The sequence below is a fragment of the Bos javanicus genome, chromosome 7 (genome assembly GCF_032452875.1).
Source record: "Bos javanicus breed banteng chromosome 7, ARS-OSU_banteng_1.0, whole genome shotgun sequence".
NCBI lineage: Eukaryota > Metazoa > Chordata > Mammalia > Artiodactyla > Bovidae > Bos > Bos javanicus.
This window is the reverse complement of record NC_083874.1, coordinates 18,988,356-19,059,352: the sequence shown is the minus strand read 5'-3', so window position 1 is coordinate 19,059,352 and position 70,997 is coordinate 18,988,356. Positions and strand designations below refer to the sequence as shown.

The 70,997-nt window shown below is 49.6% G+C and overlaps 2 protein-coding genes, 1 long non-coding RNA gene and 1 other non-coding gene across 5 annotated transcripts; 3 read left to right on the top strand and 1 right to left on the bottom strand.

Annotated features, from left to right (window-relative positions):
* The first annotated feature begins 13,296 nt into the window (after positions 1–13,296).
* LOC133251984 (uncharacterized) lies at positions 13,297–16,293 on the top strand. The gene is made up of 2 exons (XR_009737785.1): positions 13,297–14,893; positions 15,873–16,293. It is a non-coding gene; the product is annotated as an uncharacterized LOC133251984 (long non-coding RNA).
* A 16,957-nt stretch (positions 16,294–33,250) lies between these two features.
* On the top strand, positions 33,251–37,029 carry FEM1A (fem-1 homolog A). The gene has a single exon (XM_061422582.1). It carries the CDS (start codon positions 33,574–33,576, stop codon positions 35,533–35,535), a length of 1,962 nt encoding a protein of 653 aa, XP_061278566.1. The 5' UTR covers positions 33,251–33,573; the 3' UTR covers positions 35,536–37,029.
* A 15,157-nt stretch (positions 37,030–52,186) lies between these two features.
* TICAM1 (TIR domain containing adaptor molecule 1) lies at positions 52,187–69,214 on the bottom strand. Of its 2 annotated transcripts, XM_061422575.1 has the most exons (3): positions 69,052–69,214; positions 66,310–66,357; positions 52,187–55,122 (listed from the first exon to the last, which is right to left on the bottom strand). In XM_061422575.1, the coding sequence occupies exon 3, from the start codon at positions 54,974–54,976 to the stop codon at positions 52,676–52,678; it is 2,301 nt and encodes a 766-aa protein (XP_061278559.1). In that variant the 5' UTR covers positions 54,977–55,122; positions 66,310–66,357; positions 69,052–69,214; the 3' UTR covers positions 52,187–52,675. The 2 variants fall into 2 exon arrangements, with proteins under 2 accessions (XP_061278559.1, XP_061278558.1); XM_061422574.1 differs by lacking the exon at positions 66,310–66,357.
* TRNAG-CCC (transfer RNA glycine (anticodon CCC)) lies at positions 67,296–67,368 on the top strand. Its single transcript has one exon. It is a non-coding gene; the product is annotated as a tRNA-Gly (tRNA).
* Positions 69,215–70,997: the final 1,783 nt, after the last annotated feature.

Sequence of the window (70,997 nt, the reverse complement as noted above, 5' to 3'; positions counted from 1 at the left end):
TCACCTGCCCGGGGCCTCCGAGCAGCTGCTCTTAGCAGAAACCTGAGCTCCTCTTCTCGGCAGCGGCTGGCGATAGAGGCTGGGCAGGCAGGCTCATCCAGACCCGTAGAGGCACAGTGTGGATGAACCAGGGGTAGAGATCTGGGGACCGGGTGGGCTGGGCAAAAAGCAGAGAGTCTGACCACAGCTTGGGAAACCTTAGCCTTGTGGAACCAGAGACCCTTGGATGCTTAGCAGTTGGCTATATTCCTCAGCATCGTTCAACACTTGGTTGAGTACATATGTAGGGCTTGGTGTCTTAATCATGGATTGCTTCAATCATTGCGTGTCTGCGTGCTCAGTCGCTTCAGTCCTGTCTGATTTTTTGCCACCCTGTGGACTGTAGCCTGCCAGGCTCCTCTGTCTGTGGAGTTCTCCAGGCAAGAATACTGGAGTGTGTTGCCATGCCCTCCTCCAGAGGATCTTCCTGGCCCAGGGATCACACCTGTGTCTCTTAGGTCTCCTGCATCGGCAGGTGGATTCTTCATCACTAGTGCCACCTGGGAAGCCCACCTGGCTTGGTAGATGCTCAGTAAGTGTGTGCTGGCTGAATGAAATGAATTAGAGACAGACAGATTTGTTCATCAGACAAATTCCATCTATGAAACAACTTTGGGACTTCCCTTGTGGTCCAGTGGTTAAGACTTGGTGTTCCCAATGCAGCGGGCACAGGTTCAAACCCTGGTTGTGGAACTAAGCTCCTACATGCCATGCAGTACAACCTTAAAAAAAAACAAAACTTTTCTGCTCTCTTCAAATGTCATGGAAGACAATGACAGCTGGTTGAGACAGAAACACAAGTGCAACATGTGATTCTGACTACACCCCAGATCAGAAAAGGAAAGGGCTCTAACAAACACAACGCGGACTGTTGGAGAAATTTGAATATGGATTACATATATTGGATAATAACATCGACTCGATGTTAAATTGCATGAATTTGTTGTATGATTATGTAAGAGGATGGCCTTTTTCTTAGAGGTGCCAAATCCCCTGGAGCATGGTGACAATGTAAGATGTATCTATTAAAATGTGAACAACAAAATGTGAGGTAGAGCAATGGGTACCCAAGAGGTCATGGTACCAGTCTTATAACCTTTGATATTCTTTTCAAAAGAAAAAATGAAAATCTAATATATGGAACTACTCAGTAGTTACAAGAAACAGATGACTGATAACATGCAACAACTTGAATAAATCTTCAAAAAATTAGGTTGAGTAAAGAAAGCCAGTCCCCAAAGCTCACACATTGTATGCATTCCTCTAACAGGCCTTCTTGAGATGACAAAACCGGAGAAACAGGAGATGTATTAGTGCTTGCCAGGGGTTTAGAGGGTGGACTAAGGGGGATCCCATGGCAGCCCAGTGGTTAAGATCCCACACCTCTAATGCAGGGCACCCAGGTTTGATCCCTGGTTGGGGAACTAAGATTCCACATGCTGAGCCCAAAAAAGGATGGAGTAGAAGGAAGTTGGGGGTAGCTTTAAAAGATCAACAGGAGGGCCCCTCACAGTGTCGGAAGTGTTCAGTGTCAATTTTCTGGATATACATCTATAGTTTTGCAAGATGTAGTCACTGGGTAGAGGATACCCCAGACCCTGCTGGGTTTCTAGAACTGCATATGAACCTACAATTATCACAAAATTAAAAGTTTCACAGAAGGTGGTAATACTATCTAAAAATTTTAGGACTTACCTGGTGGTCCAGTAGCTAAGACTCTGAACTCCCAACGCAGGGGGCCCAGGTTTGATTCTCTAGTCAGGGAACTAGATCCCACATGTCTCAACTAAAGATCCTGTATGCCGCAATTGGGGAAAAAAAAAAAAAAAGATTCTGCATGCTGCAACTAAGATTCTGTGCAGTCAGATAAATAAATAAATGTTTTCTTAAAACATAAAAATTTCTGGGCCCTTCTCATGTCCTCAGCACTGGTTAAGCCTTTGACACGTGGGTTTAAAAATATATGCACCACAACCTGTCCAACTTAGTGACTGAACAACAACAACAAACCTGTTGGTGGGGGGTGGGGGGTTCGTGTCACTGTGTCCATCTCACAGAAGCAGAAATCGTTTCTGAGGCATAATTGGAGTTTTTTGAGCAGAAGGAAAGCATATCAGAATCTCTGGGGGTGTTTGAGGTGGGGATGTGAAGGCTCGCAAAAGACTTTATAATCTCCATCATAAAGATAATTAACATCACATGTGTACATGCTTAGTCACTCAGTCGTATCCAACTCTTTGGAACCCCATGGACTGTAGTCTGCCAGGCTCCTCTGTCCATGGGATTCTCCAGGCAAGAATACTGGAGTGGGTAGCCATTCCATTCTTCAGGGGATCTTCCCGATCCAGGGATCGAACCTGGGTCTCCTGAACGGGCAGGTGGATTCTTTAGCACTGAGCCACCAGGGAAGCCTTTAATTATCATCATGGTCACTTTCATTTCTTAAATGATGACTACATGCCTGACACTGTTTACGTGCCCTCCCTATGGTAACTCATTTTATTCTCACTGTATCCTGAGGAGGCTGATTCTATTAAAAAGAACAATAGCCCTGTTTTGCAGATGAGCAAACTGAGGCATGGAATTTATCCTGAGGGCAATAGGGAGCAATGGAAGAGCTTAGAGCAGGGGAAGAACATAATCAACCTTGTAAGACTATATGACTTGGGTGACTCTGACCACAGACACTTTTCTCCTGGACTTGAGGGTCAGCTCATTCCTCTTTGTCCCAGTGCCTGGGTTCCTGGGGCACTATTTATAGTGAACTGGTGGGATTTTTAGGGCTTCCCTGGTGGCTCAGATGGTAAAGAATCTGTGTCCAAAGACAGAGACCTGGGTTTGATCCCTGGGTTGGGAAGATCCCCTAGAAAAGGGAATGCAACCCACTCCAGTATTCTTGCCTGGAGAATTCCATGGACAGAGGAGCCTGGAGGGCTACAGTTCATGGAGTTGTAAAGAATTGGACACGACTGAGCAACTAACACTTTCATTTTTTCACAGCACCTAGATTTACTGCTGGGGAACACTTCCTTCCCTAGATGCTGGGTCTTGGATGGGCTGTCAATCCACACATCCCACTCAAGCAGGGGACAGTTTCATGAATCTGAGCCAATTAGGAGAAATTTCTCAGAATTTTCCCCCTGAGTGGGAGGAGGTCAGGATGAATAATGTCTTTGCAGCATTATTCAGTCAACCATGGTGACCGAAGCTCCCTCAAGTGGACATCCACTGACTCCTGCTCCCCAGATCTCCAGAACTGCTCTGGGTCCTATATTCAGTGAACCCTGTGAACAATCCATTTCTTCTGTGGGGGTCACTGGTGTGGCTTCTGTTGCTGGCAACCAGAGCTCCTCCACTGAAACTCTACCTGGGAGGAAGAACTCCTGTGTTTCCTCTCTAGGACTGCTGACACCAAAATGTGCAGGTTTTATCACACACAAAATAGTTCTCAGAGACCAGTTGGGTACCCTGAATTCAACTTAATTCTGACACAAACCCTGAGATAGCATTAGATCCCGTAGGTTGTGGACCCAATCCCAAAAGACTTCCCCCTGCCTTCAGATGCTAATCACAAGTCCTGGCCATCATCACTTGGGCCTGTGACTGACCAGCTTATAAATAAGGCTCCCTCAATGCCTTCCTCAGGTTAGGTAATTTGCTAGAGTGGCTCACAGAACTCAGGGATCTGTTTCGCTTAGTTTACTTACTAGATGACACAGGTATTATGAAAAAAATGCAACAGTCAGATGGAGGAGATGCACAGGGCAAGGTGTGGAGGAGGGGAGGGTCTTCTGCGCCCTCTCTGGGGGGTGCCGCCCGCCCAGCATCTCCACGTGGTCATCGACCTGCAAGTTCTCCAGACCCATAGAGATTTTTATGGAGGTTTCATTATGGAGGAAAAACTGATAAAATTGTTGGCTATTTAGATAACACCCATTTCACCTTTAATTGCTCTTACCATTTAGGAAATTCCAAGGGTTTTAGCAGCTCTGTGCCAGGAACAGGGGGAAAGACCAAATATATCTATGTCTGTATCTGTTATTATTGTTCAGTCGCTCAGTCATGTCCAACTCTTTGTGATCCCATGAACTGCAGCACGTCAGGCCTCCTGGTCCTTCACCATCTCCCGGAGCTTGCTCAAACTCATGTCCATTGAGTTGGTGATGCCATCCAACCATCTCATCCTCTGTCATCCCCTTCTCCTCCTGCTCTCAATCTTTCCCAGCATCAGGGTCTTTTCCAATGAATCGGCTCTTTGAATCAGGTGGCCAAAGTACTGGAGCTTCAGCTTCAGCATCAGTCCTTCCAATGAATATTCAAGGTTAATTTCCTTTAGGATTGACTGGTTTGATCTCCTTGCAGTCTAAGGGACTCTCAAGAGTCTTCTCCAACACCACAGTTCAAAAAACCATAGCTTTGACTATATGGACCAGTAGATATCTGTATCTATCGTATGCTAAATCAGAATATCGGGACTTCTCTGGCTGTCCAGGGGTTAGGACTCAGTGCTAACCCAATGCAAGGGGAGCAGATCTGATCCTTAGTCAAGGAAACAAGATCCCACATGCCAGCGGCACAGCCAAAAAAATTTTTTTTTAATTTTTAAAATAAACCATAACATCATAGCACTCCAACAAACTCTTCCAACAGCTTTCCTCTCTGCCTTTTATCCCATAATCATCTTGGTATCCTTCCACATGACCCCAAAGCTTTGGGGTGAACCTGTAATGCCTATCTTATGGCCAATATGTTGATTGATTGACTCTCCCTGTCCTTAATCACTCTTTGTCCTTCAAGCCTTTCAAACTCACCTGGCAAGACCTTGATGCAAAATGCACCCAACTGCCACACTCATTAGCATTAAAAAAAGAAAGAAAGAAAGGTAAATAGCAAACAGAGACTTCCCTGGCTCTTCAGTGGTTAAGACTCTACACTTCCACTGCAGGGGACACAGGTTTGACACCTGGTTGAGGAATTAAGATCCCTCTGCCACGTGGTACAGCCAAAAAATAAAGTACAAATAAATAATAAAATTAATCTCCCCCAAAAAAGAAAGAAAATAGCAAGAGTTGGCAAGGATGTAGAGAAGTTGGGCCCGTTGTGCACTGTTGGTGGTAATATAAAATGGTAAAGTCTCTGTGGAAAACTGTATGCACAGTATGTAGGTTCTTCAAAAATGCTAAAAATAGAATTACCAAATGATTCAGCAGTCCTACTTCTGGGTATATATCCAAAAGAACTGAAAGCAGAGTCTCAGAGACATATTTTCACATGTTCCTAGCAGCATTATTCACAATAGTCAAAAGGTGGAAGCAACCCAAGTGTGCACTGAGAGATGAATGGATAGACAAAATGTGAGCCACCCCTTAAAATGGAATATTATTCAGCTTTTTCAAAGGAAGGAATTCTAACACACACTACAACAGGGGTGAACCTTGAAAACATTATACTAAGTAAAATAAACCAGGCAATAAAGAATAGTCTAGGATTCCATTTGTTATACATGAGGTTCCTATAATAGTCAAATTCATAAAGACAGAAAGTAGAGTAGAGGTCACAGGGACTGAGGAGAAAGGTGAATGGGGAGCTTTTGCTTCTGTTTGGGGGTGAGAAATAGTGGTGGTGGCTGTACCACATTTTGAATGTACTAAATGCCACTGAAATGTACACTTAAACTAGTTATGAAGGCAAATTTTGTGTTGCATTTATTTTACCACAATAAGCACACACACACATAAAGTAACGGGATGTCATCTCCGTGATTAGGTTATACTATAAAAGACTCCGACTTCCCATCTTGCTAGCAGACTGTTGTCTCCTGGGTTAATGTGCTTTAATGAAGCAATCTACTGTGATGCAGAGACCCACATGGCAAAGAACTGACAGCCACCTCCAGTCAACAGCCCTCTAGGAACTGAGTCTTGCCCAGAACCACATGAATTAGAAGTGGATCCTTCCCCAGTCAAATCTCAGATGAGACCACAGCCCTGCTCAACACCTTGAATTCAGCCGGAAAGCCTCTAAGGCAGAGAACCCAGCCAAGTCACATGCAAATTTCTGACCCATGGACACTGTGAGATGATACATATTGTTGTTCTCAGCCACTAAGTTTTGGGGTAATTTGTTACACAACAATGGCTAATACACTATCATTATTACTACTTTTACTGTTATCATTAGCTTAACTTTATAAAGGGAAGAATTATATGGGCTTTAATAGGCACACCCTTGAAGGGTGGAGTCCCTGCCTCCTGGCTACATGTTTGCCCCTTTCGGAGCCTGAGTTTCTTCATCTGTAAAATGGGATTAATATAGGCAGGTAATGAGGATGAGATGCAGGTGATGTGCTTAGCTGAGGCCCTCCAGGTGGCAGTCATCAGGTGCACGGGGTCCCGTGATGAGAATAATGATCGGGGGCACAAAGACGTCTCATTTCTGCCTTGTCTGGCGTCACCCCTCTGAATACAGGCTATGAGGCTGGAGGGCTTTGAGCAACTGTGTGCTTGTTAATGCAGGATCAGTGCCTCTCCATTCTGCCTATATACCCTGTCTGCGCACGGGGGAGTCCGTGGCAAGGGTGCTGCGTGTGCCCTGGCTCTGTCTGCGACCTTGAATCTGCTGGGTCCGTCTTTATAGACGACGCGTTCCCAGGAGCCTAAGGGCGACTGGGCTGCCGGGACGGGGGGGGTGGGGGGGGGGGTAGGACGGGCCTGGAGAGAGCTGGGGAAGAGAGGCAGCTCGCCTCGCTCTTCGGATCCCCCCTCTTCGCCTCCTGTGAGTCTCGAGACCCTCAGCACAGCCACTTCTCCCCGGCTCTTGGCAGAGAGGACACGCGGCAGGCGTTGCCTTGGCAACGCCGGGATGCCCAGCAACAAGTCCGTGGCGGGTGCCACGTGCCTGGCGCAGACCAATCTGAGCTTCGGCCGGGAAGCAGGTCAGTTTGGGCCAAAGTCCGCCTCCCTCCGTCCTCCCTCCCCCGCCAGCCGCTCGGAGCTAATTACCGTAATTGCTGCGGGAGAGCTCCCGAGTGCGCGGGGGCTGGGGCTGGGGGCTGGGCAGGCCCCGAGAGGTTGAGCATGCAGGGCAGAGAAGCAGGACCTTCTTACCTCAGCAACCTCGCCTTTGCCTCCGTAATTGTCATCAAAGCGCTCATTAAGCGCCTACTGTATACACCTACTGTAAGGGAGGAGGGCCAGCTCGCTAGCGGTAGGGGTGGGGAACCCTAGCCTTTTGCTTGGGTATTTCTGGGTTTGGGGGCGCGAATCAGATCAATGGGTTTGATTCCTAAAATTCGTGGTCTCACGGAACTGTTCGATAGCGGTTGGCTGTACTGAATCACACACGAACCCCCACCTCCCACCCACCCTCCGCTGAGTTTCGGTTTCCTTCTGTATGAAAGATATGGAAAATACGCTCTTGTAGGGAGTGCATACAGACTCAGTTCTGGATAGACACGTTCGAATCCCATCGCTTCCATTTAGCGTTGTGTGACTCTCCCTTAACCACTCTGGGCCTCTGATTCCCCATCAGTTAAAAAGCAACTTGGAAAATCCCAGTATCTATTCATGGGGATTTTAAGTATCATTGAGAGAATGTATGGGAGGCGCATAGTAAGCATTCAGTAAAAGGAAACTATTCATCACTGTCCCAGCTTTCAGTTATGGTCTGTGAGACCGTCCAAATGTCATTCAGTGGCTCTGAACTCAGTTTCTTCCATAGATAAAATGAAGGGATTGGATAAGGGACCTCATGGCGAGTTGGCTGCCACTGAAGTTCATTTCTTTGAATAATTCTTTTTAAAAGAGCCCAAATCGGAGGTTTTCAACGTGAAACACTCCTGTGGGCACTTGAGTTTTCCATTCTTCGACTAGCCAATCTCTTAAATTCCTTCCAGTTTTTTGCTTTGTTCATTCTTTCATCAACAAGCATTAGTTGAGCCCCTGCTGTGTACTGGGCTCTGTTGCGGGTTTGAATCCTCAGCCTCATTACAGAGACCAGAGGCTCCACAGACCTACTCTATCATGGACCACAGGGAATGACCCAGGATCTCAGTGGATGGGAGAGCATGTATCTGGCCTCTTCTCGAAGTTTCTCCAGGGCTGGTTTCCGCTCCATGCCTTTGCACCCTCTGACTGATCAACCCTTGTGTTTTCCTGCACAGATAGCATGGAGGGGCCCCCTGAAACATGCTTATCTCTTCTTTGCCTCAGCTTTGGTGCACTCCCCTCCACCACTGTGGCAGTCAGGAATTCTGTTCCTGTCCCCTCCTCCACGGCCACTAGGACGCTAGGTCAGGCAGTCAGAGCAAGGACAGTTGTGGGAGGGCTGTATGGGAAATTTTTTCCATACAGTTTATGAAACATGTCCAAAAGCTGAGAAGGGAGAAGACAGCATTAACTCAGGGTCCTTCCAGGACTCAGGGCTGAAGGGGAAACCAGGTCTTTACTGACTGGGCTATACTGCTCGACTCAGCAGCCCAAGAACCCCCCTTCAGAGACTGGGGGCTGGTCCCACTCAGGACACAAACACCAACCACAGAATGTGGCCATGTATGTGGACTCTGGATTCAAATGTCAGCTCTCCCTTCTTATCTGCCCTGTGTGCTTGGGCAAGTGTCTCAACCTCTATGTCTGCCTCTGTCTTTGGGAAAAGAGGCTAAGAGCAGAGAGCTTGGTAGGTTAACATGAGGATGAGATGAAGCAGAAAGATCCCACAACTAGTAGGTGCTCAGTAACTAGAAAATTGGTTTTGAAAACAGGAGGATACCAAGAGAGGAGCCGTTCAAAGGAGTGGCAGGGTGGAGACATCCAGCCCCAGCCTCACCTCGGGTGTGACCATGAGCTACCCATCCAGAGGCTCTGTGCTTCCCTCTTCCCTCACCTTTCAGACAGGGACAAAACTCCAAGTTCTGGACACCTGGAAGGCAAGGGTGTGAGATCAGAGGAGATAACCACCTGAGAAGGGTTCTGGAAAGGCCCACCGCATCCCTCACAAATATCTACTGTGGCCCAATGCTTTCCAGACATTGTACTTACTACTAGGACTACAAGGAACTATGGGAGAGCCAAGGGAAAGGGCACCTGAGAGAGGGCTGGGAAAGCTGGATTCTAGTCCTGGCTGGTATCCCTGACATACTGTGTGAGCTGGAGAAAGTTCCTTTCCCTCTCTGAGCCTCCTCAAAATGAGTCACAGGGGGTCTCTGCAATAGGAAGACCTCCCTTCAGGTCCCTCCTTTGCTCCCTACTTCCTCGGTGTCCTTGGAAGGATCTCTCCACTTCTCTGAGCCTCAGTTTCCACTTCTGAAAAAAAGGGGATTCAGTAATTATGCAGCAGGGTGGCTGAGAGGAGTAAATTCGATCATTCATTCATTCACTTAATGGCTATCAATTCTGAGCACTGGAAAATACGCACTGGGGTAAAAATGGGCAAGATCAGCAGGTTCAGTGGTTAAGAATCTGCCTTGCAATGCAGAGGACGCAAGTTCAGTCTCTGGTCAGAGAGCTAGGATCCCACATGCAGCAGAGCCCACACGCAGCAGAGCCCACACACCCTGGAGCCCGTGTGCCATGACTAGAGAGTCTGTGCACCACAACAGCAGATCCCATGTGCTGCAACTAAAACCCAACGCAAATAAATAAATATTTTTAAAAGAAAAGAATAACAAATGGGCAAGATCCTTGCCCTTATAAAGCTCTAAGCATATAGTTGCTGCTGCTGCTGCTAAGTCGCTTCAGTCGTGTCCGACTCTGTGTGACCCCAGAGATGGCAGCCCACCAGGCTCCCCTCTCTGGGATTCTCCAGGCAAGAACACTGGAGTGGGTTGCCATTTCCTTCTCCAATGCATGAAAGTGAAAAGTGAAAGTGAAGTCACTCAGTCGTGTCCGACTCTTTGCGACCCCATGGACTGCAGCCCACCAGGCTCCTCCGTCCTTGGGATTTTCCAGGCAAGAGTACTGGAGTGGGGTGGCATTGCCTTCTCCGAAGCATATAGTTAATGACAGATAAATGAGCACTAGTATCATTGTGATTGGACTTCCCAGGTGGCTCAGTTGTAAAGAATCTGCCTGTCAATGCAGGAGATGCCGGTTCGATTGCAGGGTTGTTAAGATTCCCTGGAGAAGGAAATGGCAACCCACTCCAGTATTCTCGCCTAGGAAATCCCATGGACAGAGGAGCCTGGCAGGTTACAGCCCATGGGGTCACAAAGAGTTGGACACGACTGAGTGACTAGGCACGCACACACACACCATGCATTTATTATGTATAAAGTGTGCGATGTTTGACACACAATAGATGCTCAGGAAACCCTAGGTAATATTATTGCAGTAGTTTCCAGGACACACACGGCAAGCTGTTCCCCTTTGTCACAGGGTCTGAAGTTTAAACTGCCTGACCTTTGGGGTGATTCTCCCTCGAGGGGATGGGGGCGGACTGAGACCTTCATGAGGGATTCCCTGGTGGCCTCAGGTGGGGAGGGCGACCTGTGTGTGGTCCTGTTTGTGCACACTGTCCCTTCTGGATAAAGGCTTCCATTAATCTCCCCCTGCCTGGGCTTCAGGGTCAGGTTTCGGGGCCCCAGGCAGATGTTGTCCAGAGTAGCCCTGTTTCCTTAATCCTCGGGGCTCCAAGGCCTGTCCTTAGAAGAGAGAACAGCGGGCCCGCTGAGGCCACCATCTGTGCAGTCTTGGTTTGTAAATGCTCATGAGGGTGGCAGGAAGGAGGTCTCTATAGTAACGGCTGAGGAAGGGGCTGTGTGTGCGTGTGCCTCTCTGTGCTTGTGTGTGTGCGTGAGTGTGTGTGTGTGTGTAAGGCAGGGGACAGGGAGGAAGAATCATCCTAGACCCTTAACCCTTACTCCTAAACCTTTATTTCTGCCGTGATGAGCTATTAATTAATTCTCACTGCTGGCTTATTATCCCCAGAGATAATGAGCTACTACTGTTCCTAACTGGAGTCTCCCGGGGAACGTTTTATAAAGAGATTCATCCATTTCTGCCCACCTGCACCTGCCTGGGACATATGCAAATGGTGAGGATCTTGGGGACCCAGGAGGCTCGGGCGGAACAAAGAGGGCTCAGCGCCGGGAAGCTGAGATTCCCAGCGAGCTGACAAGGGCAGAGCTCCAATGAGCAAGGGCACAGTAAGTGATTTTTAAATGCCAGCTATGATGAATTCTGGAAGGCGGAATGCAGCCTCCTGAGGTGCCAGTGTTTGCAAGGAAAAGTGGCCCCATCTCTTTGAATGGACCTGTCAGACTGAAAGGCAGGCTCAGAGGGCTAAGAGGAGGCACCAGGGGTCCTGACTCCAAATGTGCAGAGTCCATATTCTCCCCTGACCTTTGCACATGCTGTTTCCCCCATCAGGAATGCATTTCCTGCAACTTCACCTAGCTCGCTCCTCCTCGGCCTAAGGGTTTAGACAGTGGGGCAACCTCCAGGAAGCCCTCCTTGATTTACTCCTCCTTCCTTGGCCTGAATGGGGGCAGGTGACTCCTCTGAGTTCCCACAAGTCTCCTCCATCACAGCTTTGTTCATTTGGAGCTGTAACAGCCCGGGACTGTCTATCTTAGATGTTTTGTCAAAGATTATGTCTTGTTCTTCCACACATGCTAGTAAGTAAAAAAGAGCATTTTGCAAGGTTTGAATAGAAAGCTTCCTTAGATGTTTTTTTTTTTTTTTTAAATAGGAGGAGAAAGGACTTCCCTAGTCATCCAGTGGCTAAGACTCTGAGCTCCCAAAGCATGGGGGCCAGGTTTAATCCCTGGTCAGGGAACTAGATCCCACAAGCTCCAACTAAAGATCCCGCATGCAACTAAGACCTAACACAGCCAAATACTTTTTTTCTTAAAAAAAGAAGGGAATGTGGAGGGACAGTGGAGAGGGGCATGAGCTTTGGAACCAAGAGTCAGAGCTATATTCAAATTCCAGTGTGTCACTTGCTCACTTGCTTTCTGGGTGGCCTTGCGTTAGCTTCTTAGCAACTCTGAGACTCAGTTTCTTCATCTGTAAATTGGGAACAACAATGGTATGTATCCTATGGGGTTGTCCCAAGGCCTTAGAAATACTTGGCATGTAGAATGTTTGGCACAGAACCCTGCACAAAGTAAAAGCTTGAGGAGGGAGAGGAAGAAAGTTGGGAGAGGCTTTTCTGTGTGATCGACTCCTGTCCTGAGTGACCAGACCCCTGGACACCTCTCTCTGATTATATCTCCTAATACCACCCTTGGTCATCCTCCAACACATCCATCAGGACCTGTTCCCCTGCCCCCAGGGCTTTTACAACAACTGTTCCTTCAGTCTCATGTTTATCCTTTAAATTTCTCCACAGCTGCCACTTTATTTTACAAATAAAGTTTTATTGGCACACAGTCACACTTATCCAGTTATATATTCTTCAAGGCTGCTTTTGAGCAACAACAGCAGAGGGGAGTAGCCACGAGGGAGACCAGCTGGCTTGCAAAGCTGAAAATATTTACTTTCTGGCCCTTTACAGAAAACTTTGCTGACTGCTGCATTATCACAAACCCCTGGTCTGGTTTTTTTTTTTTTTTTTCATAGCAGTCATCACTGTGTGAGGTTATCCTGTTCCTTTATTTCTTTACTTGTTTATTATCTTCTGCACTAAAAAAATCATTAGCTTGGTTCGCTGTTATATTCCCAGTGCCTAGCACATGTGTGTGTGTTACTTGCTCAGTCGTGTCTGACTGTTTGTGACCCTATGGACTATAGCCCACCAGGCTCCTCTGTCCATGGCAAGAATACTGGAGTGGATTGCCATTCCCTTCCCTTTGCCAGGGAATCTTCCCGACCTTGCAATCAAACCTGGGTCTCCTGCATTACAGGCAGATTCTTTACTGTTTAAGCCATGAGGAAAGTAGTTGGTATATAGCAGATATTAAACAAACAAACAAACTTTTTTTTTTCTGGAGTAGATGAATGTATCAAGTAGGTTTTGGAGGTGAGGTGCAGATCTGGTCATGTCTTTCCAGAATTTTGGAGGACAGGGGACTTAAGAAATCCTCTAAACAAACCCCTGCTTCCCTGGTGGCTCAGTTGGTAAAGAATCTTCCTGCAATGCAGGAGACCTGGGTTAGATCCCTGGCTTGGGAAGAACCCCTGGAGGAGGGCATGGCAACCCACTCCAGTATTCTTGCCTGGAGGATTCCCATGGACAGAGAAGCCTAGGAGGCTGCAGTCTATGAGGTCACAAAGAGTTGGACACGAGTGAGTGACTAAGCACACAAATGGGGGGGGGGGGGCAGACCCTGTGTACACGGCACACCCTTGTAGAAGACAGAGATGGGGCCAAAGGGGTTGAAAGGAAGAGCCTGGAGTCTGATTCATCTTCTTATTACAAAGCCCACCCCTTTGCAAAAGAAATGGAAGATGGGACAATGAAATGCAATGCATGATTCTGAATTGGATCCTGGCTTGGGAAGAAATGCCGTTAATGACAGGACTGGCGATAGCTAGCTAGCAGGAAGCTGCTGTAGAGCACAGGGAGCTCAGCTCTGTGCTCTGTAATTACTTAGAGGGGCGGGATGGGAAGGTGGAAGGAAGGCTCAAGAGGAAAGGGATATATGTATACACATGGCTGGCTGATTCACATTGTTGCACAGCAGAAACTAACACAATATTGTAAAGCAATTTTATTAATTAAAAAAATAACACACAGGACTGGGACGACTGGTGATACTGGAATGTGGACTTTGGATTAGACAGTGGTGTTGTAACAGCTTTAACTTTTTAGTTGGGATCATTGCATTAAGTTACATAGTAGACTTGATCTTGGGGAATGTGTGCTCAAGTATTTAGGATGAAGGGGCAGTTGTGTCTGCAGTTTACATGATTGGAACAGAGGCAAAGATATCTGTAGAGAAAAAGACAAAGAGAAAGTCAGTCAGTCAGTTCAGTCGCTCAGTTGTGTCTGACTCTTTGCGACCCCATGAACTGCAGCATGCCAGGCCTCCCTGTCCATCACCTCCTGGAGTCCACCCAAACTCATGTCCGTTAAGTTGGTGATGCCATCCAACCATCTCATCCTCTGTCATCCCCTTCTCCTCCTACCCTCAATCTTTCCCAGCATCAGGGTCTTTTCCAACGAGTCAGCTCTTTGCATCAGGTGGCCAAAGTATTAGAGTTTCAGCTTCAACATCAGCCCTTCCAACGAACACCCAGGACTGATCTCCTTTAGGATGGACTGGTTGGATCTCCTTGCAGTCCAAGGGACTCTCAAGAGTCTTCTCCAACACTACAGTTCAAAAGCATAAATTCTTCTGCGCTCAGCTTTCTTTATAGTCCAACTCTCACATCCATACATAACCATTGGAAAAACCATAGCCTTGACTAGATGGACCTTTGTTGGCTTTTTAATATGTTGTCCAGGTTGGTCATTACTTTCCTTCCAAGGAGTAAGTGTCTTTTAATTTCATGGCTGCAGTCACCATCTGCAGTGATTTTAGAGCCCAGAAAAATAAAGTCAGCCACTATTTCCCCATCTATTTGCCATGAAGTGATGGGAACGGATGCCATGAAAGTAAACGTGGCCAAATGTTAACAATGGGTGGATTAATCCAGGTAAAGATGAGATTCGAGTTCATTGCACTATTCTTGCAACTTTCCTGTGGGTTTGAATTTCTTTAAAAAAAAATTTTTTTAAGAGGAGAAAAAATAAATGAGGTAGCCACCCCCAGACTTCATTCCTGTTTCTTCCTCTTCCTTTCATGGCAGGCTCCATGCTCCTCCTTTGGAGCTGGGAAGTCAGAGCTGTCCTCCATGTGGGAGGCAGAATGGAAGAATTAAGGCAGAGTGTTTCAGCTGCACTCCCACAAGTCATGTAGCTGACAGTGAACTTGGTGAGTATCTACTATGTGTCAGAATTCCCTTCTGCATCCATCCTTATGTTTTTTTGTTTTAATGATTCATTTTTGGCTGTGCTGGATTTTTGTTGCGGTGTGGGCTTTTTTCTAGTTGTGGTGAGCAGGGGCTACTCTCTAGCTGCAGTGCTTGGGCTTCTCATTGCGGTGGTTTCTCTGGTTGCAGGGCACAGGCTCTAGGGTACTCAGGCTTCAGTAGTTGTGATGCTCAGGCTCAACAGTTGCAGCTCCCAGGTTCTAGAGCACAGGCTCAATAGTTGTTGTGCCTGGGCTTAGTTGCTCTGCAGCATGTGGGATCTTCCCAGACCAGGGATCAAAACTGTGTCTCCTGCATTGGCAGGCAGAATTCTTTACCACTGAGCCACCAGGGGAGCCCCGTCCCTATTGGTTTGACTGAACTTTTCCCCAATGCATGGATGGGGCTAACCCTTGGTTTGGCACTTTGTTGACAAACACTAGGTGCCTTATCTGATGCCCCTGAATTCACAGGGGATCTCCAGGTAGCTCACTTGTGAGCTCAGATTCCACACAATTAGCAGCTCCTTCAGGGGACGTTCACACTAGGGACAGCACAAGCCAGGACACAAGTCCCTCTGTTGTCACACAAAGTACTTCTAAGCATAGTTACAGCTTCATGTCTTCCTCCATAAAGGTAGTGTTGGTTGCTGATTTCATGTATGTGTCCTCATTCTCTAATAGAAGAAAAGTCTGTTGAGTCAGTAAGTGAGTGGAATGTCTCAGAAAATGATCATAGCTACACTATTGGGAAACTTATCATGTTCAGACATGATTTCGAGTGCCATGCCAAGCTGCACTGGAGCCTGAGGCAAGAGGAGAAATCAGTAATGCTGATCAAGTCTTTACTTAAAGTTAGGTATTTTGTTCATTGTGGATTTTTTACATTAATTTTTATTTCATAAAACACTGGATTACTGAGGGGTTTTTTTTTTTTTTGTAGCCCCTTTAGTTTTGCATCTGAGGCCACTGGCTCCCTCACCCTAGCCCCAGTCCTGATTATTTATTTCCAACATGCAATCCACAAAAATATCATTAATTCCTCATCTCAATGCTCTGAGAAGGTACTACAATCACTGTCATTTCACAACTGGGGAAACTGAAGTATGAAGAGGTTTGATTGTACTGGAATACCCACAGCAAGGAGGAGAAAAATCTGAGTTTGAAGCCAAGTTCGTGTGTGTTTTGGCTCAGAGCCTGCTCAGGAAAGCAAAACAATAAACTAAAGTTATGAGTTTGATTTTGAATCAAGGAATAAAAAGATCTAGGCTTGCAACTAAGAGTTTGCATGCCTCAACTAAAGATTCCACATGCCGCACTAAGACCAGGAGCAGCCAAATAAATAAACATATATATTTAAAGAATCCTAGCAAGTTATTTTTTAAAAAAATCTCGGGTTTAATCTCACCTCAGCCCCAGTCTCCTCTGAGCCCTCTAGTCCCACAGACTGCAGTTTCCTTATCTGGAACTGGACTTATATGTTCTGCACTTTGCACTAGTTTTCTCTCTCCTGATTCAGCAATAGCACAAGCTGGGGATGGGGAGAAGCAGATATAGACCAGGGCTCCTGAGCTGACAGGGAGTTCAGAGACCTAGGAGGGGGTTGGGCCCTGGGGGAAGACCCTGGGGAACACAATGAGTGCCCCTTCCCTCTCCTGAAAACCTCTAACCCAGGTTTTGGGCAGATGCCAGACTCTTATTCTGAAGCCGAGGCCACAACCTATGAGGTAATCTTCGGAGTTGCATTCGAGGCGGAGTCCCATTGGCAGGTTGGCGAAGCCCCTCCCCCAGATTCCCGGCGCCCCGCCTTCCCTGAAGCTCATAAAAGCGCAGGTCCCCCGCCTAGGCAGCCACTGGACACCTGCAACTGCCTACAGGACTGAAAGGTGAGGCACACAGGGCTGGACGAAGCTGCGTGGGGGGAGGGGGTGGTCTGGGGGACCCGGGTTCCTGTGAATGGGGCTGGTTTGCAGGTCAGGGCATGGACATTTTCCTAATAGGCGACGAAGACTGTGAAGTTTGACGGTCTGGAAAGCAGAGGCCAGCCGCGCTGACTATCTGGGAGGTAAGTTCTGGAAACATGCCACGAGGTGGGGTGCAGGTATAAGTCCTAGTTAAGACCTCTCCGTGTCTCCCCTACCTAGCGCCGGAAAGCGCGCCTGGAAGAAGAGTGGAGGGGGAAAAAACTGTACTGGTTCCCAAGAGAGAGAAGAACAGAGGGGATTGGAGTGACCTGGGGAGGAGAGGAAAGCAAATCAAGTTTCTTCAGCGCCGAGGCGGAGAACAGCTCTCCGAAGACCACGGAAGGAAATTGCTATTTATTTCAGCACCTAGACTCCGGACAGCGCCGCTCGGGGTCCAGGAAGTAAGCCACAACCTGCTTCAGCACCAGAGCTCCGGACAGCTCCTAGGGATTTCGGGGCCGACTTCATTTCAGAACCAGGACGCTGGATAGCTTCCCTGGTAGCGGGAAGCCCTTGTACTCACAAGGAGGCGGGGCGGGGTGGGGGGGGGGGAGGGGGCGGCGGGGGGCGGCGGGTAGCGGGGTGGGGGGGGTGAGGGGGGTGAGAAGTGGGGGTAGGGGTGGTGGTACAGAGGGCGGTCTGAAATGTCTGACGTTTCTGGAGACTTGTTCTTCATTTAATGAATCTCTCAACGAATTATTTTTCAGACAAGCAGGTGAGATACAAGTGCACACACACAAAAATCTAATTTACAACAGGTGAGATGGCCAATCGGTAGTACGGTGGGGGGGGGGGCAGGCGCCTGCCAACATGGCATTAGTGTCCTCTTTCCAGACTTCTGTGAGAAGCATAGTGCCAAGCATTTTACATATATTATATCTTACCTTCTTTGGCCCTGGGACATGAGTTTTTGTTACACTCAGCTGACAGTTGAGGAAACTGAGACCCAAAGAGGGGAAGAGATATAACAAGCCCAAGAGTGAAGCTGCAAGTCAACCCCACAGCTTTCCAACTCCAAATTCCATGTTTCCAATATAGCTGGCTGGGAGTTGGGCCTTTGGGGATCAGACCCTGCCTCTCTCCAGGAGGACCAGAAATGGATACCAGGAGACAGTGGATAACAGGTGTCTTGGCTTAGCTCAGGTGAGGGGACATAACTCGGTGGGGATCTAAGACATGGGGCAGACGGTGGCGAAGAAGACTGGAGCGGTTGTGGTCTAGTGCTGTGTGGAAGACTAGTGATTTTGTTGTTCTGATGTACTATGACAACAAGTCACAGCTTCCTCATAGCGTGGACTCCCGTCGACCTCCTCCCAAGATGAACAAGGAAGTGTTGGGGGTGGGGACTCAGGGAGGAATCACTTCCACCCAGGGGTTGGGCTAATACCATGGAACAAGGGCAGGGGAGGGAACAATATAGGGGGCATGCACCCCAAGAACATATGGCAATATATGCTGTTGGCCTTGTCCCTCAGATGCATCCCACAGGCCTGGAAATACAAAACACCTGCCTCTGAGCTCAGGGCTCTTAACTATCTCATTACACCTTCCTGGGGGATCAATGAAGGAATGGCATTTGAAGGCCTCCCTAGGTTAGGGTTTTACAGAGACTTCTCAATAACAGTTCTGAGGAGTGATTTTTTTTTTTCCTCCCCGACCTTGCCATCAGTTCCATAGACCAATTACCGGAACACATACAAACTTGTGTCTAGTAGGTGGGTTGTGGCATCACTGAAGCTCACCCCCAGTTCTCTCTGACCCCCCAGTTAAGTCACATCCAACTCAGTTCAGTCTCAGAACAGCCTTCACCTTTGCTCTGCACCTCCCCCGCCACCCAGTGTGCCCCAGGGCTCATTCTGCCTCTTCATCCAAGCCTCATTTCATCAAGGGAATCTTTCTTTGTTGCCTGACCATTCCCTATGTCCAGTCTACATTATACATTCTCACAGACCTGGGGAAGCTTCCACTGGCACTTGGTCTAATTGTTTTTGTGCTAGCTATTTACAGAACCATCCCCCAATGACACTGTGAGCTCCATGAGGGCAGAGACTGTGCTTGTATGTTCAGTGCTGTGTCCCTGGTACCCAGTCCATGGCCTGGTACACAGCAGGTGCTCAATAAACACATTTGTTGACTCAACAAAGGCATCTTGGAATAAATCAATACACCCATCAATAAATGAACTGATGGTTTTGGAACATACATGAAGACCCCACTTCTCTCTGGTCTCCCCTAAGAGATACCAGAGGGTGATGGTTGCAGCAGGTGTTTATTGGGAAGAATAATTAAATTTGTGGACACTCAAGGGCCAGCCAGCCAACTAATAGCCCCAGGAGAGAGCCAGGCTCGTTTAATTAGCAATTACAAGGCATTGATTCCTCATTAGCTCTGGCAACCTCGTCTCCCTCCTCAGCTCCAGACGAATGAAATCTTTCTCTTTCCCAGGAGTACTGCCTCAGTGGGTCCATTAACAAGCAGAGAAAATAGGATTATGAGATATCTAAATGCCAGAGGCTCTTCATGAATGGGGAGGGGAGAGAGAGTTCAATATCTGGGTTAAGGCTAATTGTGAGAGACTTTCTGGTATATTTAGAATTCTTCTCTGGGAATGAGAGAGCTTTCAGATATGAAAGGCACCCAGAGACTGCCCTTAGGGACCCCAGTGAAAGAGGAGCTAAGAATACCTATCCCTGGGTGTCTCTCCATCACTCCAAATTAGTAATGTCAAGCTGAATGCCCAATCCACCCAACTCCAAACTTGCCCCTCCCTTCAGGCCCCCATCATGTGGCAGGCTCTCCACATCCCAGAGACCCACCCTCTCCCATATTCCCCAGGGAAAGTCATTCTCATCATATCTGTCCTCTTCTCCAGCCCCCTACCTCCATCACTACCTGTTCATCTCATAGTCTCTTCCTTCTTCCCTCAAAACACACACACAGCCACTTCATTCCCCACATACAGTGAGGGGTCTTTCTAGATCACAAATCTGACCATGTCCCACCCTTGCTTTAACTCTTTCAAGACTCCCATCACCTGCAGGATAAGATTCAAATATCCTCACGTGACTTGCATGATCTTGCCCCTCCTTGCTGAGAGTAATAGCCTGTCATTTCCCACCAGGTATACTCAACAACTAGCCTGCCCACTATCACCTCTTGCTTGAATTCTCCAATTTTAGTATGAGGATGATTCCCCTAGGAAACTCATAGAGAATGCACCTTCCCAGGATCCTCTCAGTTTCAATAAGCCAGGGGTGGGGTAGTTCAAGGAATCTGCATTTTGAGCAGCTTCCCCACTGATCCTTATTTAGGGGAATCCTTCCTTTGGTTAAAAAAAAAAAAAAAGCCCCACTAGTCTTGGGACTTCCTTGGTGGTCCAGTGGTTAAGATCCCACGCTTTTACTTCAGGGGATGTGGGTTCAATCCCTGGTCTGGGAAATAAGATTCCATATTCTGTGGAATGGCACAAAAAACAAACAAAAACACACCAACCTTTTATTTCTTCCAGTGACCACTGGGTGGGGGGAACCCCAGTTAATCGCACCAGTTTCATCTTTGTAGCCCCCCTATGCCAAGCTTCGTGCTAGCATCTAATAAGTATTCAGTTGAGATGCTAATGTATGAAACCCTGTCACATTCATCAGACACAAAAGCTTGGGGGCCACATGTACCTACAAAGATGAGCCATCACCTGTATGAACCTATAAAGATGTCCATCCATCGCCAGAGGTGCTGTGGACATAGGAACTGAAGGTACAACCCATGGAGCCATCTTATTATATTTCATCAGTGTCCAATTAGCTAAATTTGGAAAACCCATGAAAGTAGAGCCTAAGACAAGTTTGGTTTATTTGGAAGGTAGTCCCAAGAAAGCAGACGTGAAGAAACCAGAGTGAGGCAAAGAAGGAGGAGACACCAATATATAGGAAGATAGTGGAGTTCTTCTAACAAAATGGAAGTGTATTTTCTTCCTTTTGACTCATCAATGTAATGCCTAGATCTACATAGAAGGGAAAAGAATATTTCCACTGAGCAAATTTCACAAAAACGGTCATGACAGCTTTGCTGGGAATAGCTAAAAACTAATCACTGGCAAATGGATAAACTGTGGTAGAGCCACATCATGGGAGGCCTCTCCAGGTGCAGGGGGAGGAACAAGTTGATGGTACAGGCAGCAGCCCAGACGACGAAGAGTCATGCGGAACAAAAGAAGGTGGACACAGAAGGATACATACTGCATGCTTCCATTTATTCGATATTTAAGAACCGGCAGGGAACTCCCTGACAGTCCAGTGATTAAGACTCCCTGCTTCCACTGCAGGGGACACAGGTTTCATCCCTGGTCAGGGAAGTAGATGCCACTTGCCACAACTAAGAGTTCACACGCCGCAAGGATGATCAAAGATCCTGAGTGCTGCAACGAGGACCCAGCGCAGCCAAATAAATACAGAAATAAATATTTTTAAAAAGAGAGAAAGTGACTCCTTCCACAGGGTCTTTCAGAAAAAACAATTTATTGCTCTCTGATGGGATTAGATGGACTTCCCTGGTGGCTCAGACAGTAAAGAATCCGCCTGCAATGTGGGAAACCTGGGTTCGATCCCTGGGTTGGGAAGATCCCCTGGAGAAGGGTATGGCAACCCACTGAAGTATTCTTGCCAGGAGAATCCCCATGGACAGAGGAGCCTGGTGGGCTACAGTCCATGTGGTCGCAAAAAGTTAGACACAACTGAGCAGCTGAGCACACTGATGGGATCAGAAGCCTTTCCAAGGCATGGGGCAGGGCAGTAAAGGATGCTGAACAGGGACATTGGGCAAGTGCTTTGCCTCTGTCAGCCTCAGTTTCCCTGTCTGTGAAATGGAGTGATTACAGCTTCGTTCTTCAAACTGTTATAAAGATCAAGAAGATAGTGTGTATAAGTGCATGGCACCATGGACTCAGGAAATGATCCCGAGGAAATAATGATGCTGACAAAAGTATAAAGAGGGACAAACGATGGTTTGATAGACAAGAGAAAAAGAAGAAGGAAGGAAGAAAGGAAGGGAGAGAGGGAGAAGGAAGGGAGGGAGGAAAGAGGAGGGAGAGAGGAAAGATGGAAGGAGAGAAGGAAGAGTGATGGACCCATTTCTCAGGGCCTGGACAGAGACTGATCCAGTGCTTCTCGAGAAACTGCCTAAGTCCACACCTGGATCACTTCCTGTATCAGCTCTCATACTCAAGGGCCACCGCACACCTGCTCTGATTGCCCCATTGTCTTGGAACTAGCGGCAACTAGGGACGGCCCCACTGCCTTGGCCGTGCCACACAGCTTGTGGGATGGGATCTCGGTTCCTTGTCCGGGATTGAACCTGAGCCCTCAGCAGTGAAGACACAGAGTCCTAACCTCTGGACCACACGGAAATCCCCTATTTCAACCATCTTAAAGTGACAATTCAGTGGCATTTGGTACATTCACAAAGATCCAGAGCCAGTACCACTACCTACTTCCAGAACATTCCATCACCCTAAAAGGAGCCCCATTCCCATTAAGCAGTCACTCCCTACTTCCCTCTCCCCACAACCCCTGGCAACCATCCGTCTGTTTTCTGTCCCTGAGGACTCATCTGTTGTGGACATCTCATATAAATGGCATCATACACCATGTGGTCTGTGGCGTGTGGCTTCTTTCACTGAACATAATTTTTTCAAGGTAGTGTGTACCAGTGCTTCCTTACTTTTTCATGGCTGAGTAATATTTCATGGTGTGAATATACTATATTTTCTTCATCCAGACACACAACTTTAACTACATTACCTCCTCCGAGGTTGTTTTTGTTCAGTCGCTAAGTCATGTCTGACTCTTTTCAACCCCATGGACTGAAGCATGTCAGGCTCCTCTGTCCTCCACTACTCCTGGAGTTTGCTCAAATTCATTGAGTCAGTGATGCTATTTAACCATCTCATCCTCTGCTGCCCCCTTCTCTTGTTGCCTTCAATCAGGTACCATTATTATACCCCATTTTAGAGGAGAGAAAACTAGGGCCCAGAGAGGTCAAGCAAGTTGCTCAAGGTTGCACAGCTAGTGGGTGTCAGAGCCAGGAGCTGAACTTGGGCACTCTGTGACCAGGGTAGGCATGTGGAACCACTACCCTATCATAGCGTAGTACACAGAGACAGTGTGGTGACTGTGCCATGTCCCTCTGTCATCTCCATGGGGGAGTTTGCCAAGGTGCCAATAAGGTCACCACACATGGTCTCCAACCAGTGCTGGGAAGGGAGAGTGAGGGCAGAACTCGGATGCTTCATCATCTAGGGGCTGCTGCTCAGAGGGTGGTCGCCTTCCACCAGGGAGGGTGGGGGTCAGCCAGAGAGAGCGCGGATTATATCCTGTACCTTAATGGGTCCTTCAAAAGAGAGTGGCTTCGGTTTCCATGACAACAAGCAGGCAGCATCGCAAGGAGATGGCTGAGTTTCCTCCCCCAACTCACAGCTGGCTCAGGAATCTGTTCCCTCCCATCGCTGCCTTTCTGGATCCCAGCTGGTGCCCAGCCCAGCCCAGAGAGGGCAGCTGTGTGGGCGGTCAGTGCTCACACCCACAGGTATGCCAGAGCTCCCTCTCTTCGGCCCAGCCCCAGCGCGGCGAGGGAGGGATTGACGCAAACAGCACACACCAGGCACCTGTGCAAAGCAAAGCAGAAGGGACACGGCACAGGAGGAGGTGCTCCCAGGGGCCTCCACATCACCCGAGCTTTCCTAGACACGCATCTAGCCAACAAAGGGGATGGAAAAAGCTGTGAGGCAGAAGTGGTAAGGGGACAAGGTAAGACTTTTTAACTGACAGTGACCACACAGTTTACAGAATTTGCTCCTCAGGGCAGAGAAGGGATATCTGACAGACCCCAGAGTACAGGTTGGGCTTCTCTGGTGGCTCAGTGGTAAAGAATCTGCCTGCCAATGCAGGCAACATGTGTTTGATCCCTGGGTCAGGAAGATCCCCTGGAGAAGGAAATGGCTACCCACTCCAGTATTCTTGTCTGGAAAATTCCATGGACAGAGGGGCCTGGAGAGTTAAAGTCTATGGGTTCACAAAGCATGGATTCGACTGCACAGTCTGAGCACAAAAAGTTACAAACAAGGCAAGGTTGGCTTAACACCTGAAAACCAATCAAAATAATTCACTATATGAACAACTAAAAGAAAAACCACGTGATCATTTCAGTAAGTGCAGAGAAAGCACTTGACAAAACCTAACACCTATTCTTGATTTTTCTTAAGTTTCAGGAAACTAGTCATAGAGGGGAATTTTCTCAACCCAAGAAAGGATACCTATGAAAACCTGTAGCAAACAGCATCTTCTCTGGAAGGAAGAAGAAAAGCTGCCTTTATTTGTGGAGGACATGATTGTGCATTTTAAATATGTCTAGTTTCTTATATGCAAACTTTACATAGTAAAGCCATTTTTTAATATTCATTTTTTTAAAATATTCATTTTTATTTGACTGTGAAGATCTTTGATCTTTGTTGTGGCATGTGGGACCTAGTTCCCTGACCAGGGATCAAATCCAGCCCCCGCCCCCCTCCCGCATTGGGAACGTGGAGTCTTGGCCACCAGATCACCAGGGAAGTCCCGGCAAAACTGTTTTGTTTTTTTTTTTTAAACAGAGACATAGGAAAACCATATGGTGTTGTTTCCAAACATTAAACATAGAATTACCATATGATCCCACAATTCCACTCTTTCCTCTATACCCCAAAGAATTAAGGCCAGGAATACAAATTCTCATACACAAGTATTCATTGCAGCACTAGTCACAGCAGACAAAATGTGGAAATGACCCAAATGTCCATCAATGGATGAATGGATAAACACAATGTGGTCCATCGACACCGTGGACTATTACTGAGCCATGATGAAAAAGAAAGAAACAATGACATTTGCTACAATGTAGATGAACCTTGAAAACGTGATGCTCAGTGAGAGGAGCCAGGCACAGAAGGCCACACAGTGTGTGATTCCATGTATACGAAATACCCAGAACAGGCAAATCCACTGACACACAGAGTGGGTTGGTGGAAAGAGGGTGCAGAGTGACTGCTGATGGGATGTGGCTGTCTTTGAGGCTGATGAAAATATTTTGAAATGAGATAAAAATGACAGCTGCAGAACACAGTAAACATACTAAATGCATTTAATACGCTTTAATTAATGTTAGGGAATGGTCTTTACAGCTCAGAATCCTGCCATTTAAAAAAACAGACATTTCATCATAGGCAGCTAGGAAAGTAGTATGGATGATGTTGGTTTATTACTCAGAGATGTCTGATCTTGAGAGGAAAATGAAGAGGATTTTGTTGAAATGTGCTTTGGATGGATGTGTTTAACTCTGAGTCTCACTCACTGTGTTACAAAAAGGCCCCCTTGTGTGATTAATTTGGGGGCTTTTAATGAGAAGCGTGTCCCCTCACCTTTGGTAACAAATGTCCCTGAACTTCTATCTTGTGGGTATGGAGTGATTCCATGAGGTACTGAATGAATGCATTCCTATGGGCTCAGTTGCTTCAGTTGTGTCCGATTCTTTGTGGCCCTTTAGACTGTAGCCTGCCAGGCTCCTCTGTCCATGAGGATTCTCCCAGCAAGAATAATGGAGTGGGCTGCCATGCCCTCCTCCAGGGGATCTTCCCGGACCAGGGAGTGAGCCTGCACTAGCAGTTGGGTTCTTTGCCTCTGAGCCACCTCTGAAGCCCCTCTCTCCCTTAACGAAGGCAAGCCTTATCAACTTCCTTCCAGCAAAACAGAATGGGGTGGAAGTGATGCTAAGTGACTTCTGAGGCTGCATGCTTCCTCTATCTGCAAATACAGTCACATTAGGGGTTAGGGTTTCCCTGGTGACTCAGACAGTAAAGAAATCTGCCTGCAATGCAGAAGACCTGGGTTCGATCCCTAGGTACTCTAGTATTCATGTCTGGAGAATTCCATGGACAGAGGAGCTTGACAGGCTATAGTCCATGGGGTCGCAAAGGGTTAGACATAACTGAGTGACTAACATTTTCACTTTCACTTTCAGGGGTTAGGGCTTCAATGTAAGAATTTGGAGAGGACCCATTCAGTCCCCAGCAGACACTAGGCTTGAGGTAGTTTGTTAAGCCAAAATGGACGACTCGAGTGATCTGGAACACCGCTTCATTCAAACACTCTACCCGAAAAACCCTGTCCGTGAATGAAGCCCCTCTCCACTTCCTCATTCCCTCTCCAGTCAGCTATAATCTATGGGTCTCCGGGGCTCTTGCATCCTGGACCACAGCCCCTGACTCAAGTTCTCTCCCTCCACCAGATTCCTGGCTCCTGAGAACACTGTGTGTCTCGCTCAGAGCAGCATCCCGGCTTCCAGCACCAGGCCCACCGCGCAGTAAGTGCTTAGAATATAAATCAGCATGGCTGAATGAATGAATGAAAGACAGAACCCCTCAGGCTGTGAGAGACAACATCAATCTATCTATCCCTCTGGGGGAGAGAGGCACATTGAGGCTGCCTCTTAGAAACTAAATTGTGGCATCTTAACCGATGAACAGGCAGTGCCCCCAAGAGGGAGCAGACAGTAAACAAACTCTCGGGAGGGAACTCTGTGATCCGTTCAGTAATTACAGACAGGCAAATTAAAGCCACGAGCTACATGTAATGCTTTTCCAGTTATTACCGCGCATCAAACTATTCCAAAACATACAGGCTTAGAACAGTCATTTGTGTATATCTCTCAGATATTTATGTATCTCAGGTCAGGACTCTGGGCAGACTCAGCTTCTGTGACCTGTGGGTGGGGTCAGGTAGATGGCTGGTCTGGAAGGTCCTAGATGACCTCCTAGATGGGGGACATCCTAAAGGGAAAGGGTTGGAAGGCAGGGATCAGTGGGGACAGCAGACCAGAGGGTCTACATGTGCCTTCAGCATGATGGTCTTTGGGGGGTTGACTTCTTTCCTGGCAGCTGAATTCTCAGACTTGGTACCTCAAGAGAACCAGGGGGAGCTGGTGACCTTTTGTGTCCTAGCCTCAGAAATCCTGGTGCAGGGACTTCCCTGGTGGTCCAGTGGTTAAGATCCTAAGTTTCCAATGCAGGGGACGTGGGTTCCATCCCTGGTCGGGGAACTAAGATGCCATGTGCACCACATGGTCATGCCAAAAATTAAAAAATAAAATAGATAAGCAACAAAGACCTACTGTATAGCACAGAGAACTAAAAAAAAAAAAAGGAGAAAAAAAGAAGAAATCCCAGTGCCACTTCTGCTTTCTTGTAGAGGTCGAGGCAGGCATGTGTCCACCTACATTAAAGGGGAGCAGACACTGACCTCACCTCTCGATGGGAGAAGAGTCAGTGACTGTGGGGGTCACATTTCAGAAGTGCCACAAACACCTACTGAAGTAGCAAGGAAGGAGGAGGGGGAAGGAGTGGGGCTTCAGGAAAAATCAGCCCTCCAACACCTTGGCCTTGGACTTTGAGCCTCCAGAAGGTGATACAATAAACAACCTGTTGCTTAAGGCGCCCACTCTGTCTTAGTCAGTTTGGGCTGATAACATACCACAGACCCCTATTATAAACAATAGAAATCTATTTTTCATGGGAAAACTGTGAAGTCCAAAATCAGGGTGCCAGCACAGTCCAGCGAGGGCTCCCTTCCTGGGTCTTCTTGCTGTGTCCTCACCGGGCAAAGGGGGAAGAGCAGTCTCTATGGCCCCTTTATAAGGGAAATAATCCCCTAGGGGGCTTCCCTGGTGACTCAGTGGTATAAAACCGCCTACCAATGCAGGAGTCATGGCTTCAATCTCTGGGACAGGAAGATCCCCTGGAGAAGGGGATGGCAACCCACTCCAGTATTCTTCCCTGAGAAATCCCATGGACAGAGGAGCCTGGTGGGCTACAGTCTATGGGGTCTCAAAGAATCAGACATAACTGAGCGAGTAAACAAAACAAAATCTCATTAGGGAGGGCTCCACCCTCACGACCTCATCACCTCCCAGAGACCCCACCTCCTAATACTATCATCTTTGGGGGCTAGCTATGAATTCAGGGATGGACAGAGGCACAAAACTCAGCCCGTAACACACACCTACAAATGAACACAGTTATTTAATTTCATACCAGCCTCTCCCTCCTTGAACCAGATTCCGGAGAGAAGGGGGGTTTGTGTATTTTTCTCCCAGTTGTGTCTCAGCTCCTAAAACAATGCCAACCCGACTGGTAACCTCATGAAATATTTATGGGATTGAATGAGGACGCCTTGTCTTTGGCATTGCTATCTTGGGGGTCTCTCATATTATTTTCCCTATGTTCCTGAACGTTTGAAATATTTTCTCATTAGAAAGATTTTAAAGCGCCCTCTGATGAAAGCCCCCCAGCTGGGGTTTGGCCCGCCCCAGAGGTCCCCGCGGCTTCCTTGCTTCTACGCGCAGGTGGCCCGGCCGTGGGCCCGCATCGGCTGCCGCGATTAGGCTGCGCGGGAGGGCAAGCGCGCAGCTGCGGGCGCCCCGCGGTGCGCACCTGGCGGGCCGCCGGGGATGTGCCCGCGCATGGGGGCCCGGACGTTTGCAGCCGCCCGGGCCTGGCGCGGGGACAGGCGCTGGGAGAACGGGCTCCCCAGATGCAGAGGGGTGAGAGAAGGGGCCGCCACCTGGGTAGGCCACCGTCGTTGCCAAATAGCGGGCCCTACTGTGCCTCCCTCCCTGGAAGCCTGCTGGGCGGCAGAAATAGTGGAGTTGGCCGAACAGCTCGGTTGGGTTCTCTGCCACGTGGTACGGATGACCAGGAACGAACTTTTTGGCCAACCCCAATGTATCACAAGAAGGAGGCGGATCCTGCCAGGGCCAGGAAACATTAGCAAGGGTGGTTGTTGTTTAGTCCTTAAGTCGTGCCGGACCTTTCGCCACCCCATGGACTGTATGTTGCTCTCCAGGTCCTTCTTGTCCATTGGATTTCCCAAGCAAGAATACTTGGAATGAGTTGCCATTTCCTTCGCCAGAGTATCTTCCCTACCCAGGGATCGAACCTGAGTCTCCTGCATTGGCAGGCAGATTCTTTACTCCTGAGCCACCTGAGAAGCCCTAGGCAGGGTGTAGGTGTGGTTAAAATGGGCTTCCTGGAGCGACCTCTTTATTCACTGCCACTCATATTTATCAAGCGCCTACTGTGTGCTGCTAGAAACTGGGACACAGCAGTGAACACGAACAGCCAACCTCCCTGGCTTGTCTGGGCTGGCATGGTAAGCAGGCAGACTGATACATGCCATAAACACGCAAATGACAGAGGAACTTAGGTAGCAAGCTGAAACGTGCTGTGGGAAACAAAATAGAGTGAGGCGGGACTTCCGGGGCCGTCCAGCGGTTGAGACTCTTGCTTTCTGTGCCGCCAGGGGGTTGGGAGGCTAGCCCTGGTTCCATTCCTGGTCAGGGAACTAAGATCCCACATAGGGGCCAGAAAATAATAAAAAGAGAGCAAGGTCGGGGGCCCTGGGAGGAGGGTTGCTGAGAATGTAGATACTCCCATCAATGGTTTTGAGCTACCTGGTGGAGTCATAGAGTGGAAAACTAGAAAGAGGTGGGCAGGTCCACACCACTGTGTGGTATTTCTGCCATGTAGATTCAGAGGCATAAGTCACCTTGAAAGATAGACAACAGCAGTACTTAGTGAACACTTAGGAGGTGGTGAGGTTTTGAGTGTCACCTTTGTTTTTTATTGGGCTTCCCTTGTGGCTCAGCTGGTAAAGAATCTGCCTGCAACTCGGGAGACCTGGGTTCAATCCCTGGGTTGGGAAGACCCCCTGGAGAAGGGAAAGGCTACCCACTCCAGTATTCTGGCCTGGGGCTGCAAAGCACTGGACACGACTGAGCAACTTGCACTTTCACTTTTGTTTTTATATGACTTGTTAAGAGTTAAATCTCTGTGTTTTAATGTTCAATATTGGCTGGGTTTAATCTCTGGTTGTCAAAAATCCTGACAATTTAACAGTTAGCTCTTTTTTTTTTTTTTGGGCTGTATTGGGTCTTAGTTGGGGCATGCAGGATCTTTGTTGCTGCATGTGGGATCTAGTTCCCTGAGCAGGGATCAAACCTGGGCCCCCTGTATTGGGAGCGCAGAGTCTTAGCCACTGGACCACCAGCAAAGTCCTTGGTGCACTTAGAAAGGGGTAAAGGGACTGGAGCTCTCTTTCTTTCTCTCCTCTATGTGAGGACACTGTGAGGAGGTGTCTACAAGCCAGGAAGAGAGTCTTTACCAGAAACCTAATCAGGCTGGCATCCTAACCTTCAACTTCTAGCCTCCAAAACTGTAAGAAATACATGTTCATTGTTAAAGCCACTGTGATGGTTAATTGTATGTGTTGATTGTGTGTGTGTGTGTTTTGTTTTGTTTTTTGGCAGCACTACACAGCATTCAGAACTCCCCCAGCCAGGGACTGAACCCATGCCTCACTGCAGTGGAAGTTAACCACTGGACCACCAGGGAAGTCCGTACGTGTCAACTTGACTGGGCTAAGAGATGCCTAGGGAGCAGGTAAAACATTATTTCTGGGTGTGTTTGTGAGAGTGTTTCTGGAAGAGGTTAGTTAGCATTTGATTCACCCAATCCAAGGAGGGCAGGAATAGAACAAGGAAATGGAGGAAGGGTTAATTCTCTTCCTTCTTGAACTGGGACATCCATATTTCCTGCCCTCAGACATCAGAGCTCCTGGGTTTCAGGGCTGTGGACTCAGTCTGAGTTACACCATCAGCTTTGCTTGTTCTCCAGCTTACAGATGGAAGATCACAGAACTTCTCAGACTCCATAGCCACAAGAGTTCAGGGGCTATATTAGTCAGGAATCTCCAGAGAAACTGGAGAAGGAAAGTTCCCAGGGGCCCTGCAGGGCCCTCCCCAAATACAAAGCCCCTTTATGTCCCCTGCCTCTTGTCTGTAGTAAAGCTGAAGTCTCCTGGGCCTCCCTGAGTCACAAAAGAGCAGGCACAGGCAGTCACAGAGTAGGCACTAGAGGCATAGTCTCAGTGTCCAATGAAAGAATGAGATTAACACTATTGCTCATAATAATCTATATCTTTGTGGGATTAGAATAATCATAGCTTGCTCTGCCCACATATGTAAGCAGGCAACTAAAACTGTTGGCAAATACATGCTACAGACCCATGTCAACATCTTCCTCTCTGAAAACACAGCGCTCTATGTCAGCATGAAGAAGTTACAGGAGATGGACCTCTGTCCCTAATCTCACAGAAGTGGAATGATGTCTGACAAGTGGGGATTTGTAAGCATCTCATTTGCCTCTTTCCTGTTTATCTATTTCTGTTCCCCTTAAACCTTAATCATAAAAAATGAGATCACTGGGTAGCATTCCTGACTTTTGCTTTACAGAATGTATACAATGCCCTTGCCTAACCTGTTGATTACTTTCCTGGATTAAAAGCTGTTAAGAATGAAGGACTGAAGAACTACTGGCTCTCTACTCCCAGCTTCCCCATAGCAAACCTGCAGGTGGACCATGCAGGCAAGACAGCATCCAGAGAAAGATCAGGAGGGACTTCCCTGGTGGTGGAGTGGTTAAGACTCCACACTGCCAAAGCAGGAGGTGCTGGTTCAATCCCCGGTCTGGAAACTAAGGTCTCAGACACAGGCAGTGTGGCCAAAGGGTTTGGAAAAAAAGACTACATTTTTTTTTTTAAATTAAAAAAAAGAAGATCAGGAGAAGTCAGTGGTCTGCACACAGTGGAGAAAGGATGAAGAATCTTAGCTCTTACCATAATGATTAACTGAGACTCCCCTCTTTTTCCCTTTAAAAATTGTCATGGCTGAGCAGAATCTGCAGAGTTGGGCTCTAGACGTAAGTTAACCTTCTTCTCAAACTGCTGGCTTTTCTCAATAAACCATCCTTCCTTTCTACTGACACGTGCCACTAGATTATTGGCTTTTGATCAGTCAGCAGCCAAATCCTGAGTTTGGTAAATGTAATGTGTGTGTGTGTGTGTGTGTGTAGATATGAATATGGATATAATATATATATAGCCTATTAGGTTCTGGAAAAATGAAAGTCACTCAGTCATGTCTAACTCTCTACAACCGGTAGACTGCAGCCCACCAGGCTCCTCTGTCCATGGAATTCTCCAGGCAAGAATACTGGAGTGGGCTGCCATTTCCTTCTCCAGTTTCTGTGGAGATTCCTAACTAATATAGCTACCCAGCCTGTGGTATTTATTACAACACCCTGAATTGATCAAAACATAGTATTTCACTAAGATTCAGGGATCAGAATGCCAATGGTGCCAGGGAGGACACCCACTAAGCCTTAGGTCAAGGAATCATCCAGGAAGACCTGAAGTCTCAGCTGAGACCTGAAGAAGGCCCACGGGGTAGCCAAGTGAAGAAGGTCTGGAACAGTATTCCAAGCAGAGGGAACAGCCCACACAAAAGTCAGGAGGTGTAGAGAACAGCATGCATTTCTTGAACATTCCTGGACATGGCAACTTCCTCATTTTCCCCATTATCTTCAATAACCCTGGGGCAGGCAGCAGCAAAATGGAAGTCAGACAGTGCTGGAGGTAAGGGTTTGTCTTTGAGTGTGGAGTTCTGTCTTCACAGGGGTGTCCACGTGAGCAGTCATCTGGGACCCCTCACTCAGAAGGGCCTGACGCTTTGTTTAATGCCCTGCTGTCTTTGTTGGAAACATTTTAATCACTTTTGGACAAGGGGCTCTACATTTTCCATTTGCACTAGGCCTTGCAAATTATCACCGAGTCAATGTACATGAGTTTGAGCAAACTCCAGGAGACAGTGAGGAACAGAGAAGCTGCTGGAGTGCTGCAGTCCATGGGGCCGCAAAGAGTTGGACACGATTGAGCGACCGGACAACATTGAGGATGCTGAGGGGTGAATGAAGGAAAACTAAAATTTTAATAGGGTATTAATGAGTAAGTAAATAAATATATAAGTGTGTGAATGAACGAACAAATGAATGAGAAATGAACAAGCGCGCAGGACACGGACCCTTAGGGCCACCTGTACTTTCTGCTCTCCAAATGTACCCACTCCGACTCACTTTCCTGCCTCTCCTGAGCGCCCCCTGCCAGTGAGAGGTTTAGCCTCGCGAAGCCCAAATCGGACCACTCGCCTGGCTTCGCCTTCGTTCTCGCTTCTGGTTGGCTCCAAGTCGCTCGCCCTGCCTTTTATGGAATACAGTCCTCTGGCTGGAGTCAGCGTTTCCTGTCGGCTCAGGCACTGACAGCCACTAACAGCCACAGGAAGTACGTAACCAAACTTCCCTGGGTCCCACAAGCCATTGCGATAGCATTGGATGACGGAAGTCGTAGTCCGCGAGCAGCCAGTTTCCTTCACAATTGCCTGGGATTGGAACTGCTATTCCCGCTATACATCGTGCACCCACTTCGCCGCGGCTGGCCCGCGGCATTCTGGGAGTTGTAGTTCTACCACCTTACAGTTCTTCTTCTGTCCCACGGAGTGTGCCCGCTCAGAGAACTACATTTCCCTGCACATTTCCATGCTCCAACGGAAACAGGCCGCGGCAGCCATTTTATTCCGCCCCAGAAGCACCTAAGATGGCGGTGGGGGAGACGGTGAAGGTTGCCGCCTGCCCCTCGGGGCGCTAGTCCGCCGTCCCCCGGTCCCGTCGTCCCCCGGCGGCCGGCCCATGGCCTGGCGGAGGCCCAGATCATGGACCTCCACACCGCCGTGTACAATGCCGCCCGCGACGGCAAGCTGCAGCTCCTTCAGAAGCTGCTCAGCGGCCGGAGCCGGGAGGAGCTGGAAGAGCTGACGGGCGAGGTGGCCAGCGGGGGTACGCCGCTGCTCATCGCCGCCCGTTACGGCCACCTGGACGTAGTTGAGTACCTGGTGGACCGGTGCGGCGCGAGTGTGGAGGCGGGCGGTTCGGTGCACTTCGATGGCGAGATCATCGAGGGCGCGCCGCCGCTGTGGGCCGCCTCGGCCGCCGGCCACTTGGACGTGGTGCGGAGCCTGCTGCGCCGCGGGGCCTCGGTGAACCGCACCACGCGTACCAACTCGACGCCCCTGCGCGCCGCCTGCTTCGACGGGCACCTGGAGGTGGTGCGCTATTTGGTGGGCGAGCACCAGGCGGACCTGGAGGTGGCCAACCGGCACGGGCACACGTGCCTCATGATCTCCTGTTACAAGGGCCACCGCGAGATCGCCCGCTACCTGCTGGAGCAGGGCGCCCAGGTGAACCGGCGCAGCGCCAAGGGCAACACAGCCCTGCACGACTGCGCCGAGTCCGGCAGCCTGGAGATTCTGCAGCTGCTGCTCGGCTGCAACGCCCGCATGGAGCGTGATGGCTACGGCATGACACCGTTGCTGGCGGCCAGCGTCACGGGCCACACCAACATCGTGGAGTACCTCATCCAGGAGCAGCCTGCTGGGGACGAGCAGGCGCAGCCCGGGCTGGCCAGGGTGCAGCCCCAGGGCGCCCGCTCGTCCCCCGAGGAACCCCCGAGCGGTGAATCGTACGAGAGCTGCTGCCCCACCAGCAGGGAAGCCGCCGTGGAAGCCTTGGAGCTGCTGGGAGCCACCTACGTGGATAAGAAGCGGGATCTCCTCGGGGCCCTGAAACACTGGAGACGGGCCATGGAGCTGCGGCACCAGGGGGGCGAGTATCTGCCCAAACCGGAGCCCCCGCAACTGGTCCTGGCCTATGACTACTCGAGGGAGGTGAACACCACCGAGGAACTGGAGGCGCTCATCACCGACCCAGATGAGATGCGCATGCAGGCCCTGCTGATCCGAGAGCGCATCCTAGGTCCTTCCCACCCGGACACGTCTTACTACATCCGCTACCGGGGCGCTGTGTACGCCGATTCGGGCAACTTCGAGCGCTGCATCCGCCTTTGGAAGTATGCCCTGGACATGCAGCAAAACAACCTGGAGCCTCTGAGTCCCATGACCGCCAGCAGTTTCCTGTCCTTCGCCGAACTCTTCTCCTACGTGCTCCAGGACCGCTCGGCCAAGGGCAGCCTAGGCACGCCCATCGGCTTCGCAGACCTCATGGGGGTGCTGTGCAAAGGGGTGCGGGAAGTGGAGCGGGCCCTGCAGCTGCCCAAGGAGCCCGGGGACTCGGCACAGTTTACCAAGGCCCTGGCCATCATCCTCCACCTGCTCTACCTGCTGGAGAAGGTGGAGTGTACGCCGGACCAGGAGCACCTGAAACACCAGACCGTCTACCGGCTGCTCAAGTGCGCCCCTCGTGGCAAGAACGGCTTCACCCCTTTGCACATGGCCGTGGATGCAGAGACCACCAACGTGGGCCGCTACCCGGTGGGCAGGTTCCCCTCCCTGCAGGTGGTCAAGGTGCTGCTGGACTGCGGGGCCGACCCAGACAGCCGGGACTTCGACAACAACACCCCACTGCACATCGCAGCACAGAACAACTGCCCGGGCATCATGAACGCCCTGATTGAGGCAGGGGCCCACATGGACGCCACCAACGCCTTCAAGAAGACGGCCTACGAGCTGCTGGACGAGAAGCTGCTGGCCAAGAGCACCATCCAGCCCTTCAACTACGTGACCCTGCAGTGCCTTGCGGCCCGCGCCCTGGACAAGAACAAGATCCCCTACAAGGGCTTCATCCCTGAGGAGCTGGAGGCCTTCATCGAGCTGCACTGACCACACTGACCACAGTGGGAGAGGCGAACCCCAGGAGGGCGGGGCCTGCACCGGTCCCGCCCTCTCTCTGGGAGCACTTCCGGTGGCTAGAAACCTGGGAGAGCGACAAAGGGGAGGGGCTCTCCCGCCTCCATGGCCCCCCTCCCCTCTGCAGGGAGCGGGGATAGGAGTGAGCGAGCTGTCGGTGCTAGAAGCCTTCAGGGTGACGCGCTCGGAGAATGGACTTTATTGCAGGAGCCTGCGCACCCATCCTTGGCCTGAGAAGACGCTCAACCTCCCACACGCCCCGTTTGCCTGGGTTAAGGAGGGTCTTTCCTTCTGACTCAGAGGCGGATGAGTTGAAGCCATTGCCTTCCTCCCCCACCTAGAAACGCAGGAAGAAGCTGAGAGTTGGTCCGGCCTCTGGATTGACGTAGACCCCCCCCCAGTGCAGGGTTAGGACGGGGGGCCCTGAGGGGAAACTGGGAGACCTGCCTTTTCTAGCATGTTCGCACCTGCTCCCTCCACCCTGCAGTGGGTAAGGGTCTCCACCCGGGGAGGGGCAGCCTGCCCTTTGCGTAGCTTTCGTGGTTTGGTGTTCTGTTTATTTACTAAGCGGGCAGGTTACAGGTGTGATGCAGGAGTCCTGAAGTTTTGCTGCCATATACTTTTTTTCTTTTTCTAAAATTTTTGGTTTGTCAGACTCGCTAAGTTATTTTCATGCAGCAAGGGTTTTGTCGTGCCCGAGGTGGCCCAGCCGGCAGAGGTGAGCTTTATTGTGTTAAGGAAGGGAGGTGCCAGCCCCACGTATCCGTCCCCAGAGCGAAGGTGACAGTACGTTTCTTTCTGATAGTTCACTCTTAGCCTTTTTTAGGAGCCAGGCTGCTTCTCGCCCAGCAAAACCTAGCATGGTTGGTTTGGGCTTTGGTTTTCACAATTTATGAGTTAAAACCGCAGGCCGCTTCCACATCACAAGTCACGCCCGACGGCACAGGTGCGTGGCCAGCATCCTGAGTGGCTGTGTCCAGTTTTTAGCTGCTCGGAGACCTGGATGCAGGTGACCCTGAGGCAACGCCAGGTACACTGTTGACCCACTGTGTCAGCTAGATAGACGGTGGGTGTCTCTCGGCCTCCCGTCACTGGGGGCTTCTGGGGAGGGGGATTGTTAGTCCTCCTGCCAGAGAACCCTCCCCAGTGGGATTCTCAGGGCCTGTCCTCCATGGCCCTGGCCGCCAGCAGGAGAGTGTTCTTGGCCTGTTGGGAGAGCGGAAGGGGACTGGAGCCAGTGCCCCTCCCGCAGCCTTGTCACGGGGCAGCTACACTGATGGAAGTCTTCCGCAGCACAGTGGGTCCCCGGATGCCCCGCCCCCAGCGAGGGAACCAGGTCTCTTTGGATTTGCAGTGTTAGTTAGGACGTTCTTTATTTCCAAGACCAGGTTTTGCCTTCCATCAAGGCGGGAACCGCCCTCACTGTCCCTCCTGAAGCCCGGAATAAAAGGAGGAGTGTCAACTGCATGTGCGGTGCTGTTGTTCAACCTTGTGTTAAATGGACGACTTGGGGGGGCGGGCGGAAGGGAGTGCTGAGTGGGTGGGGGAGGAGGGGTCTGCCTGGTGTGGAAGGCCCAGGTAAGGAGCACGGCTCCCATCCCAGTTTATGTCCTGGGGCTTAGTGTCAGAGTTAGTCAGGAAAATGTATTACTGCAGAAAAAACATGAAACCACTGACTTAGTCGTCAACTCTGCTGTGCAGGAGGGTTGCCTTAGAGGAGAGCATGGCATGATTTGACCTTCCGGAAGGTCTAAGGGAACAGGAAGGCCCCCAACTCAGCCCTGCTTCCCTGAGACCATGTGATGGAGCCTATGAACCCTCTGGTCCAAGAGGTCTGTGCATAAACTTGGGTTTCCCGGAGGAAAGTCCCACCCTTTCCTTTTGTCCTGCCATGTTGTTAAATTCTGATTTTCTCTGCACTGGCATCGTCAGTCAACTGCTCGCCCACAGCACCGTCCTGGGAGTCCGATGTTGACTGTTTCCCCAGGGCCTGCCTTGCACCAGGCCGGGTTCAAGCCCCTGTAAAGGATTGACCCAGCCATACCTGAGGCAGGCATCTCCCCACATCCTCACCTCCCGAGACAACAGGGAGACTGTGCCTTGGGGCCATCTCACTTCCAGGGGCAAATTGGGCTGGAGGGTTCTCCAACTCCTGATTTCATGGGGACCCAACGACCCTTACCAGCCGACACCACTCAGCAGCCTCCCAGGAGACACCTGCACTGGCAGCATTTACTGAACCCTGACCGGATGATAGGCCCCATTCGTGGGTTTGACAGGACTCACCAAAGAGGGGAACCCATGTGGGCCAAATGCATGCTTTAAAAGCTCACGCCTGAGAATTGTGACTTAAGCCCGAGACTCTCAGAGAAAGCCTTCGTAAAGCTCAGGCAGATTTCCGGTGTGGGTTGACCCAGCAGCTCAGAACTTAGGAATGACGCAGGTCCTCCTGGGTCCTGACATGGCGGCCAGCGGAAGGCCATGTGGCAGCCAACATCGAGACATTCACTGGGACTGGATGGGCCACAGCAGCCCAGGCGTGGGTCGTGCTGACAGTCGATTATTGTTTAGCCACCAAGTCGTGTCCCGCTCTTTTCTGATCCCCTGAACTGTAGCCCACCAGGCTCCTCAAGAACATATGAGTGGGTTGTCATTTCCTTCTCCAGGGGATCTTCCAGATCCAGCAGTCAAATCTGCATTTCCTGCATTGGCAGGTGGATTCTTTACCACTGAGCCACCTGGGAAACCCGGGTCAATTATTATGTGCAAGTTATCAGTGACGAGACAAGCTCAGAGAGGCCAAGTGGTCTGCCCCAGGTCACACAGCCAGGGTGGTGGCCCACCTCGCTGGTAGGCGCAGCAGACAAAGGCTCAGAGTGAGGAGGTTTGCCTGAGCTCACCGGGGGCAAGGCTGAGACCCAAGGTTGAAGGCATTGAAAGTGTGCAGCCCACCCCACCAGGGGGAGCCTCTGCCCCTCTCAGTGTCACCCCTACCCCACTTCTGGCCTCCACACAATGGAGTCAGCCTGAAGTTCTGCTCACTGACTCATCTGTTCAGTTAATGCCTGCCTCAGATCTTGCGGAACCCTGGGAGTGTCTGTGCTGGTCCCCACTGAGTGACCCCTGTGGTGAGTGAAAGAACCAATGCCTCTTGCCTCTGGAGATTCCAGTCCTCCTCTAACAACTGGGGAGCAACCCCTGATGGCTCTGCCACACACGGAACCCGCCACCCCCACGGGATTCCAGGACTGTCATCTGAGCAGTGTTTACAGGGAGCAGAGCGTCCCAGCCCGAGGTTAAAGATAGCACAGCTCAGGGGCTCACATCACAGGCCCAAAAGGAGATGATGGGCCAGCCCCCAGGATGGTGGCACTCGGCTGGCACTGCAGGGTGCTGACCCCGTGTCCCTGCAGAAAGGTTGGGGGGTGTGGAGTCCTTTGGGAGATTCAGTTAGGACTGGGTAAAGGTGGGGGTGGGGGGGATCCACCCAGTGGTTGCCACAACAAGTGTTAAGCAAGACCCAGTGCAGATGCGGGCAGCACCATCCGTCCTGGGGGCGGGGGGGATCAGGGGGAGGGAGTGTTCCCTCCTCTGGCCTGAGCATCTGACTTTCTAGTAGGTTGCAAAAGAGACGGTGATCCTCCACAGTGAACAGGACATTTGAGATCCTCCAGTGCAGCCAACTCCCCCTGACCTGAGTCCTGATGTCTTCTATTAAAAGCCTGTCAAGCAATGGTCTTGCTCAAATGTCACCTCCTCCATGAAGCCCTCCCAGATCATATCAATAATGTGGCCCCAGACAACCTCTACCCCATCCTCCTGTGTACTTGCCTCTTAATCCTTAAAACGTTAACCCTGTCACCTTTTTCTTTGTTTCCTTGTTTATTCATCATGTCCCTTCCTTAGAATGGCAGCTACTCAAGTTCATCCCATGCTGCATCCATAGCACCTAGAAGAGGGCCTAACTCAGTAGTTCATTAAGCATTTGTTGAATGAATAAATGAGCTCACATGGCTCATTCAAAAAAAAGAACAAGGAGCTCTGTGTGGCTGAATCAGAGTGAGTGAGGAGACTGGACTTCCTTGGTGGTCCAGTGTTTAATACTCTGAGCTTCCACTGCAAGGGATGCAGGTCCAATCCATTACTGGGGAACTAAGATCCCACAGGCTGTGTGGTGTGACCAAAAAGAAAAGGGGGGAATGCAGGAGGAGCTGGTGGACACAGGCAGATGGTGTAGGGCCTTAAGGCCCTACAGAACAGAGCAATATTTACCCTCAGGGCTGTGGGGAACCAAAGCAGAATTTCACACCAAGGAGAGACATGGCCTGATTTAAGCCTTGAGATCACTGGCTGCAGCTGGAAGAACGGATTGGAGGAGGCGGTGGGATGCAGAGAAATGAACATATTTCAGATCTTTGGAGGAGGGCTGGCAGGACTCGATGAACTGGTTTGGGGAAGAAGAGTCTGAGGTGACTCCTGAGCTTGTTGGCCAGAACCAATAAGTGGATGGATGGTGGGTCCGTTTGATGGGCCGGGGACAAATGGAGCAGAGTTGCTGACTCAGAGTGACTCCAGGGCCTAATGGGAGCTCCACTGGAGCGGCCTTGTTCACCACTGTTTAGTCAGTACTAGGAAAATGTCTGGCAGGTAGTGGGAGTTCAGTCACTACGTGTTGACTGATAAAAGGCTTTTAGCCCCGGGGAAGGCATGTGGGTGAGCTGGTGGGTCGGCAGCTGTGACCCAGCTTCAGTCAAAGAAGAAATCACCAAGAAAACTAGAGAATTCTTTGAGCATTTTGCTGCTGTTGTTGACTTGCTCAGTCGTGTCTGACTCTCTTGGGACCCCATAGCCTGCTAGACTCCTCATACAGCACAAGGTACGCTAATGTGTGCAGTGCAGCTCAAGCAGTGCTTAGAGGGCGACGTGGAGCTTTAAGTGCTTGCGCTAGAAGACAAGAAAAGCAGAATCTGCAAACTGTGGCCCATGGGCCAAATCCAGCCTCATTTTCACAAATTAAGTGTTACTGGCACAGCCACATTCCTGTGCTCACACCTTCCCTGTGGCCACGCTCACGCTGCAGTGGCAGAACTGAGAAGTTATGCTAGAGACGCATCTGGCCCCCAAAGCCTAAAATATGTACTTAATAAATTAATAATTAATATTAATATAATGTTTAGCCCTTTATAGATAGAAGCATGCCAATGCCTGATCTAAAATCTCACCTTACAAAGCTAGACAATTCAGTGCCAACTAAATCCAAAAAATAAAGAGTGGAAATCAACAAAATAGAAATGGGCAAATGATGGAGTAAAAACCAATGAAAGCAAAGCTGGTTCTTTAGAAAGTTTAATAAAATGGAATGAAACACAGAAGCTTGCCTGGTGGTCCAGTGGTGAAGACCCTGCTTCTAATGCAGGGGATGTGGGTTCAATCCCTGGTCAGGGAGCTAAGATCTCATATGCCTTGAGGTCAAAAACACAAAACATAAAGCAGAAACAATATTGTAACAAATTAAATAAAGACTTTAAAAAGTGACCACATAAAAAAATATTGACTGAAACAGATGGGCTGGTGGGGTGGGGTTCTAGATTCTGCCCTGCGGTTACCACCTTGCAATCAATCCTATATAGTCCAGCTTCCTCACTCAGAATGAACATGTTCACTGGGCAGTGTGGTATGGTGCCTTAGGACACAGGCCATGTTACCTTGGGAATGGCACTTCCTCTCCCTGAACCTCAGTTTCCTCATCTGTGAAATGGGGTTGGTGGTAGCAGCTGCCTACCAGCATTGCAGTGCAGTGGGTTCAATCACCCAGTTGTGTCCAACTCTTTGCAACACCAGGGATTGTAGCCCACCAGTCTCTTCTGTCCATGGAATTTTCCAGGCAACAATACTGGAGTGGGCATGAAGAATTAAATGAGTTTATCCAAGAAACCCTGGCACACAGGAAAGTGCTAAGCGAAGCTGTCATAGGTGCCTACTGCCTGCACACTCATTTATACATAACAATCACAGGTGACCTGTAAAAAAACTTAAGTAATTATACATTTATTTGAATGTGTTTTGGGGAACAAAGTATGGCTAGGCCCTCTATTTCCAATATGTGAATTCATAGATGTTAATACTTGAAAAGTTCAAAATAAAGACGAGTTCATATTTTTTTACAATCTTTTTCTGAGATAAAACCTTACCATTTTATTTATTTATTTAAAATCTTAAGATGACTCTTTTAAGGGTTTGGGGTGTTTTGGGTTTTTTTGCATTTAAAAAAATACATATATATATTTTTAATTTATTTTTGACTGCACCACGAGGCATGTGGGATCTTAGTTTCCCCACCAAGTATCAATCCCGCCTCCCCTGCATTGGAAATGTGGAGGCTTAACCACTGGACCAAGAGGGAAGTCCCAAGTTTTACCACTTTAAATGTACAGTTAGTGGCTTTAGTATAACCTTAAGGATGCCACCATCAGCCCTATCTAATTCCAGGAAGAAAAAAAAAGTTGGTTTTTAAATCTGTTCAAAGAAAAATATTAAAAGACTCAAGGAATAGAAATTAAGTAAGAAGGCAGATGGCCAGCAGCAATGCTGAGGAGGGTAGACAGGTAAGCAAAGCCTGCGAATCCCCGGGAGGCTTTGAGAGGGCGTGATGGCCCAGACTGACAGAAGGGGCCTCTAAGAAACACCAGGGATGCGAATGTGTGCAGCACCCGCTGAGGGGTCAGGGGGAACCCCAGGGAGCCTCGGGTAAAAATAAGAGATGGGGCTAGGGCCCTCTGAGAGGTCAGGCCGTTCCTTTTCTCAGGAAGAGGACCATTTTTTAAAAAAAACTTCCTTTGGAAATTGGAAACCCTGGGCTCCTTCCAGGGCTATAAAAAGGCGGTGTGTCCACTGACCAGGTTAAAAATAAAAGATCCCCACCCAGGGGCATTTGGGGTTGGGAGGAGACACTGTGTAGCAAGGCAGGGTAGGTCTTGCTGTGTGACCTAAGGCAGGTGTCTGCCCTCTCTGGCCTCTGGTCTCCAACAGCATTAGACTGAACGATTTCCAAACATCCAGTGAATGGGCATGTTTATACAGCTGCTGATCTTATTTACAGAGATTGTTAACAGGGAGAGTGGCCTTTGGCATGGCCTGGAAGCTGGCACTCTCTGGCGGTTCTGACTCCCTCCCTGCCTGGTTTCTTTTAGGAAGAAGCCCTTTCCTGGCCACCGGGAAGGAGAGGCAGGAGCTGTTGTTCAAGGGTGCCCCCTAGTGTAAGTGAATGCTCATCGCAGCATCTTGTTAGTCACTAAGTCCTGTCCGACTCTGCAACCCCATGGACTGCAGCGTGCCAGGGTTCCCTGTCTTTCCCTACCTCCTGGAGTTTGCTCAAACTCATGTCCCTTGAGTCAGTGACTCTGGATCCCCACAAATAAAGGAACCATCCTGTTCTCCCCTCTGCCCCGCCCCCTCCCCGCCGCACGGCTGGACACAGTTCTGTACCAGGTTGGACCACACTGGCTCTGCCCTCCCCTTCCCAAGCCCCAGGCTCCTTCCCACCACAGGGCCTTATGCTGGGCTCTGCCCCTTACCTAGAACACCCTTTCTCCCTGGAATGAGCCCCTCCAGGAAGCCTCCCACAGCCACTCTTATCCCTGTTTCCCCTTCCACCATGTCCCACCACACCCAGGACCATCTTGGTTGTAACCACTTACTCTAATATCTATCTCCCCCACAGATGTGTGAGCAGAAACAGGGTCTGCTTTAATCAACAGTGTGTCTGAAACAGTCCCTGGCATACAGTCGGTGCCAATACACACTGTAAATACATTGTATTGTGTATTGAACAGTGTTCAATACACACTGTTCACTCACTGGCAGGCAAGAAGGGAACATAGTATCAAGAGTCTGTTTTGCACAGCAAGGGAAACCATAAACAAAAGGAAAAGAAGACAACCTAAGACTACCAGAAAATATTTGCAAATGATGCAACTGACAAGGGCTTCATTTCCAAAACATACAGTTATACAACTCAATAACAAAAACAAACAACCCAATCTAAAAATGGGCAGAAGACCTAAATAGACATGTCTCCAAGGAAGACATACAGATGGAAAATAGGCACCTAAAAGATGGTCAATATCATTGATCATAAGAGAAATGAAGATCAAAAACTAAAATTAGGTACCACCTCACACTGGTCAGAATGGCCATCGTTAAAAATGCTCTCCAAATGCTGGAGAGGATGTGGAGAAAAGAGAACCCTCTTATACCTTTGGTGGGGATGTACAATTGGTGCAGCCACTATGGAGAACAGTATGGAGGTTCCTTAAAAAAAATAAAAATAGAACAACCTGCAACTCCCCTAAGTGAAGTCCCTCAGTCGTGTCCGACTCTTTGCGACCCCGTGGACTGTAGCCCACCAGGCTCCTCCATCCACGGGATTCTCCAGGCAAGAATACTGGAGTGGGTTGCCATTTCCTTCTCCAGGGAATCTTCCTGACCCAGGGATCGAACCCATGTCTCCCGCATTGCGGGCAGACGCTTTAACCTCTGAGCCACCAGGGAAGCAACTGCACTAGTGGGCATATATATGAAGAAAGCTCTAATTTGAAAAGATACATGTACCTGTATGTTCATAGCAACACTATTTACAATAGCCATGACACAGAAGCAATCTGAGTAGCCATCAACAGATAAATGGATGAAGAAGCAGCAGTACCTGTATACAATGGGATACTGCTGCTGCTAAGTCGCTTCAGTTGTGTCCGACTCTGTGCGACCCCATAGACAGCAGTATTCTGTATTAAACCATAACAGAAAATAATATGAAAATATATACATATGTATAACTGAATCACCTTGCTGTAAACCAGAAAAAGAGATTGTTTTAAAGACAAAAACAGACTTAAGCAGTAATGCAAATTCAGGCAGACCTCAGAGGCACTGTAAGTTTGGGTCCAGACTGTGGCAATAAAGTGAATATCGTAATAAATCAAGTCACACAAATTTTGAGGTTTCCCAGTGCATGTGTGTGTGTGCACGCTCAGTCGTTTAGTGTCCGACTCTGCAACCCCGTGGACCAGGCTGCTCTGTCCACGGGATTTCCCAGCCAAGAATACTGGAGTGGGCTGCCATTCCCTTCTCCAGTTCCCAGTGTATATAAGTTAAATTTACACTAAGACTGTATTCTGTTAAATGTGCAGGACTTCCCTGGTGGTCCAGTGGTGAAGAATCGGCCTGCCAATGGAGACACAAGTTCTATCCCTGGTCTGGGAAGATCCCACAGATGCCTCAGAAGCAGCTAAGCCCGTGTGCCACAACTATTGAGCTTGTGCTCCAGAGCCCGGGATCTGCAACTACGGAGCCCACCGGCTGCAATTACTGAAGCCCAGGTGCCCTAGAACCCGCGCTCTGCAACAAGAGAAGCCACCGCCACGAGAAGCCTGTGTGCTGCAACGAAGAGTCATCCCTGCCCGCCACAATGAAGACCCAGCACAGCCCAAAATAAACATAAATAAATAAAAATAAAAGTGTGCACCAGTTCTCTCGTTTAGCGTAGCTGCCTTCCTGAATGACCTGAGCCAGATTTTCTGGAGGACTTGCAGCAGCTACTACACCAGCGCTGACTCCTTCCCCTTGCGCTGTTCTGCTATGAAGACGGCCTCTTTCCTTCAACCTCATGAACCCCCTTCTGCGGGCCTCACACTTTTCTCCTGTAGTCTCCTCACCTCTCTCTGCCGTCACAGAACTGAAGAGGGCTAGGGCCGGGGTCTAGATGAGGCTTTGGCTTACAGGAAGGAATGCTGTGGCTGGTTTGATCTCCTATCCCGACCACAGAAACTTTCTCCCTATCAGCAGTGAGGCTATTTCACTCTGTTATCATTCGTGCATTCAATGGAGTAGCACTTGATTTCCTTCAAAGCCTTTTCCTTTCTTTGCATTCACAACTTGGCTAATTATTTGTAGCAAGAGGCCCAGCGATCGGCCGCTCTCTGCTTTTGGCATGCCTTCCTTATGAAGCTTCATCTCTAGCTTCTGATTTACAGAGATGTGTGATTCTTCCTTTCCACAGAACATGTAGAGGCCATTGTGGGGTTGTTCACTGACCTAATTTCAATATTCTTGTGTCTCAGGGGATAAGGGGGCCCAAGGAGAGGGGAAGAGAGGGGGAATGAGCTAGCGGGTGCGGCAATCAGAACACACACACACACACGCACAGTGGGGACTTCCCTGGCAGTCAAATGATTAAGACTTTGCCTTCCAATGCAGGGACTGTAGGTTTGATCCCTGGTCAGGCAGTCTAAAAAATAAAACATAAGACAGAAGTGATATTGTAATAAATTCAATAAAGACTTTAAAAGTGATCCACATCAAAAAAAATTTTTTAAAACACATATATATTTATTAAGTTCACAGTCTTATATGGCATCCCCAAAATTACAATAGTCAAAGAGCACTGATCGCAGCTCATTGTGACAAATACAATCATGATGAAAAAGTCTGAAATTCTGTGTGAATTACCAAAACGTGGCACCGAGACACAAAGGGAGCAGAGGCTGTTGGGAAAATGGTGCTGATCGACTTGCTTGTCGCAGAGTTGCCACAGACCTTCAATTTGTTTAAAAAAAAATGCAATATTTGTGGAGGGCCATAAAGTGAAACAGGATACAACAAGGTATGTTTGTTCACTTATTGACAGCCTACTGTGTACCAGGTACAGTGAAGTCAGACAAACGTTGTGCCCTCCGAAAGAAGACCAATAACAATGTGTGTGATGACTAGGTAACTTCTATTTGTCCCAAAGTCCTAAGAGTTATGGAAAAAGAAGGCATAGTCAGGGGGGTTGGTGGGTGCCATTGAAGATGAATTTTAAATGGGGGGACCTCATAGAAGCCTCTATTGAGAGAGTGACATTTGAGCAAAGATCTGGAGAAGGCGAGAGAAGGAGCTGTGGCAGAGTGTGAAGGGAGGACACTGGGCAGTGAGCAGAGCATATGCAAAGGCCCTGGGGCAGGACTGTGCCTAGTGTGTTAGAGGAACTAACAAGGAGGTCTGTATGGCTGGAGTCAAGTGGGCGAGGGGGAGACAGGGAGGAGCGGAGGGCACGGAGGAAATGCACAGGCCGTTCAGGTAGGACTTGGAGGTTTACCCCCAGGGAGGTGAGACCCTGGAGGGCTAAGGGCAGAGGAGGGGCAGGGCCTGCCTTCTTGTGGATGCTGCAGGGAGGGCAGACTGGCAGTGAGCCTGGGAGTCTAGGGACCAGGATGCAGGTGACGGCGCTGGTCCAAGTGGGAGCAGAAGGGGGAGAGAAGTGGGTGGGCTCTGGACAGTTTTTTGAAAGCAGAAGCAGAAACCTTGACTGACAGGTTAGTCGAGGGTGCCTGCCATCTTCTAGCTGAGCAACTCCCAGGACAGAGCTTCCATCCACAAAGAAGAGACGTAGGGGGAACAGGTTAGGGAGGCTGGTCAGACACAGAGTGGCCATGCTGAGTGTTAGATGCCCCCCATGAATCCCCAGCGCCTGGAGACGTCGAGGCATCTGGAACCTGGAGCTCAAGGAAGGTCCAAGCTGGAGACAGGGCTGAGTGTACAGTTGAGGCCACTGAGGAGGGGAGAGACCCCAGGGAGTCCAGGAGAGTGGGGAGGGATGGCGTGGGGCGTGAAGGGGGTGAGAGAATATGGGCACTGAAGCCATGTGAAGACGGAGGTTTTGGAGGCCAACAGGCACGTAGACACTTCAGACAAGGGGAGGAGGACAGAGAAGTGATCCCTGGACTTCACAACTCAGTACTAATGACCTAAACCAGGGCGGTTTCTGCAGCCTTGGGAGGAAGGCAGGCTGATTCCAGAGCAAGCACTTCAGGAAAGACCCCACCCTGGCCCCTCTCAGGGTGGAGCCCGCTTTCTAGAAGGCCCTCTATTTGCATGGGCAGAAGAGTGGGGCAGGGGATGGCTACACAGCCTCCAGAAACTTCCTCCTTCTGACTCCACTAGACTTTCATTTTCCGGAGCGAGTGCCTGTCTGGCCTGGTTGTGGGTCAGGGCAACCAGCATCAAGACCTCTGGCAAAGGCCCAGGACAGAGCCAGACCTGAGCAGGAAGCAGATGCTTCTAGAAGAAACAAGACACTGGTTGCCTCATCACGGGCCATCTGCAGACCTCCACACCAGCACCCTGGTGGACAACTCTGCCCAGGCATGTGTTTGTTCATTACCTCACCTGAGGCGAGAGCCTGGACACTCCATGGCCATCACTGGGTGGCGATGGTGCAACCAGACAATAAAAAGTAAAAGTGTGATTTCTCATATTTTTGTCCCACCCTGCAATGGATTGCCTGATCAACCCCAAGGCACCCCACTGCTCTAGCTATCCAGCTTCCAAGAGTGTTTCTCATACAGGTTATGAAGGGGATTTGGGGGGAAGAATACTACGCAGCCATGAAAAAGAATAAGAACTTACAAACAGTGCTAGCCCATGCTCCTGATAATAGGGGTGGCCTAAGAATGCATGTTTGTGCTCTGCTGAGTGAAAGAAGTCAGACGCCAAAGACCACATACTGTGTGATACCATCGATATGAAACGTCCAGAGACAGAAAGCAGATTCATGGTTGCCAGGGTCTGAGGAGGCGGCTGCCAAGTGACTGCTATTGGGGATGTGGCTTCTTTAAGGAGTGATGAGAACATTTTGGAATTGGTGATGACTTTGCAATATACTGATTATATGAAAAAATTAAAAAAACTCCCACCCCCCTTTTTTTTTTGCGGGAGAAGGGGGCTGTACTGGGTCTTTGCTCCTGCAAAAGAGCTTTTTCTAGTTATGGCTAGCAGGGCCTACTCTCCAGTTGCAGCGCTCAGGTTTCTGATTGCAGTGACTTCCCTTGTTTCCAAGCACAGGCTCTAGAGCACTTGGGCTCAGTAGTTGTGGCTGGGAGTAGTTGTGGCTCTACAGCATATGGAATCTTCCCGGACCAGGGATCAAACCAGTGTCTCTTGCATTGCAAGGTGGATTCTTAGCTACTGGACCACCAGGGAAGCCCCTCCTCTGTTTTCCCTTCAAGGCTGTTTGGTCTAGAGGAAGCACCCTCAGGCCCCTGGAGTCGTGTGAGGTAAGCTGGTCTCTGAGCTGGAGGTGGCCACCAGGGGGCGCTGGGGCAGCAGGAATTGTGGCCTCCTGTGAAGTTGACCTTCCCTACAGGGTCTCCCCTCCAGGCCTTTGCCAGTGCTGTGCCCACCCCCAGGGACACTTTTGCCCACCAATGGTTCATTCTGACATAAGCCTCTGGTGTCAGCTGACTTCCTCCTTCCAGAAGGTCCTCTTAATTCCCCCCAGGCTGGTCAAGAATCCCCTTTGAGCCCCCTACACTTTATCACAGTCCTGACCACCCTGTAACTCTGTCTCTGAAACTGCTCCATGACCCCTGGAAGGACAGAACAGAGGTGTCTCAGGTCACCTAAGGGGGTGACCACTCAGTCATCCCTACATCAAAGGGCCTGCACATTGTAGGAGCTCAGTAAATGTTGGTTGGCTAAATGGATGGAAGAATCCACATCCTCTCCACTTACTGCCCAGTAAGCTCCATGGGGGCAGGGACCAGGCCTGTGACCACAGCGCTCAGCAGGGTCTGCCCACAGTACGTGCTCACTAACTGTCTGTCAAAAGGATTCACTTTACTGAATAGTTATTGTGTGCCACGGTCTGTGGTGGGTTCTGAAAATGCTGCAGTGAGCAAGACAGATCAGCCTCAAGCTCCCTCAGGGTGGGCAGGCTGTAGTGGAGAAGCCAGAAATTAGCAAGTAATGAACAGGAATATTTCAAAGAATTTTTAAAATCAAGGCCATAAATTCACGGCTAAAATCCAGTAGAGAGACACCTGGCTCCTTATCCTGCCCCAAAAGACTGCTTGTGAGCTGTATGACCTTAGATAAATGACACCACCCCTCCTGACCTCAGTTTTCTCATCTGTAAACTGGGAACACTGTTTCTAGCTCCCATGGCCATTGAGAGAATGAAGTGAGTGCAGGCATGCAAGCTCGGTCACTCAGTCGTGTCCAATTCTTTGCCACCCCATGGACCTAGCCTGCCAGGTTCCTCTGTCCATGGAATTTTCCAGGTAAGAATACTGGAGCAGGTTGCCATTTCCTCCTCTAGGGGATCTTCCCGACCCAGAGATCAAACTCATGTCTCCTGCATTGGCAGGCAGATTCTATACCACTGAGCCACTTGGGATGCCATGCACTACGTGAAGCCCTCAGCTCAGGGCTTTCAAAATGATCATTTTTAAATACATTGGGTTGATGCAGTGATATACCTACCAGAGTTCCAGACCGAAGCTTCCCGGGTCCATGGCACAGGTGAGAAAGATGCGGCCCAGAAAAGGGCTGTGACTTGTGACTCACATTTCAGGGACGAAATAAAAGCTCACGTTCTGAATGCGTCCACTTCTCCTCCCTCTTCTGCCTCCACCGGGGTCTAGCCTCCAGCCTCACTGGCCTGGACTCAGAGCTTCTGCCTCGCTCCCCAGTCTGCCCTCCCTGCAGCAGCCATCAGAGGGCGCGTGTGAGCACCTGAGTCAGACTCCGCCCCTCTTTTGCCCATAGCCCTCCAGGGCTCACAACTCCCTGAGAGCAAAAACCTAAGTCCTCCTGCAGCCCACAAAGCCCTGCACGACCTGCCTGTCCCCTCTCTCCCGGACCTCCTCCCTCTATCCCCCTCACCTACTCTGTCTGTCTTTGCTGTTCACGCAACAGTATATGCGGTCCTGCCCCAGGGTCTTTGCACAGCCTGTATCCTCTGCCCAGAAGATCACCTTCCTTTCCAAGTTCTTCCCATGATGACCAGCTCTTTTTCTTTCTCTAGATATTGGCTGTAATACAACCTCCTCAGAGAAGCCCTTCCTGGCTATCTGGGCCAAAGTTCTTGCTCATGAGGCACTACCATTAGGTGCCCTGTTTATTTCCTCTAAGTCTCCTCACTGAAACTACCTCACTTCCTCATTTGATGACTCATTCCCTGCTCCCTCCCTTCCACCTCCGCCTGCAATTGAAAATAGAGTCTTTGCCCCTACTGCACCCCAATATCTGGGACGATTCTGGCACACAGCAGGAGCTCAATAAATATTGGTCAACTGAAAAAATGGCAAGTGTCCAATGAATTGTGGCAGATCCTAGCCTCAGTCATCAGAAACTTTCTGTTTGGGACTTCCCTGGTGGCCCAGTGGTTGGGACTCAGCGTTTTCACTGGGGCGGCCCAGGTTTGGTCGTTGGTCAGGGAACTAAGATCCTATAAGACATGCTGCAGGGTCAAAAAGAAGAGAAAAAAAGGGAAACCATCTCTTCCCTTGACCCCACCCCAACGAAGAATCTAATCTTTCCGGATTTCACTTCACGGGGAGAAGGCCAGTCCAGGAGCAGATCCTCGACAAAATCTGAGTCAGCTACTAAAATAGGAAATGGTGCGTGACAGCCTGGCTGACTCACACCAGGCCCGCCCTTTGGGGCGGCTGGTAGAAGAAAGGGCATGCTAAGTCAGTGTTCAAATCCTGCTGTTGGGCCAGAGAAGGCCTACACGCCTGACCCATATACACCCTTCCTGGGCTGGTCTTCATTTCCTCCCTCGGAAATCCGACTATGGCATTGCAATCTCCCCATTTACAATCAGTGTGGCTTTGGGGCCAGAATTCACCTCTCTCAGCCTCGGTTTTCCCCATCTGCAAAATGGGCCCAGTAACAAAATTTTTACTCTGGGAGGAGGGTCAATTTTTTTTTTTTTTTGGCTACACCGCAGGGCATGTGGGATCTTATTTCCCTGACCGGGGATGGAAACCACATCCCATCCAGTGGATATTGCAGTCTTAACCACTGGACCACCCCGAAAGTCCCAGGGAGGTCATTTTTGAGGATTAGAATGTTTACATATGTAAAGCCTCCAGAATGGATAAATGGTAAGTGCTCAACAAACATAAATTCTATTCTTATTCTCAATAGAGAATAAGAGACCCTTAAAAAGATTAATCCCCTTCATACCAGACACGAAGTTAACAAGTACTTACACTGTCCCTGGTATTTCACTGCAATCGCCCATGATCTGCTGATGACCTTGGAACAATGGCCTCATAAACCCATTTCACAGATGAAAAAGCAGAGACTCAAGAGAGGTGAAGGCACTTGTACAAGAATACACAGTGTGATCTGAGCCCAGCCTTCAAGGTGAGAGCATCAATGCAGACCCCTTCTTCCCCGAAAAAGGGCTGCAATAGAAACGGCCAAATGTACTCTCAACGTGTTTTCTCCCCACCTTCTCTAGCATTAGAACCAACACTCTTGGCAAAGCACATGGCCCATGAGAAGATTATATCTCCCAGCTTCCCTTGCAGCTGGGGATAGTCCACGCAACTACATCCTGACCAATGAAGTGAAACCAAATTTTCAGCCCCTGTTCCTTTTATGGCAATAGTAGCCACCTGTTTTTTGTTTTGCTTTTGGCCACACAGCATGGCATGTGGGATCTCAGTTCGCTGACAAGGTATGGAACTCGTGCCCCCTGCACTGGAAGCAGAGAGTCGTAACCACTGGACCACCAGGGAAGTCCCACTAGCCACGTTTTTATCTTGACAAATGGCAAGGAGCAGGCCTTCCCGAGTACAATGATGCTATCAAAGCATTCAATAAATATTTATTACAATTGAAACATCATACCCATACCCCCAGCTCATTCCCCATCACCACCATTAGAGAGAGGGGAAGAGAGAGAATTTGTAAACTCATATCCAGTTCTGGACACCTCCAGTTCCAGTGGGACACGACTGAGCAACTTCACTTTCACTTTTCACTTTTATTCACTGGAGAAGGAAATGTCAACCCACTCCAGTATTCTTGCCTGGAGAATCCCAGGGACGGGGGAGCCTGGTGGGCTGCCGTCTATGGGGTCGCACAGAGTCAGACACGACTGAAGCAACTTAGCAGCAGCAGCAGCAGGGCCAGAAAGTCATGGGGCCCATTTTGCCCTATTTCCTGAGATGGAAGTTCTCCCCTGCAGTGTCCTGAAAGTAGCAAACAACCCTGTGTTCCACCGCCCCCTAGAGATGAAGGGGGGTGGTCAAAGTCGAGGTCATCAGGTCCAGTCACTAGGTCATTCTGTTTCCCGTGTGTTGTCCTCGGGTGCCTGGGTCCCTCTCTGATTCCACATGTGGTTGTTGACCCCCAGCTGTACCATCTGTGCATGGTGTATGATGAGAGGCTGGAGCCCAGGGCTCTGAGGGCGCGCAGGTGGTGCCTGTGAGAAGTCCGGGGGCTGTGGGCAGGCCGGTGGGGGTTGCTGGAAGGTCGGCGGGGGTTGCGGAAAGGTCGGTGGGGGTTGCGGGAAGGTCGGCGGGGGTTGCGGGAAGATCGGTGGGGGCGTGCCCCCCAGCCAAGGAGGAAGGGGAGGTGGCTGATGACCGGGCAGGGTGGGAAAGGATGATGGTGGGGTTCCTAGGGACCCCTGTCCCCCAAAGGGCAGCTGAGTCCCAAATGGCATGTAGTTCGCCAAAGCAACCTGGAGCTTCTCCACCTGCGTCTGGTAGGCCAGGTAGCTATGGACGTAAGCCGAGTACGCCGCGCCCCATGCCGCTGCGTGCTGCCGCTCACTTTCCAGCTGTTGGCTCTGTTCCCGCAGTGCCCGGGCATCCTGTTCCTTCCTCCACTTGGCCTTGCGGGCCCGCAGCATCTGGGGCTTGAAGGTGTTGGTCACCTTCCTGGCAAAGATCTTGGAGTGCTCGTCCAGCAACACCAGGCCGGTAAGCAGGCTAGACGTGCTGGGGCTGAGCTGGGCCAGGGAACTCTCTAGGGGCAGGAAGGGAATCACGCAGTCCTGCCATCCGTGGCGCGTGAGGCTGCTCATCAGAGACTGGTTCGTCTGATGCTGGCTCAGGCGGCAGTCAAAGTTGGAGGTGAGCAGCAGGATGATGAATGCCGAGTGGTCTAGAGCATCCTGCAGGCAGTGCAGCTCGCCACGCCCGGGCACCTGGAAATCCTCGCAGAACGTGGCCCCATCGTGCACGCCTAGCGCCTCCAGCCTCTCGCGCACTCGCAGTGCAATGTGCTCGTCTGCACTGGCGTGGAGCACCACAAAGTTATAGAATTTCTGCTCGGACGACTCCAGCTCCGGAGGAGGGGGCTCTGGGTTCCAGACGGTCGGGTGAGCCTTAGGAGAGGTCGGGTGAGCCTTAGGAGAGGTCGGGTGAGCCTTAGGAGGGGTCGAGTGGGCCTTAGGAGGGGTCAGGTGAGCCTTAGAAGGGGTCGGGTGAGCCTTAGAAGGGGTCGGGTGAGCCTCAGGAGGGGTCGATGGAGAAGGAAAGGGAGACGTCGATGCGGAAGGAAAAGACGGGGATGTTTGGGGCACGGAAGGAGTCGGTGGGCGTGGCTGAGCCGACAGGTAAGCGGTGTCTTCCTCTGAAAGTTGGACTGGCGTCTGATCTGTGACTAGGCAGGCGTTTTTGGAAGGCGAGGGGAGAGATTTCGGGGCTGCTGGCACATCCGTACACTCCACCGGATAGTGGGCGCTGATTTCCGGAACTTCCGGTGGGTCGTGCGGGCTGGCGGGGCAGGCATCGGTGGTCACCTCGGGAAGCCCGGGGCCTGGGCTGCTCGGCCGCACCGGGGAGTCGGCAGCCTCCACCGATGGGGGCCAGCTCATTTCCTCGGGTTCCTGGCAACCCATAGGGGCAGGCTCGGGCACCACACTGGCCTGGGGATGGTCACACAGCTTGCTGGGCCCGTGGTGGCTGTGGTGCACGCTGAGGAGGGCCATGGTGGGCGACTGACTGATTTCCAAGTTGCTGCCCAGGGAGGCCGGGCTGCCAGTGGATCTCAGGGAACACGCTGTGCTCCAGCCGGAAAGATGCTCTATGGGCCGCGGGTCGCTGCGCGTCCGGGAAAGTGAGGCCGAGGACGGCGGGAGGCAGCCCAGATCGGAACGCAGTGTTTGGACTCCTCCCAGATCCCCAAGGACGTCCCACCCACACCGGTCCCGGGCCTCCTCCTGGAGCTCCCCCAGCTGGAGGTCGTCCCTGGATCTGAAAGCCCGGAGGGCTGCCCGGTAGGCCTCCTCCCGCATAGTCGCGGGACAAAGCTTCTCCTCGGTGAGAAGGTGGTACACCCTGGCAACGGCCCAGGACAGGTCTGGGGGCTCCTCTGGAGTCTCGGTACTGTCCACACCAGCCCACTGGCGGGCCACCAGTTGGGCCACCGCATCCGCCTTCAGCGCCTCCAGGCAGATCCTGGCCTCGGTCTCCTGGCCCAGCTTCAGGAGCACCATGGCGTGCAGGAGGTACGCCCCACGGCAGCCAGGCCTCAGGGTCTTCAGTTTGTGCTTAAGATACAAGAGCTTGTCCTGACCCGCGGCGCCTAGAATGTCAAAGGCGCCAGAGAGCGAAGGGCCGGTGCAGGCCATGGGCTCAGGTGGGCGTAGCCTCCAGCGGCTGCGGGAGAAACACTGGATGATGAAGTCATGTTCCGCACGCCGCCCCGCTGCGCTGCAGGCCCGGTGTCTCCACCCTGCTCACGGGCACCAGGACCCCTGGGGGCTGTAGAACTGACCTGTGAAGCAGAAAGACATGCTTATCACCAGAAAGGGGGCTCTGAGAGGCAGTACAGACGTCACCCCCGCCCAATGCCACCAAAACCCAGCAGACCCGGACTGCCATGGTGGTCCAGTGGTTCAGAATCTGCCCTGCAATGCAGGGGATATGGGTTCGATCCCTGATTGGGGAACTAAGATTCCACGTGCAGCAGAGCTACTGAGCCCAGGCTCTAAAGCCCAAGTGCCACAATTGGAAAGTCTGCAGGCGAGAATACTGGAGTGGGTAGCCATTCCCAGGAAGATCCTCTGGAGAAGGAAATGGCTACCCACTCCAGTATCTTTGCCTGGAGAATCCCACGGACAGAGGAGCCTGGCAGGCTACATTCCATGAAGTGGAAAAGGGTCAGACATGACTGAGCAACTAATATTTTTTCCATTCACAGAGGGAAAAGGTAAGCCAGAGAAGTGAAGTCATTTGCCCCAAGTCACAGCCAGTGAGAGATCTGGGGTTTGTTAGTTGTTTGTTCGATATTTTCCACATGGCATAGGAGATTTTAGTTCCCCAGCCAGGGATGGAACCTGCGCCCCCTTGAGTGAAAGCACAGAGTCTTAACCATTGGACTGCCAGAGAAATCCCAGACCTGGGATTTGAACCCCAGCTGTCTGGTTCCAGAGGCTGGGGCTAATGTGCTTAACCACAAGACTATACTGCCTATTAGGATGGTAATAAGCCCACTTATGGGAGTGTTTCAGGGAGCTGAGTAGCGTTAACATATGGAAAGTTCTGAGTCCCATGAATGGAAGCCAGCAGGCACTCAATACCTGTCACTCAGGAAATCAGTCTCCTAGGTGACACCAGTGACCCCACATCCTGGTATTCACAGTCTGGGGTGGTCCTTCCAATGTGGTCCTAGAGTTCTGTGAGTTTGATAGAATGTGGCAGAAGTGATGAGGCATTACTTGTGACATTGGTTATGAAAGACACTGGCTTGGGATTTCCCTGGCAGTCTGGTGGTTAAGATTCTGCATTTCCATTGCAGGGAGTGTGAGTTCAATCCCTAGTTGGAGAACTAAGATGGCACATGCCATATGGTACAGCCAAAATAAATAAAATGTTTTAAAATAAATAAAAGACACTGGCTTCCTTCTTAGTCATTCTCTCTGTCACTCTGTCAGGGGCAAACCATGATATAAAGGGCCCACCTGGGGAGGAACTGAGGCTTCTCACCACCAGCCACTAAACCACCACCGCCACCAAACAGTGGTTCAGAGAGAAAAGTCAATTGTGACTAAACCACCACCACCACCAGCCACATGGGGGTGCCAATCTCAGAATCCAGCCCCAGTTGAGTCTTCAGATGATGCAGCCAGGAAGACAGCCTGACTGCAGGTTCATCAGAGACCTAGAGACAGAACCATCCAGCTCATCTGACCCCCAGATTCCTAATATTCAGAAACTGTGTGAGATAATAAATGTTTGTGTTTTGAAGCCACATAGTTCTGGGGTAATTTGTTATGTAGCAATAGCTAACTGATACATGTTTCATTATTACTATGAAGTTAATCATGACCAAGGGTCAGGTCTATGACTAACACTGCTGCCGAGCCTTTGGAGGCTCTTTCCTCTTCTCTCCATTTCTTGAAAAATGCCAAGTTGGTTCCCACCACAGGCTCTTTTCACACACCATTCCCTCTTCTTGCAGCACCCAGACCTTTGCCTGGGTGACCCAAATCTCATCCTCAGCCCCCAGGTACAATGACACCACCTCAGGGAGCCCTCGGTAACCACCCTGGCTCTCTATCCCAGTCTGTCTTCTCCATGTCCCCCCACAACAGAACTGGCCACTGGGTGACCTTTTCCTGTGTGTTAAACCTTTTACATTTTCTGTCTGCCTCACAACCACCAGCTTTCCTGATAGCTCAGTTGGTAAAGAATCTGCCTGCAATGTAGGAGACCCCAGTTCAATTCCTGGGTCGGGAATATCCGCTGGAAAAGGGATAGGCTACCCACTTCAGTATTCTTGGGCTTCCCTATGGCTCAGCTGGTAAAGAATCTACCTGCAATACAGGAGACCTGGGTTTGATCCCTGGGTTGGGAAGATCTCTGGGAGAAAGGCATAGTAACCCACTCCAGTATTCTTGTCTGGAGAATCCCCATGGATAGAGGAGCCTGGTGGGCTACAGTCCATGAGGTCGCAAAAAGTTGGACATGACTGAGTGACTAAGCACAGCACAGCACAGCCAGGGCAGGAGACACATGTTCAATCTTTGGTCCAGGAAGATCCCACGTGCCTCAGAGCACTTAAGCCCTTGGGCTGCAACTACTGAAGCCTGAGTGCCTAGAGCCTGCGCTCCGCAACAAGAGAAGCCACCTCAATGAATAACCCTGGAACTGCAGCTACAGAGTGGCCCCCGCTCGGCACAACTAGAGGATGCCCCCGTGCAGCAACAAAGACCCAGTGCAGCCAAAAATAAATAAAAAAAGAAAACAGGCAAAGAGGGACTTTCCTCATGGTCCAATGGTTAGGACTCAGCACTTCCACTTGCAGGGGAGCCTGGGTTTGATCCCTGGTCAGGGAACTAAGGGCTTCCCAGGTGGCACTAGTGATAAAGAACCCACCTGCAATGCAGGAGACCCAGGAGACTTGGGTGTGATCCCTGGGTCGGGAAGATCCCCTGGAAGAGGGCATAGCAACCCACTCCAGTACTCTTGCCTGGAGAATCCCATGGACAGAGGAGCCTGGTGGGCTACAGTCCACGGGGGTCACAAAGAGTCAGACACAGTGGAAGCAACTTAGCACAGCACAGCACAGCAGCCCAGGGAACTAAGATCCCATAAGCCATGTGGTGTGGCAAAAAAAAAAAAAAAAAAAAGGCAGGCATGGAGAGAAGGTTTCTCCCAAGGGCACAGAACAAGACACCATGAAAAGTGTCCCAAACCCCCAAATTTAAGTCCCCAGGTGCTCAAGGTATATCACGTTCAGACCTGTATAAATGCACAGCCTCACTCCCAGTCCAGGGGGCTAAGAACACATTCTTTGCCCCTCAACTATGCCTACTTCCTGTTCCACCCTGGTGCCCAGGATGAGAACCGCACCCCTGCAAGAGCCAAAACCAGTGCATCTCCACCACGGACAACTCTATCCCCACAGGGGACACTTGGCAACATCTGGGGACAGTTCTGGTTGTCACAACTGCATCAAAGGAGGCTCCTGGCATTGGGTCGGTGGGTGCCAGGGACGTAGCTCAATATTCCACAGCACCCAGGATGACCCCCCTGTCCCCAAGAGAATGACCTGGCCCTACATGCTGCTAAGCCCTGACGTGGAGGAACCCTGGTCTGGATCAAGAGCTGATTCATCCATCAATCCCCTTGACTGACAAATCACACACGTCACTGTATAAATGCCTCAGCATTTTTTTTTTTTTTTGCAAATTCATTTTGAGCAAATGTCATAGGGCCCAGGACAAAGGTCAATGATTCCAGGAAAGCCAGGCACAGAGCAGAGAGAGCCAGAGGGTGGAGGGTTGAGGGAGACGTGACTGAGCAGAGTGGGCAGAGGAGAAGTGGCCAAGAAGGGGCAGAGGGTGAGGCGGTGCTGGGGGAAACCCACGAGGAGGTGAGCAGCTGTGGGGTTGTTTTTGAAAATTGAAGCAGCCTGACATGTTGAAATGCTTATGGGGATGGAGAAATAACAGAGACCCCCCAAAATGGCTCTGACTTCCTAGTGGGGTGGACAAGTGGTCAACAGAGACATGAGTGAAATTCACGGTATATCACATTTATACTGTATAAATGCCACAGAGAAACAAGGAGGGGAGGAGGGTCATGGACTCCACGAATCAAGGGGTGGGTGTGTGCAGTTTTGTTTTGTTTTTAATATGTATTTATTTGGCTGCACCAGGTCTCAGTTGCGGCATGTGGGATCTACTTCCCTGACCTGGGACCCCTGCTCTGGGAACACGGAGTCTCAGCAACTGGAGCACAAGGGAAGTTCCGTGCGCAGTTTTAAACAACGTGGTTTAGGAAGGTCTTAATGAGAAGAGAGATTTCAACAGGACACAAACATGTGGAGAAAGTCACCCATCGAACATCTGAGGGAAGAGAGATTCAGGCAGAGGGAATAGCCTGTGCAAAGGCCCTGAGGCTGGACTGTGTCTGGTGTGTTGGAGGAGCACTGAGGAGGCCTGTGTAGCTGAAGCAGACTGAGCAAGGAGGAGAGAGGGAGGAGGGGAGGGCAGGCAGGGGACGGGCAGGTCATGCAGGGTCTTGTGGGTCTCGGGGTGTGGGGGAGAGGGCACTTGGGCTTTAACTCGAAAACCTAGAACCACCTCAACCTGTCTAAATGCGGTGGCCTTGCCTCATGCGTATTGCCAAGAAGACAAATGGGCTCAGCGGGACCACATTTGCTAACATTTCAAGACAAGCCAGAAATGCAGATTTTCAGGAATCTGCTGAGTTGTGCCAAGTTAGCAATCGATTCAGATATTTTTAAGAGACCTGGTGAGCTTAAAAAAAAAAAAAAGCAAGCCATTGTGCCATCCACAGACTAAAAACTCTAAACATATTTATTGCAAGTAATAAAGGAAGTCTGTGAAGAGGAGGAAAGTATATACACATAACATTCATTTATTCATTCAAGACGTAATTTTCCAGCATTTGCCATGTATTGAACACTACTGATCATATCAGGACAGAAAGAATAAAAAAGGAATACTCTTTCCTCTTGGAGCTGACAATCCAGTCCAATTTATATTATATATAAAATACTATTCTTATGTATAATATATGACAAAAGCAAAGCGACAAAACCACTTCTGTCCACTAGACTGAAGGTCAACATTTCAGTGCTTCATTTGTCAATAGTAAAGGGATTTCCCTGGCAGTCCCTTGGCTAAGACTCCAAGCTCTCAATACAAGGGCCCAGGTTCAATCCCTGGACAGGGAACTAGATCCCACATGCCGCAACTAAGACCCAGCACAACCAAATAAATAATATATAAAGAAATATTTTTTTTTTAAATAGAGTCATAACTATAAAAAGGAGAACAAGTATTGCTTATGTGCTTCCTTGGTTTCTGAATTATTTTTCCATAAAAACTAAATATGAGCCATATATTACTGCAAAGCGTTCCTTTTTTCTTTTCATAAATGTTTTTACTTCTGTCAAAAGCAAATATATGGCAACAAAATAGGTATATGTATATAAAAAAATGCACGCTCAGTTGTGTCCAAATCTTTGTGACCCCATGGACTGTAGCCCACCAGGCTCCTCTGTCCATGGGATTTTCCAGGCAAGAATACTGGAGTGGGTTGCCATTTCCTTCTTCAGGGGATCTTCCTGATCCAAGGATCAAACCTGGGTCTTCTGCTTTGGCAGACAGATTCTTTACCACTGAGCCACCTGGGAAGCCATATATATACATAATATACAGACAAGTGTATTTATTTGCGCCACATGTGGGACCTTAGTTTTCCCAACCAGGGATCAACCCTGCACCCCCTGCAGTGGAAGCACAGAGTCGCAACCACTGGACCACCAGGGAAGTCCCAACCTAGTATATTATATTTCTTAATTGCCACACTGTCCTTCCTGCGGTCCTTCAAACTTGCCAGACACGGTCCTATCTCAGGGCCTTTGCACGGGCTGCTCCTCTGCCTAGAACACTGTGTATCCCCTGGTATCCCCACAGCTCACTCCCTCTTCTCCGTCAGATTTTAAGCCTGCCCCGATGACACTGTGTTCAACTGCCTAGGACAGGGGTCACAAAGCCCAGCCCACAGGCTGTTTTAGTGGAGCTGTCCTGGAACACAGGCGCGCTCACTCATTGACCTGGGGCCCAGGGCTGCTTTCCGCTGAGCAGCTGCCACAGAGATCATGTAGCCCCTCCAGATGACAATAGATACTCTCATCCTTTCCAGAAAGAGTCTGCCAACACCTGGGCTACAAAAGAGGTATAAGATTTTTCTTTTTCCATTCCACGGAGGTGCAAACTTCGATTGCACAGTTAGGGGTGGGCAGAACAGTGCGATACCAGTGGTGTTTCTCATCCTAGAACCAAAATGCCTGTCACTGGAGCCCAAATGGGCTTCCCAGGTGGCGCTAGTGATAAAGACCCTGCCTGTCAACGAAGGAGGCATGAGAGACGCGGGTTCATTTCCTGGGTCAGAAAGATCCCCTGGAAGAGGAAACGACAACCCACTCCAGTATTCTTGCCTGGAGAATCCTATGGACAGAGGAGCCTGCTGGGCTACAGTCTGTAGGATCGAAAAGAGCTGAATATGACTGAAACACACACTGGCCCATATAATTACTATGGAACATAACTGGTTGTGTTTGTTTGTTTGTTTTGGCCTTGCCATGCAGCATTCAGAATCTTAGTTCCCTGACCAAGCACTGAATCCCTGCTCCCTGCGCTGGAAGCACAGTCTTAACCACTGGACCACCAGGGAATCCTAACTGGCTGTCAGTAGTTGAATTGGGTCCCCCTCCCCAAGTTTAGATGTTAAAACTCTAACCCCTAGGACCTCAGGATGTTACTACAGTGGAGACGGGATCTTTACAGAGGTAATCAGGTAAAAATGAGGTCACTAGCTGCTGCTGCTGCTGCTGCTAAGTCACTTCAGTCATGTCTGACTCTGTGCGACCCCAGAGACGGCAGCCCACCAGGCTCCCCCATCCCTGGGATTCTCCAGGCAAGAACACTGGAGTGGGTTGCCATTTCCTTCTCCAATGCATGAAAGTGAAAAGTGAAAGTGAAGTCGCTCAGTCGTGTCCGACTCTTAATGACCCCATGAACTGCAGTCTACCAGGCTCCTCCGTCCATGGGATTTTCCAGGCAAGAGTACTGGAGTGGGTTGCCATTGCCTTCTCCAGAAGTCATTAGGGTGGGGCCCTAATCCATTAAGTGTGTGTGTGTGTGTGTGTGTGCGCGGGCGCACACTCGCGCACGCTCAGTCACTCAGTTGTGTCCTACTCTTTGCAACCCCACGGACTGTAGCCTGCCAGGCTCCTCTGTCCATGGGATTCTCCAAGCAAGAATACTGAAGTGGGTTTCTGTTTCCTTCTCCAGAGGGTCTTCCCACCCAGGAATCAAACCTAGGTCTCCTGCATCTCTTGCATTGCAGGTAGATTCTTTATCACTGAGCCACTTGGAAAGCCCAATCCAATAAGACTGGTGTCCTTATAAAACGGGATTAGGACACAGACACCCCAGACAGAGGATCTCTTGAGGACACAGAGAGAGAAGACAGTCATTTGCAAGCCAAGGAGAGAGGCCTCAGAGGGAACCAGCCCTGCCTACACCATCACCTTGGACTTCCAGCTTCCAGACCATGAGAGTATAAATTTCTGGTATTTAAGCCCCACACCTGAGGGACTTTGTTATGGCAGTCCCAGCTTTGTGTGGCTACTGAGCACTGGAAATGTGGCTACAAGTTGCCAGGGAGAAAGTAAATATTACATTGTATTCAATTTTAACAGCCAAATTTGGCCTTGGAGTACAGAATGAAGCAGGGCAAAGGCTAATAGAGTTCTGCCAAGAGAATGCACTGGTCATAGCAAACACCCTCTTCCAACAACACAAGAGAAGACTTTACACATGGACCTCATCAGATGGTCGACACCGAAATCAGACTGATTATATTCTTTGCAGCCAAAGATGGAGAAGCGCTATACAGTCAGCAAAAACAACACCGGGAGATGATTGTGGCTCAGACCATGAACTCCTTATTGCCAAATTCAGACTGAAATTGAAGAAAGTGGGGAAAACCACTAGACCATTCAGGTATGACCTAAATCAAATCCCTTATGACTGACTATACAGTGGAAGTGAGAAATAGATTTAAGGGACTAGATCTGATAGACAGAGTGCCTGATGAACTATGGATGGAGGTTCGTGACATTGTACAGGAGACAGGGATCAAGACCATCCCCAAGAAAAAGAAATGCAGAAAAGCAAAATGGCTGTCTGGGGAGGCCTTACAAATAGCTGTAAAAAGAAGGGAAGTGAAAAGCAAAGGAGAAAAAGAAAGATATACCGATTTGAATGCAGAGTTCCAAAGAATAGCAAGGAGAGATAAGAAAGCCTTCCTCAGCAATCAATGCAAAGAAATAGAGGAAAACAATAGAATGGGAAAGACTAGAGATCTCTTCAAGAAAATTAGAGATACCAAGGGAACATTTCATGCAAAGATGGGCTCAATAAAGGACAGAAATGGCAGGAACCTAACCGAAGCAGAAGATATTAAGAAGAGGTGGCAAGAATACACAGCAGAACTGTACAAAAAAGATCTTCACAACCCAGATAATCACGATGGTGTGATCACTGACCTAGAGCCAGACATCCTGGAATGTGAAGTCAAGTGGGCCTTAGAAAGCATCACTACGAACAAAGCTAGTGAAGGTGATGCAATTCCAGTTGAGCTATTCCAAATCCTGAAAGATGATGCTGTGAAAGTGCTGCACTCAATATGCCAGCAAATTTGGAAAACTCAGTAGTGGCCACAGGACTGGAAAAGGTCAGTTTTCATTCCAATCCCAAAGAAAGGCAATGCCAAAGAATGCTCAAACTACCGCACAATTGCACTCATCTCACACGCTAGTGAAGTAGTGCTCAAAATTCTCCAAGCCAAGCTTCAGCAATACGTGAACTGTGAACTTCCAGATGTTCAAGCTGGTTTTAGAAAAGGCAGAGGAACTAGGGATCAAATTGCCAACATCCGCTGGATCATGGAAAAAGCAAGAGAGTTCCAGAAAAACATCTATTTCTGCTTTATTGACTATGCCAAAGCCTTTGACTGTGTGGATCACAATCAACTGTGGAAAATTCTGAAAGAGATGGGAATACCAGACCACCTGACCTGCCTCTTGAGAAATCTGTATGCAGGTCAGGAAGCAACAGTTAGAACTGGACATGGAACAACAGACTGGTTCCAAATAGGAAAAGGAGGACGTCAAGGCTGTATATTGTCACCCTGCTTATTTAATTTCTATGCAGATTACATCATGAGAAATGCTGGGCTGGAAGAAGCACAAGCTGGAATCAAGATTGCTGGGAGAAATATAACCTCAGATATGCAGATGACACCACCCTTATGGCAGAAAGTGAAGAAGAACTAAAGAGCGTCTCTTGATGAAAGTGAAAGAGGAGAGTGAAAAAGTTGGCTTAAAGCTCAACATTCAGAAAACTAAGATCATGGCATCCGGTCCCACCACTTCATGGCAGATTGATGGGGAAACAGTGGAAACAATGGCTGACTTTATTTTTTTGGACTCCAAAATCACTCCTTGGAAGGAAAGTTATGACCAACCTAGACAGCATATTAAAAAGCAGAGACATTACTTTGCCAACAAAGGTCCGTCTAGTCAAGGCTATGGTTTTTCCAGTGGTCATGTATGGATGGGAGAGTTGGACTATAAAGAAAGCTGAGCGCCAAAGAACTGATGCTTTTGAACTGTGGTGTTGGAGAAGACTCTTGAGAGTCCCTTGGACTGCAAGGAGATCCAACCAGTCCATCCTAAAGGAGATCAGTCCTGGGTGTTCATTGGAAGGACTGATGTTGAAGCTGAAACTCCAATACTTTGGCCACCTGATGCAAAGAGCTGACTCACTGGAAAAGATCCCGATGCTGGGAAAGATTGAGGGCAGGAGGAGAAGGGGACGACAGAGGATGAGATGGTTAGATGGCATCACCAACTCGATGGACATGGGTTTGGGTGGATTCCGGGAGGTGATGGACAGGGAGGCCTGGTGTGCTGTGGTTCATGGGGTCGCAAAGAGTCAGACATGACTGAGCGACTGAATTGAAATGAAAATGGAAAAGTTGGGCAGTGTGAAAAAAGAAAAAATTTCACCCCGTTAAACCCAACTTTGTTTCAGTAGGCTCAGATTTCACTTAAACTATATACATATATATATATATAAGTGTTTGAATTGAGATCTGAAAAAATACATACCAGATCTTGAAGAATTAGTACAAGAATGGGACTTCCCTGGTGGTCCAGTGGTCAAGACTCTGTGCTCCCAAGGCAGAGGGCCTGGGTTTGATACCTGGTGAGGGAACTAATGTCCTAAGACCCAGTGCAGCCAGATAAATAAATATTAGGGGGGAAAAAAAGAATTAGCATGAGAAAAGGTATGTAAGGAGCACAGATGGACGGGAACCCAGGCTGCCCGAATCTAAACTCATTAACCCTGTGGTCTCCAAAGTGTATCACCAGAGATTCCAGCTTCCATGGACCTGGTTACACGGCCTGAGAAACAGATTTATCTAGTTATAATTAAAATAGCCCATGCAATGAGCTCATGGCCAGAGTAGTCCTGGAGGAAAGTGGAAGACAGACAACTTGCTATAATGCAGGCACAAGTGAGCAGTAAGAAAAAGGCAAAGGGAGTACTTTCTCCTACCTTCGATGTGAGTTACCATCATCGACAGAATGGATCAAAAAGGACAACAATCTTACTTTCAGATGGGCCCCCAAGTCAGCCAAAACTTATAGAAATATCAAAATTACTTGCAGTTTGACCCTTGGATCAACTTTCTTTCCACCTCTCAGTGGCTCCTAGAAACAGCTGTGTGTGTAGTAACTTAAAAAGAAAAAAACCACAGGGGACTCTACTTAGTACTCTGTAATGACATATACAGGAACAGAAGCTTTAAAAAAAAAAACTGTCTATATGTATATGTAGAATTGACTCACTTTCCGGTATACCTGAAACTAACATAACATTGTAAATCAACTATACTCCAATAAAAATTAATTTTAAAAAAAGAAAAAAAATCAGACACGTGTTGACACGCACCCTCCAATTTTTAACTGATAAAGGGCAACAGCTGATAGAGTGTGAAGGATGGGACACGAGAGGGGCTGGACATTAAGTTCTATTTCATGCAGTGATCACTCCGAAAATTCAAGTTCAATACTTAGGATCTGTGTCCTATTCTGAATTCAGGCCCTATGTCTATAAAATGTTAAAAGGAGGGACTTCCCTGGTGGTCCAGTGGTTAAGACTTCGCCTTCCAATGACAGGTGTGTAGGTTCGATCCTCGGCTGGGGAGCTAAGATCTCACATAACCTCATGGCCAAAAGACCAAGATGTGAAACAGAAGCCATGTTGTAACACATTCAATAGACTTTTAAAATGGTCCACATTTTAAAAAAAAATCGTAAAAAATGCTAAAAAGGAAAAATGAAACTTACCAACTCCCGACTACACCAGCAACAGTGTGAGAAGTCAATGTGAAATAGCTGCCAACGTTAAGCAGAGAAGATTGTGTGTGAAACTCAGATGTTTTGGTTTCTCTTGGAATTTGGATGGCCAGCGAGACCCTGCCGGCTGCGCCGGTCTGGGAGCCAAAGGCTGCCCCCTTTTACAGATCACCCATCTGAAATGAGTCACCTCCAGGGCAACAGAGAGCAGTCAGAGAGAGAGTACCCTTGGGGTTCAGATCTCAGCTGTACTTCCCCCAGGTTATGACCTTGGGCTGGCCATATACACATCGGTGCCTCAGGCTCCTCCTCTGTGGATTGGGTACAAAGATAAGCCCTTCCTACGAGGGCTGCCATAGGTCTAATGAGTTAATCCATGTAGAGATGGTATAGACCAATGCCTGGGACATCCTGATGGCCCCATGAGTCTCCAAGTGAATTATGACTGCCCCACCCGGCCCCCCGCCCCAGCTGAGGCCCCGAGCCAGAGGCCCCCGCAGCAGAGGCTCAGGGCTGGGTTTGTGCAAAAGTACGCAGCACAGTCAGACTGAGAACCACCCAGGCACAACCACTCCTGCTTGCCCTCTTGGCAAATTGCCTAAAATCACACCCTCTTTCTTCTCCATCTCCCTGTCTGCCAGCCTAAGCCCAGACTCAGTGTCCCCTCCCTAGACACTGTCTCCCCCAGCGTGTTCCCCATCCACTCAACATGCCCTGCTCAGCGGTCACCCCAGCCTTCAGGAAACCTGGCTTTCATTCTGCCCTACTTTCCACGGCCTCCAGGGCAAAGTCCACTTCAAGCCTGACAGTGGGCACCTGGGCGGCAGGGGAGCAGCCACAAGAGTGGGGAACCTGGCTCTGCCACCTGCCAGCTTGTAGGAGCCTGTTTTTCAGCCTCAGTTTCCTTGTGTGTAAAACCGGCAGGAAAGGGGCCCTTGTCATGTGTGAGGGTTTAGAGTAACAATATAATAAAGCATTCCTTGGTGGTCCAGTGGTTAGGACTATGCACTCCCAATGCAGGGAGCCCAGGTTCAATCCCTAGTCAGGGAACTAGATTCCACACGCTGCAACTACGATTTTTGCTTGCTGCAACTAAAGATCCTGCATGCTGCAACCAAGACCCAAGATCCTGGCTGCCTCAGCTAAGACCTGGTACAGTGAAATAAATAGATATTTTTTTAAAAAGCTCCAAAGAGATATGGAAGTTAAAATATAACCAGACTATCTCTGGAAAACATGTAGGAGACTCAAAGGGCATTTATTCAATAAGTGTTTCTTCAGCACCTGCTATAGCCACACATTCTGCAAAGCAAAAGCCAACCCTGTGAGTTAAGACTACTTCAAAAACTGCCTGTTTACCAGGGGTAAAGGGAGGCACACACAGGCTGAGTGACTTGCCCAGGATCACACAGGTAGAAAGTAAAGAGGCAGGAATTTAAACCAGACAGCCTGGCTACAGGGTCCTTGCCTTTATTCATTGCGGGCGTTAGTTGCTAAGTCCTGTCCGACTCTGCGACCCCATGGACGGTAGCCCACCAGAATCCTCTGTCCGTGGGATTCTCCAGGCAAGAATACTGGAGTGGGTTGCCATTCCCTTCTCCAGGGGAACTTCTGGATCCAGGGATCGAACCCGCATCTCCTGCATTGCAGGCAGATGCTTTACCATCTGAGTCATCAGAATAAAGCCCCCTTTATTCACTGAGCACCTACTATGTGCAGTCCCCTTCCCACGCCTGTATCTGAGGAATTATCAAGCCTGTCCACTAAAGAAGGGATCAGATACCTGCCCTCCGCACTTAGCACACACACGAGTCACAGTTTCTGCCCACTGTGGTTCCATGAGGACATTATTTGGCCCCTACTGTGTGCCCAACATACTGAACACTGTCTACTGGCACACAGCAGGTGCTCCATAAATGTTTGTTGAAGGATGAATGAATGGCCCTAATTCAGAGGAGAACACAGAAGCCCGGGGCAGGCTCTGGAGCCTGGGGCTTCCACCAATCTTCCCCCAAACTCTAGAACCCACACCTCAGCCTGCCCAGGTCACAGGGGGTGCCCCTCCCCCAAATCCCTGCTCAGCCACAAGGAGAGGGAAGGAGTGCAGGCGTCAAGAAGGTCTGGGGCCAGCCAGGCCCTGAGTGGTGCCAGCAGCCACAACTGAGCAGACCTGGATCCAATCCTGGGCCAGTACCAACTAACCTGGTACCCCACGGGGAGGTCTAGGGAGTGAGGAGCTGATCATTCCTGGAGACCCATCTGAATGGGATGGCACCCATCTGATGAATGAGACCCACTGAAAGAAGTGCGCTGCGCCTGGGAAGGGGTCCCTGAAGCCCCTGGAAAAAGTGGGGATTCAGTGCCCTGGAGGAGAGGGCGGTGTGAGTGGCGATCCCGGGGCGGGAGGAACCCGGGCTGGGGCAGAGAGAGCGCCCCGTTTGGAGAAGATATCAGAAAGGAGGAGGAGGAAAGGGGTATTGGGAGGGAAACAGAGCCTGCTGGGGAGGACTCCGGGTGTTGAGGAAGAGTCGGGGGGAGGAGGACTTGGGCCAGGGAGGGGAGCTGCAGCGTTGGGGCGGGGGACCTGAACATGCATCGCAAGGACGTTCAAAGCTCCCAAGGAGGGCAGCTGGCCTTGACCCATGGTGAGGGTTGCGGGGTGCCAGGCCCCCTGCCCATGCAGGCTTGCGGGGTTCTCCCATCCCCCCAGGCCCTCGCCCCTTCCTCACCTACCTGGGGTCGCGGGGGCGACCGGCCCCACTGCTCGGGTCCTCGGGGCGGATGTTGGTGGCCCGATGGCCTGGTGGCGATGCCCGCGGATGGCAGGGCGCGGAGGGCGCGCCTGTAGCCCCAGGCGCACGGCCTCCGCCCGCCCCTTCCGCGTCCGGCGAGGAGGGAGGAACCGGGTGAGATCACGCTTTCCCAGCGGGACAGGGAAAGTCCCTGAGGCGCCCCAGCGACGTCCTCTCTACCTCCCCGGCTGCCACGTAGACCGTATTTGGGGACCTCTGGGAGGCCCGAGCCCGGGAGACCACCACGGGGCTCCGCAGGGACAAAAACCCTGTCTGCGGGGACCCACAGTCTAGTGAGAAAGAACCACAATTTAGTGCATCTCAATGGATAATTAATGTTTTCCAGGAAATGAACAAAAGGGATGGGATAATTGGGGACAGGGGTGAGAGTGGGAATCATGGCCACCCTGGAGGGGTTTGGGGACGCTTTTGTGGTTGGAAGAGGGACAGACAGCATGATATATATATATATTTTTTTTGTTTTGGCCGAGTCACCCAGCGGGATCTTAGTACCCTCAGCAGGGCTTGAACCTAGGCCCTCGTCAATGAAAGGGCAGAGTCGGAACCAGAGGACCGCCAGGGAATTTGCAAGAGGGCCTATCTTAAAGCCACAAACGTGACCTTTTAAAATTCACCGGGAGCAGAACTAACTAAAGCCTGTAACCAAAAACAAACAAACAAAAAAAAGTAATAAAAAATACATATAAAATTAAATTCACAGGGGTCCTAACCTTTTGGAAGGTCCTAGACCCAGGGCTTACATATCTATCTGGCACAATTAAACCACAGTGCTCAGAGCCAATCGTGCTCAGAGGGACCCATGAAAATGTTTTAATTTCTTTTAAAATCAGAAAGAAAAAAATGTATAATCTAGCTTAAATTACATGTGTCTTTAAACCAACACAGTTGTAAAATGTAATTTTTTTTTTAATGGAGGAAGGTGCCTACAAAAGCCATAAATAATACCTTCTACTGGGCCTCTTTGTCACCTGGAATCTCTTATCAAAATACCAGTTGTTATAAAAAACAAACTTCTGGTTACCCAAAGGAAAAGGAGTGTGGGTGGGGTTAATCAGGAATTTAGGATTAATAGGTTCATGAGTGCTAAATTGCGTCAGTTGTGTCCGATTGTGCGACCCTATGGACTGCTGCCTGCCAACTATAGCCCACCAGGCTCTTCTGTCCATGGGATTCTCCAGGCAGAAATACTGGAGTGGGTTGCCTTGCCCTCCTCGAGGGGATCTTCCCAACCAGCTAATATGGTTCTACTGTAGAGCACAGGGAATTATGTTCAATATCGTGTAATAACCTATAATGGAAGAGAATCTGAAAAATATATGCATGTTTTTCAATTTGCTATACACCTGAAGCTAACACAACATTGTAAATCAACTATACTTCAATTTGAGTCCCTTGGACTGCAAGGAGATCAAACCAGTCAATCCTAAAGGAAATCAACTCTGAATACTCATTGGAAGGACTGATGCTAAAGCTGAAGCTCCAATACTTTGGCCACCTGATGTGAAGAGTTGACTCATTGGGAAAGACCCTGATGCTGAAAAAGACTGAGGGCAGGAAAAGGGGGCAGCAGAGGATGAGATGGTTAGATAATATCATCAACTCAATGGACATGAGTTTGAGCAACCTCCAGGAGATAGTGAAGGACAGGGAACCCTGGTGTGCCGCAATCCATGGGGTCTCAAAGAGTTAGACACAACTTAGCTACTGAGCAACAACACTTCTATTTTATTTTATTTTTTTTTTAACACTTCTATTTTAAAAATACCATTTGTTAGATTCATCAAACCCAATACAGGAGGTTACAACAAAGTCCATTATGTTGAAATATATATATTTTTAACTTTCTATTTTATATGGAGTATAGTC

Excerpts from the sequence above, each read along its gene's own strand:
- FEM1A (XM_061422582.1), top strand. The coding sequence starts at position 33,574 with ATGGACCTCCACACCGCCGTGTACAATGCCGCCCGCGACGGCAAGCTG.
- TICAM1 (XM_061422575.1), bottom strand. The coding sequence starts at position 54,976 with ATGGCCTGCACCGGCCCTTCGCTCTCTGGCGCCTTTGACATTCTAGGC.